General features: G+C 41.2%; 1 protein-coding gene across 1 annotated transcript; it reads left to right on the top strand.

Annotated features, from left to right (window-relative positions):
* The first annotated feature begins 42,147 nt into the window (after window positions 1-42,147).
* LOC104928669 (rho GTPase-activating protein 20) lies at window positions 42,148-71,693 on the top strand. The gene is made up of 15 exons (XM_010743006.3): window positions 42,148-42,468; window positions 45,851-45,936; window positions 52,249-52,425; window positions 54,032-54,181; window positions 54,762-54,803; window positions 55,054-55,138; window positions 55,316-55,393; window positions 55,565-55,631; window positions 56,202-56,411; window positions 60,240-60,430; window positions 60,874-61,038; window positions 61,987-62,096; window positions 62,330-62,519; window positions 67,110-67,224; window positions 68,220-71,693. The coding sequence occupies exons 1-15, from the start codon at window positions 42,376-42,378 to the stop codon at window positions 69,914-69,916; spliced, it is 3,456 nt and encodes a 1,151-aa protein (XP_010741308.3). The 5' UTR covers window positions 42,148-42,375; the 3' UTR covers window positions 69,917-71,693.
* Window positions 71,694-72,089: the final 396 nt, after the last annotated feature.

Raw genomic sequence — 72,089 nt, 5'->3', positions numbered from 1 at the left:
ATGACTCAATGGAATACTCTGCCAACAGACATTATTTTATGTAGAAGTCCCCACGCCTTCTCACATCTTGCCAAGCGTTGGCTACTGTCAAGACAAGAGTGTACACATTTATGAATTGTGTGCATGTGTGTGTGTGTGTGTGTGTGTGTGTGTGGGTGTTGGGTGGCAACCTGTCCTGTCCTGTTGAATCTGCCTTTATGTTTCTAATTATCTATTTTATATATTGTCTCGTTATTTTGTTCTGTTATTTTACTTAATAATTTTCTTTTTCTGTACTAATGTACTATTCCATCAACCTGCCCAAGGACTACAGGGGGGAAATCTGATAGAACCTGGCACAATGCATATTCTTTTGTTGTACAATATTAATATTAATATTAGTCTTATTGTGTGCTGTCCATGTCTTAAAATAAATAAAATTACAATAACAATGTGATGTATACCAAAAAATAATTAATGATCTGTGTCAGATCTGTCAGAAAACTTTGGGAAGTGCTGAGATGATTTGACATGTCACCCCTTGAAACTCACAAAGCTCGTGACTGAGCATTGAGTATGACTCAGCATTTACATGGTTTATTTCATGTGCCTGGGAATTGTTGGATCTTTGTAAATAGTAGTCTAGACCTGGGGATAGCTTCTTTTATGATTTGGTACCATACAAATACTATAATGTATGAATAAATAAACATAAATGAATTCAATTTAATTAAATCCCAAATATTTGGAGAGATTTGACAGATTCCAGTATGCCTGCCATGTCGTTTCTGTTTTTAGTTTTCCAAAATATATCCTAGATAAAAAATTGAAGAAAGTTGAAATTAAAGTGTCACCTAAATGTTCAAACTATCCCTACTTGCTTAAAACAAATTTGAATTCCTTATAGGTCATCATATTGTTCAAGGCATATTAAATATCCTTTTTCTTTCATCCTACATTTTTTTAAGAAATTGGACAATGTGCCAATTTAAAGCTTCATCTGATTTACTTTACTGTATGCTTTGTGGCATGTCTTGGGGAAACAGTAGGTGAGGGAGTGGCTAAGCCCTGGAGAGCTTTGACTGTGTATATGTGAGTGCATTTGTGTCGTTTTGCATTATGTTATGTATTTGTTGTATATTTGTGTTAAGGATCCTCCTGAAAAAAGATGGTTTGACTCAAGTGGGCTTTCAATAAACAAATGTAAGGCTCAGTTGTTTGGATGAAATGCATCCACAAAACTGCAAACATCAGCCGGTATGACAGCTTGTTTGAAAAAGACAGGCTCACTTTGTTCACCGTGAATGCTTTCAAGTTCAGTCAGAAATATAGCAGAGCCAGTGTGACTGATACCGAAGCATTTTTTTGTCTTGGGCGTTTGTTTGAAGTGGACGGGTAGTGGACTAGGGCTCGGTGCCATCACCGGAGCTTTGTGCCAGTCGCTGAGGGATTTCAGCCCAGTGGGATTGTCTGTGGTTCTGCTGCTGCCAGCGAGCTCAGCCCTTCATCCCTCCAAACCCCATCCAGATCTGAGACTTACTTGAGACTGCCTTTCATTGCTTGTGTGTGGGGTTTGCCCTCTGGACACTAACAGTAAAGCAATACCGCACTGAAGCACTACATCCTTGCTTAGATATGTATGTACAAATAAATGTGTTCACTTGTGTATATGTGGGCATGTAACACTGCGGTCTTTGTGAGATACAGAGCAGGGATCAAACTACTCCAGCTCAGTCTTTTGGGAGTCTTTAAACAAAGAACATATTGGTTATTTCGTCAGGTCAACAGGTACAGAATAGGGATGAATAACACTAGACACAAACACGTAAACGCTGTCAGCAACAGATGAACAAGGCGATGTGTCTATGACCATATTTGGTTCAAGACAACTCCTTCTCCTTCCATAAAACACATTAAGTATTCAGGCCACAGCTGCATTGTCTTCGTCACTTGTGTGAAGAGTTATTAGAGAGCTCTCCCACTGAGTTCTCTGCAGGAATGCAGCTTGTTTATCAGTTTTTACACCCGGTTTTATGATCACCAAATGTAAACATAAATGTAAATGTTAGTTAGTAGTTACAGTATTGATTCCTGAAGAGAACTCTGCATCTTCTCGAGGGGCAGGAACTGATTTTTGCTGAAGGGCACCTGAGCAGAATGGAGGCACGTCTTTCTAGAAGCTGCTGACCCAGACATCTTGTTTATATTATTATCTTCTGATGAAATCTGCAAGAAATCTTCTATGTCCAGCTATGACACTGCAGTCATCACTTACTGTTATTTATTACTGCTGCATCATTTCTTTAGAGATGCTTTCTGAAGAAAATGTTGGCGGAGTTAGATCTTTTTTACAGGCTGATTATGAACTGTAACAAATGCTGCTTGGGCTCGGCCTCATGGGGTTTCAGAGAGGTTTGAAATAAACACATTTAATCCGATTTTATCACAACACCAGCATATTTACTTTCATCCCAGTGTGTTTGAGTCACGGCTTTTCAGCACAGAGCTACATATAAATTAATTACAGTGTACAGTCCCAGTGTATGATACATCATCAAGCCATGTGTTGATTTTGGATATGATGTCTGTTTCTGGATATACCGCAGAGATCTCTGCATCATTTCTCTTCTGAAGTGCAAAAGGTCACATGTTTTGGGAGGGCCTTCCAAAATACTCTGACTTGCTGAATTTCATCCTGGTGAATGTGTGGGCCTCCTTCCTCATGTGCTCACCTGTTTTAACTGAGATTAGCTCTGAATCATTTCACACTCAGATAAGATCTCAGGGAAGTATCACTTTACTTTGCCTCCCGGCTGTGACATCCTCTGCGTGCTGTCAGCGAGACTCAAGAGCACCAGGACACTTATATGGGATTAATTTCAATTTTGAGTACACATTAACCTGCATATCAGCAGTGCCTGTCCTCGAACACCCCCCCACTATTGAAAAGTCATTTGAAGTCTTGAAAGAGCTCAGGCTCAAAGAAGTGAGCTGTGTCTTATTAACGTTGCTGATTTTTGTATTTCTCTTTGCATGGTTGCGTCTTAACTGGCATTTGTTGATGCAGTGACAAACTTTGTTTACCCATGCAGTAATATTCTTTATACAGTCGTGTCTGTTTTGAATGTAGTGCTGCCCAAAGGGTTGAAAGTCATCCAGTGTTGGTTTTCAGCCTTGCCCCTTACATGTGTTCTAACTTTTTGGAATTGGTGTTGCATATTTGTACAAAAAAAACCCTCACATTCTTTATTTACTGACAGGAGGTTGGATGTTGTTTGACACACAGGGCTGCATGATATAATATCAAGATCTGGTAGCTTGCATGTTGGCTCCTCTGTTAAGCTACTCCGGTGTTATGTAAAACTGTAAGCCATAGAGATTTGCAGAGTCAGTTGGTATCATTCCATCCCAAAGTGCAACATCCATCAGCCATGTAGCGGCCTGCATCTATTGACACGTACACACACTGAACACATCATTCAAGGAAGATGAAGTAGTCATGATAGGACAGTAGCATAGTCTTATGAATTGACGCTTGGCAACCTGCAACACTACATGTGCATGTGATGATATAAGCTAGACATACTGTGTCATGTTTAACATACAATTCTAAATCACTGCTCATGAAAACAATGGACTCACAACTCTCTTGCCTTGTGTATATGAGGACACCATGTCGTGCTTTGTCACAGCTGTTTTTGTATTCTTGCTTTGGAGTCAGCTAATAATGACTAAAAAATATATTTCTGTTCAAAATCACATCTTCCCCTCAGGTTAAATAAAATAGTTCTAACAGTATTCAACTTACCCTGCTTAGTTTAACTGAATTATAATTTTGTCTTTTCTCTCCAATCCTCTGATCTTTTATTTGAAAGTTTGAAAGGAGTTTTGTTTTACAATAGACCTTAGTAGAGAGAGGTGTGTATTCAAAGTGGGAATTTATGATAAATGTGGATTGACAAGCTGTTTTTGTCAGTTTGCGCGCACACACACACACACTCCTGTGCAGCCAGTGAGCGGCTGAGTGGAGGGATGACAGAGGTAGAGAGAAGGGGTTAAATGAGGAGAAGAAGATAGTTACTGACAGTCAGAGTTCCAGCAGACTTGAGTCATCGACTTCACACCTCCCTGTGTGTGTGTGTGTGCTTTACCACACACACATATGCATCGCCACAAATATGCAAACCTGCACTTTGTCTGCTGAAGGCGATCTCAGATCCAGGTGTGGGAATGTGAGGTCAGTACATACATCAAATTCCGTCTCTGAACTCAGCCTTTAATCAACTGCTTCACTTTCACGGCCTCAGGTCGACACTCACAGTGAATCATAAGGAACATGGTCATGTGCATACAGTATGTTAGATATGAATACACTGGTTTGGTATAAGGGCTGATGCTGACCTCATCAAACAGGGAGTATCAGACAGATACAACAACATAACTGACATCTGTATGAAAATAAAGGATTATTTTCCAGTCATGTCCATTACCAGAGCAGGAGTTTTGACTCTTTGCTCTCTCTAAATGTTCTTTTATGAATCAGAATTATATTGCTTCAGCCTCGTTCCCCAAGAATAGGAAGAAGCAAAAATGGAGTGAGACACATTTTCTGACCCATTTACTGTGACACTTTACTGGACACAGCTCAATGATAAACCAGCTGTTTATTAATGGCCGATGTGGGTGGATTGCTGCTGCGCTGCCAAAAACAACCGCGGCTCCTCCCAGCTGCTAAACAGAGCTTTACTCTGAAATTATGTTTTGTTATCCTTTACATTCTTTGTTTTTTCATTCTTTTGTTTTCATTCAGTCTTGCCTCTTGCCTTCAGCTTGAAGTTAAGGTCAGTGTACATGTAATGGAGCACTTGCTTAGAAATTCCTGATAACTGGTAGAATCATTCATATGTAAGTGAACAAAAAGTTCACTTTAATAACTTACAACGTACAGGTAAACACAAAATAACAGACAGGAGCTGGCGATTCCAGGCAAAAACAAACTAAATCTATAATTTCAAGTCCAATCAACAGATTCCAGAACAGAGAACACAAGGAGCAGGACTGGCTAACTAACACCGAATTGAGGAATAAACATAGAGGACCTGACAACTGAAACTAAGAAACAACAGGGTGAGGTTGAATTGTAAAAAAAATAAATAAATAAATAAATAAAAATTACCCCATTGTCCATTCCTAAACAACTTTCCTTGACCATGGTGAAAAACGTCATGAGGTCAAGGAAATTTATGAAGGAGAATTCATAAATACTTTGAAAGTAACATCTCAGAATCTGACTGCACTTACACTAGACTATGTCATTATGAGACAATTACTACTTAGTTACTGTCCCATGTGCGTTCTAACGCAGAAAGATATGACTTCATTATCAATGCCAAGGAATTGTGAGGCAGCATTATCTCCTTTCCTTCAGTCTTTTAAGATATGAAAGGGAACACTGGAGCACCTTTCCTTCACATTTAAATAATTTGCTCTTTCAAACATTTAAATAAACAGCTCTTATCCTGACTGACATGTAAAAACTCAATGACTGTTAGACCACACCCATAGACTTAAATGCAAAGGTGAAAGTAAGATGTTGAGTGAAGCTACAGACATACAGAGAATTACAAAATAAAACAGGAAACATAAAACAAGACACATGACAAAACACTGCCCATTTACCATCTCCACTGGAGTCCTCTTGCATTACTTAAACAAAAAAGCAATTTTAAGAAGTCACTTCTTTTCCCCACCTTTCAACTGGTCCTGGATTCAAACTGTCAAGTTTTCAGCCCTAAACCTGCCATTCTGACTTTTAGTCTAAGTGTTTTCATCCATTTTGGCAATCTGAGCTTCCTTGGCTGATCTTCAGTATCTTTGCAGCCTGAGCATTTAGCTGTTAGCGCAGAGTGTTATTAAACACAATATTTAGCCTGTCTCCAGTGCAGACAAATGGGCCTCATTAGCACTCTAAGCTAACTGGATCACTAATACTGTATTGGCAGCGCACCAGAGAGCTAGCTAATGCTCACACAGTCAGAGCCAGACTTAGGTTGCAGGGTGATGATGGCCATGGTAAATTAAAATAATGAGACTCTCCATCATCTGTCAGCTCTGTAGCGCCTGGTATGAATCTGCTGCTCTTAGAATTAGGTCAGGAACACTTTGTATTACAACGCTGTGTAGACTGATCATAAAACATGGTACGTGGTATGTGTCTTGTACAGAACCGTATCCATAAAATACAGCATGGCTTTTATATAACGGAAACTGCATCAACATTAGTGGATTATGTCTTGATGTATTTGTCTGAACAAGGAAGTTTTTATGACTGTTGTTCTAAGGAATATTAAGATTTTCCATCAAGTAACTACAAACGTGATCATAACAAGGAGAAACAAAGAAAACCAAATCCAAATGTAAGGCATGGATGTTTCCCAAAATACACAGTAATTACTCATTGAAAGAGTCACATTATCAGTGATGTTACCTGGGGTCATGAGGTGTTTCGGGTCTTTTATCAATCAGACATCAGTGTTTCATTGCCCCTTCATGTTACTTATTATTTATCTTAGCTCTTTAAAAAGGTGGCCTCTAACAACTTAGCTGCCATAGCTGCTGTTTACAAGACGAAGCTCCCGGGCCCTGGTGCTGTATACTGGTGTAACTGGAGTAACCAGAAGATGTATTCCTTCTCTTTTGACAGATTAACTGCCTCCAGTTCCCTCATCGCTAACACGTGCCAGTCAGAGGAAGAATTCATGAATCACTTTGCTAATTTAAATCGTGTTTTTTTTCTTCTGTTCACACAAGATTTATTGCCAATGATTATGTTGTTGTTTTTCTTTTTTTTTCTTTTTTGTGTTTGGATCCAAAATGTAGAGGCCAATAAGGTTTTTAAAAGGAGTCCATTGTGAGAATTAAAGCAAACACACAAAAAAAGGTGCTGGGGGCTGAAGGCTGGCTGAGCTACTTGCCATACTTCACCTGCATGCCAGAGGATTCACTGAGGCAGAGCAGTTGAGAACGCTGGATGAATAAAAGTAAGGCACACTGGAAAAAACTTGAATGAGTCACAACGTCAAACACAAGAAAAGTACTGCTAGGCTTGCAGTAAAAAAAAACATGCTGGAACATACCTAAAGAAGTATGGAAAATTATGCCACGGTATGTGACCCACTGCAACTGGATAATCTGGCCCAGCAGTCGTGTCTTGACCAGGTTTACATAGAAGTAATTGCTGGACCAGAGACAGGTGCGTCTTGTTACTAAGACCAGCTCAGCAAGGAGATGAACAGAAAGAAGGGAGGGGGAAAGCACAGAGAAAACACAAGCACAAAACCAAACAGCATAAGCATGATATTTTCTAACATCACTGTTCATATGCATAGGTAAGAGTTCTCATTTGAAGCTGGTTCAACCTGTTAGGTTGTACACGTGCTACTTCTAATAATAGTTTATAATGGATAGATAATAGCTCAGAAGCCAACCAGCAGTGACACCATTATCCCAGCATGACTGTTTCAGTTGCATTCAGAAGGAGGTAATGCATTTTGTGTCATAGCTGAGCAGACAATGGTGCTGTCAATCACCATGAGCTCTGTCAGAACTATAACTGTGATTCAGTATAGTCAGTTCAGTCTGAAGATTTTTTTTGCATATGCACTAAATATATTTCACTGGTATTACTGTAGTAGCATGATATAATTGGATTTGAAATTGATTTGATGGTATTCCCAGAGTGTTATATGATTATAATTTATTTATTCTCATTACTTATGAACAAAATTACAACAGCAAAACAACAGTCAAGTGCAACAACACGTAACGACATAGCAGCCTATTACTTACTAGTGCAACAGCAAGAAGCCCAGCTCTGCGTCTGTCTCAGCCTTTTATTGTCGTCATGTTAGCTAAGTAGCTATAATTTACGGCAGTTTACTGTCAGTCAGGATAATCTGTGAATAACCAAGAGGTGACGAAGAGTAGCCAGAGGACATCAGAGGGCAAACCAAAAAAAACATTTTCTCCATAAAATATGATCCACCACAATCAGTGAAATAGTTGGTGGTGTGTGACTTTGTGCTATAAAGCGTTACCTATTTCTCGTGGTTGAACCATACCCAGAGCACAAAGTTTGAGTGGGGATGACAGAGACACAATTCACCCCATCAAAATAATTTTAAATCTGTTATTTTATGGTATTTTAAGTGAAAAATAGTTCCATTATTGTAGCCTGTTACTGAGTATCTGAGTTACTAAGTATTGCATTAGTGTTGCTACCTTGCAGTGTTCTGTAGCTTTCTTAAATAAATCCAGATGATATTTCCCATTGATTATATTCAGCTGTTGCCGGCTTGTAGTAAACAATGGAACAACAGTTTCTGAGCAAAGTCCCCATTTGGGTTACACCATGGAAAGACTGATACTTTGGCAATTTCTTTTTCATTTCCTCGGACTTTCCACCTTGTTTGATTCTGGTTCCAGACGTTCACTACCAAGAGCAATAAAACTTTCAGAATCAGAAGAACTGTGCATTTCCCTCAACGTGACAAGAAAATTGTATGGTATATATCAAATACTGAAGCCTTGAGCCTTCCTTACGGCACTTAGCCTGCATCTGTCTTGTATCATATCCTTTTTGAAAGTTGCACAGCAGAATGAAACCAGTACAAAAAAAAAGTGTAAAGTCCTATAAACCATCTTTTTATTGGGATGTTTCTTTGACGCTCCATACAACAAGACTGGGTTGAAACCTGGTATATTGCTGGACTGTGTATGACCTATACTGTGGCCAAATTGTTACACAGATGGTCAGTGGTAGATATATTAAATGCTACATACAGTAGACCGAAACAAACTAAAGACTGGCTCCAGATATTGTGTTTTATGTTTTTTTCCATGCATTTTGTGGCCACTGTATTTTATACTTTACACAAAGAAGGAGAGGTTGAGGTGGGAGGGTTGTAATCTGGAACCACGCTCTTCACTGGACCTATTCATTTTGAAGGAGACATGGTCAATGAGGAAACCAATCGTGTTACTTCACCAGTCAGTCATAGGCTGTTTCATCAGTCGTTCCACTTCCCCTCAGCCCTTAGTATTAGGTAACAGCATACATCTCTCAGAGGCCACATGGAGAGCACAGGGAAAATGAGCTGGGGATTTAAATGGATTTAAATCAATCCACCTGCCCTTGTACACTTTCAGATGCTGTCCTACTTTTTCCCAAATCATCAGGAATACCTGCAGAATCATTTCAGTGAGGCAAACGTGCTGTTTCAAAACTATTATTGCTAAGGGTTTAATATCTTGCAAAACACAATTTTTTTCCATGCACTTAATGTTAAACAATAAAGAATAAGCTGATTAATGCAACAATCTAAGTAAATATTAACTGTAACCATATAAACTATCTGCAACCAGAGTTTCATGTCCTGCCTCCTAACAATGGATGTATTTTCTCGCATCAAATACATAACTGCAATGCATTGTGGGTGATATACACCACTAGAGTGAACAATGTTGTTGACTTGCTTCCTCAGCCCCCTGAGAGTCGATTTCACCAAGTTCACTTCAGTTTTTCAGGTAATTGGAATGACACTTATGATGGCGGCGGGGATTTTCCCCGAGGGCAAGTGCTGACGGGAAGTCAGCGATTAATGAAATGCAGCCACAGACTTCCCTGTTTATATGGCTGGCTTTGCTGCGGTCCAGCCAAAAAGTGTGAGTAGGCTCCTATGGTATAAGTTTATTTACTCTACACAACTGAAAAATTCCTGGTACAGGATGCTGGTAGATTACAGAACATGTCATTATTGTTCAAGTTCAAATCACACTTTCTGAAAGGAAATTTTGCATTCAATTTTAGAGGTTCTCTTTGTCATGGAGATGTAAAAGGCCTCTAGAGATTTGAACTGAAGTCAGTATCTGCAGTGGTGCAATAGCTCCTGAGTATTAAATTATGATTAGATTGTGCATTAATCTCTTATTGTTGTTGGTTGAGCACATTTTTTTCCCCACTATTCTGTCGAGAAGTGTAACTATCGATTACCGTCACTGGATTCATCTGCTGATAATTTTCTCCATTCAATCGACTGATCGTTTGGTAAACAAAAGTAGTGAGAAATGCTATAACAATTACCCAGAGCACAAAGCAACATGTTTACAGTGTCCATTAAACATCAAAGTATATAAATGTCAATGTGTGTGTGTGTGTGTGTGTGTGTGTGTGTGTGTGTGTGTATTTATTATTATTAAAAAATTATTCAACTAGAAAAAACACCAATCCTCACATTTGTTTGTGTTTTCCGTTTTTACATGAAAAATGATAATTATCAAAAGAAGTTGCTAAACGATTTCCTGTCAATAAACACATGATGTTGGGGCTGAGCACAAAGTGCAGACCTAGGAAAGGTCTTGGGCTGGAAGCTGTGAAGAGCAAAGATCCAGGGCAGGGAAGGAGGGCTGACAAAATAGGGAGCTGAAACTAGAGTAGACTGGACTGCAAGGCAAACGGTAAACAGGATTAGACAACAGGAAAAAAAGAAAACAGGCAACAACAAGAAAACAGAGAATGCTCATGGTTCAAACTGATGAGGCGAAGATCTGACAGAGTGAAGGTGGCAGGGCTGAGTATTAGGAGTGGTCTTGATTATAGATGAGGCGCAGCTGATGTGGCTCTGCTCAGGCTCTAGCACAACTGTCTCCACTCAGGCAATCACACATGACACACACACACACACACACACACACACACACACACACAGTGAGGGAGAGCTAAACCCTGACATCATTTTAGCCCTATATGTATAAAGTGTTGAGTAGTTTAATTAGATAAATGAACGCTGGATACATTTCTCTGCGTGTGTGGAGTGGCTCAGGGAAAGTTGCATATATTACTTGAGTAATTAGTTACATTCAACCTTTGAGTAGCACAGATAGAGTAAGATGTATCCCTCCGTCACACAGCTCATCTGTCCTCTTTTGACTGAGGACGTATCTTCATTATTTAACCTCTGACTGTTAGTTCTTATTTAAAGCTCCCCTGAGTAGGAATAAATTCAGCTCTTTATCTCGACAATAAATATCCCAAAATGGGGGTTAAATGTAGGTCTTTGTGACAGTTGGCATGTGTGTGGTTATTACATATGCTCTTTTATGCATAGACATGTGTTTGTAGGTATGTAAATGCCACTATTTCTGAAGAGAAAAAGGAAACCTGGCAACCTCTGAGTTTTCATACTCTCGAAAAAAGATGTGAGTATAAGATTAGTCTCAGCTTCTAAAAAAATACAGCATAAAACCCAACAGGAGCCCAGCCAAACCTCACTCACCTCCAAGAACAACATTGGCTTTCCAGTTTTCAGAAATCTGATCACGTGCTGATAAGACATGTGTGGTATTTCTGAAATACACACTATCTGCTTCAATTATCACTATGTCAACACTGTCACGGGTGGTGTGTTAGTCGTGTGGATGAACAAGGCCTTAACACAGCGAGGGTTGGTGATTTAACTTTCCTGTGCAGCTCGATCTTTTTATCTGGACATATTTTAGGGTTTACATTCCTGCATTTGGAGCAGAATACTGTGTATTGACTCATGAATGTAAATACAAATTCCATGAAAACATTATCTGTCATGTGAAACCTATATTTCAATGCCAAAGGAGTATGAATGGCAGCAAGCTGAATACATTTACCTCAAAGGATATCAAATTATGCACAAAACACTGAGCTATTTTTCATGTCTATACTAATCCAACTACTAATCCAAATCCACACTGAATGAAGAGCAGCATCAGGCCTTCATCAGGGTCACAACTATGCAGTAAAGATGTCTCTTCAAGCAGCAAAACCACAGTAATACCCGTGTAATTGTTAGTGCATAGTAAAGTAATCAGACAAACTAGTAAGCACTTATCAGAGCATCAAAGTGCTGCTTAATGTTAAGTAAGATGATCTTTTTAAGACAGCAATGATGATCTCTCCTGATTTCCCCTGTACCTGAGCTAAGCCGCCATTATTGCCCGTGTTTGAAAATGCAACTTGAGCAAGTCTTTTAATAAGCGCCTACTGCTACCTGTGTTCTGAACTGTGTCCCTTAGTCCATTCATGAAGACACCTGTGAGGTCTTGTGGATCAAAGCTTCCCTCAGCTGCAGCACTGTGACACTAACCACAAGCTTGGCTGCAGAAGTTTTTGTGGTTTGAAGCATGCTGTGCCTCAGAGAGAAGGATCAACTACTATTTGTTAAGAGATATATGATAATGGTGACTGGCAGGAAACACACATTCTTTCCTTCTTTGGCTCATACTTTGCTTTCATTAATAATGGGAGAGAGAGCATAAGTACCCTATTGTATGTTTTGCTTTGCTTATTATACTGGGAGTACAGTACCGGTCCAAAGTTTGGACAATCCTTCTCATTCAATGGTTTCTCTTTATTTTTAGATTAACTCTGATGATTTAAAAATCGTTTAACATTTAAAATATCTAGTAATCAAGATGTGCTTTACTTTTTGGATTCTTCAAAGTAGTCACCTTTAGCTTTGCACACACTCTTTGCTCAATCAGCCTCACCTGGAAAGCTTTTCAATTGACAGATAACTTCTTACCTTCTTGGATTTGAGACTATCAGTTGTGTATTTCAGAGGCAATGTTGGTATACAGTAAATGGTTGTGTATATAGGCTACTCTGGCAAGAACCACTCAACTAAGTAAAGAGAAACGACAGTCCATCATTAGTTTAAGACATGAAGGTCAATCAATCCAGAACATTTCAAGAAGTTTGAATGTGTCTTCAAGTGCAGTCACATGACTCTAATGACTCTAACTGCACCAGTAAAAGGAAGACACAGAGTTACCTCTGCTGCGGATGAGAAGTTGTACCAGTTAGAAGCCGCAAAATGCTTCACAGAGTTCAAGTAGCAAACACATCTCAACATCAAACTGCTGGTAATAAATCATGATGGAGGGAGACCAATAATAAGAAAAGGAAGGAATGGACTTTGGTCTGATGAGGCAAATTTGACATTTTTGGTTCTGTCATGTCTTTGTGAGAAGGTGAATAGATGCTATCTGCATGTGTGGTTCCCACCATGAAGCATGGAGGACGAGGTGTGATGGTGTGGCAATGCTTTCCTGACAATGCTAAGGCTTTATTTAAGGAACCCTTAACCAGCATGGCTACTATAGCATTCTTCAGTGTCATGCCATCCCATCTGATTTACGTAGGACCATTATTTGTTTTTCAAAGGTACAATGACCCAACCACACCTTCAGGTTATGTAACGGCTATTTGACCAAGAAGGAAAGAACTACCTGCATCAGATGACATGGCCTCCACAATCATCCAGCCTAAACCCAGTTGAGAAGGAGGATATGGAGATGAGAAGAGCATATCAAAGAAAGACAAAAAGTCATCTATGAAATGTCAAAGGCACGGTATAGATAAAACACTTTGTGTGAACGAGGGTAAAAATAGTCTGCTGCTGCTGATATAAAAAGCTGTTTCTGTTATATCTGTGGTTCTGTTTTCACCTCAGCCTTAGATATAATCAGACTAAGCCCCTTCAGCCACATACATCGCTCTGATTGACAACAAGGTACCCTCTTGACTCCTGCAGCCCCCTTCCTTCCACACTCACACACTTACACATTGGCCCAATCAAAGCTCAGGAACATTTACGTGCTTGACTGTTGCTTGTCTGAGCATCGCTGTCCAGGGGTTCTGATTACACTGATTTGGCAAAACAACAGACTTCTTTGCCGATGTATAACTGATTGGATATCACTGTCTAATGCAGTGATATCAGTCAAATCGGTGCTATGTGCATATTTGTTCAGTAAAAGCAAACTACCTCTATATTAGCACAACCTTTATGTTTCTAGTGTCTGCATTTAGTATCCTTGCTCCCCATATTTGAATGAAATCACATTTCCCCCCTCTAACAATGTGGCTGTTCAGATCAGTTATTGTTGTGGAGAAAACTCCCCAAAAAATGATGAAATAAAAACACAGAGACAGCTGCTTGCTAATCTGAACTCCTCTACTTAAAATCTTCACTGCTTTTTTTAACTATTCTTATATCACTGTTACATGACGAAATCACTAGATATGGACCCCATTCTGCACTTTGTTATGATCACGTAGTAAATGTTCTGAGTGTCATGCAAATGTGTGGTAATGTATGTGTGTTTCTCATGAGTGTGTATGGTGTGTGTGTTTGTGCTTTACTTCTCCATAATCTGGTCACCCTGAAAACAGACACTTTTGTAACTTTTGTAATTTTTTGGTATAACCTCCACTCCACTTCCCACAGCTCTGGGATAATAAACACAGGTACGAAACACAGCCACTTAACAGGAATAATAGTCATCATGCAATAGTAGGATTTGTGGACGTTAATTAACAGATTTGGCTTTGGTAAATTTGTGTTGAGTTGTCATAGTTGGTTAAAAAAGAAGCTTGAGTATAAATTCCAAATCTTGTCTCCTCTATTAGGAACTCGGCATGTCCTCTCTCTCTCTGACTCACGCACAAACAGCTGATTATATCTTACACATCTCTCTGTGTTGCTGTCCACCCATATCTGCTGTGTGAGCTGTATGACTCACCTTTAACCTTTTGTCCTTCGTCTTACTCAACACCCCCCTCCTTCCACAGTGAGACATTTGTTACAGCACAGCCCTAATCTCTACACAATCAACATGCTTCCCAGCACTAAAACAATTATCATTTCGTCTTCCTTTCACCCACAGATCCTCATGTGCCGTTTGTCTCTGACTAAGTAATTATGTGATTATGTGTAAACATCAGGGATAAAATTAGGCTGCAAAGGGAGTAGGGTGACAGCTTAGTTGACATTCAAGTCTTAAAGCGCATCATTGGAGCATGTTAAACAGTAGTTATATGGTTATAAATAAAACAGGGCGTAAAATCAGGTGTCAGCAGTGATGTCACAGCCTCAGCTCTGTCATCAATTATGTTCAGCATCTAAAAAATCAGCCTTATTATTATGACTTTTAGTGTTCTTTTAAGAACAACAATACTGGTTTTATTGAGTAACTCTTTTGCTGTTAGTCAGACACAAAGCTAGCTAATTTTACGTGACTGAAATCAATCAAAAGTTGATAAAGCAAATCACTAAAAACTGTAATTCCTCGAGCGGCCGTTTGAGACAGGCTGCAGTGAGTTAACCTTCATAAGTGGCCGTATTAAAATGCCCAACTTCACAGCAGAAATAAACATCTTTACAGATTTAGAACGGTTTTGGTCTCTATACAGTATCTACTTTTCCTGTTCATGACAACTGTTCAGATGATATTAAGGCTTGAAGTTGCGCATAATTAATAGCATTACCACTTGATTGACAGGTGCTTGCTGTTACTTATTATTAAAGCACCCAGGCGTCATTCGACCCACCTTAGGTCTGCCGATGATCCACGTCTTTGCCGAAATTTAGATTAGATGGGAGGCGGTAGAAGCAGTACATCCAACATGGTGGCGGCCAGCGGCGCATATTTTTGGCCTCAAAATATGCTTTGGAAACCTATGGGTGGCGTCACTCAGGTTCTGTCCAATCTTTATACTGTCATTAGTAGTGCACTAATGGCCCCACTTTATATGTTTTGGAGTTATTCTGCCCCCTGACCTTGTTGAGACCTCTGAGGTCTACCCACCCTCTGGAACTGCCTTCCCTAAGCTATAAAAAAAAATGCAGAGTCAGTTCATAACTTTGAGAAGCTGATAAAAACTTGCCTGCTTGCTGTGTAGTTTTTACTGTTTTTATTGTTTATTGTTGCGGTTTTATTGAGGTATTTCCAGTTTCTAACTTAGTTAGCGTCACCGTAACTGCGGTTTAGAAAGGTACTTTATAATTTAAACATATTTAGTTACTTCAGGGAAATCACTGCTGGGTGCGGTTACTGGTCATAAAACTTCCAAAGAGATTTTATTAGAGCAGCTGTCCCTCTATTTGAGGACAAGATATAAGTATGTCACAACCCCTGTTAAACTGAATGACATTGACTTTAAAAGTATTAATTAATACAATATGAGAATTTTGTCAATTTTGTCTAAGCACGTGTTGATGCTTTCCTCCCTAAATTGATATCTGTGATATTCAGGAACCATCTATTTAAATAATGGAACAAATGACAAATCACTGCATCAGTATTAGTAATGTTAAACCCAACCCAGCACAGTCTGCTTTATCACAGAAACCTTTGTCCTTTAATTTGTAAATCTGATATCTGAGACATTAACCAGAGAACTCCTTGTTACATCTGGAATGAGATCAGATTTTTTTAAAGTCATGTTTGGTGGCTCAAATACAAGTACTGTGGGTTTAACAGTTCTGACAGAGCTGTGTAACACATTGCATCAGGAAAAAACACTGATGTATCAAATACCTGTGTGTGGCCTGCTGTCAGTTCAGGTTACACAGTGAGTCAGTTGAACACTTAAACAGTATTTCCACATTCTCAAGTGTGGTTATATTCAATGTGAGGCCAGTGGACACAAATCCTCCCTCTCCACACAGACAGATTCATGATTTACAGTTCTCATTAGAGTGGACATAAAATATTACACATGGGTAAACACTCTTAGTGGAGGAGACAGGGGTGAAAAACTAAAGATTGGATCCGGCCACCATACAAACCAGACATAGAGAGAGCGAGAGTAGATGAAGAGGGTGAGAAGATGTGAAGAGGAGGAGCGAGGGAGATGGAGAGGGTGTGAGGAGAGGACAGGAGGAAAGATTGCAGTCCTGAGGCTTTGCGCCAGATGTCCAATCACTCACACTGTTTTTTTTGCAGATCCCCATGCTCACTAAGTAACTTAAGGTGGTGAAGACATCAGCTGTCAGTCAGTGCTGTCTTCCACACCAATAAAAATTCATCAATTTGAGATCCTTTCCATATAAAGGCATAGCGCTCTGCTTGGTTTGATGAGTCAATGTGGCTATTTGTCCAAATTAAATAAGAGAGGTCGTGATGGGAAGAGAGCTTGAAGGATCTCAATTTTTTTCCTGTAAATGTATGCTTGAATTATTTCTACTAACAGGAAGAACACCACATGGCTACATGGATATGGACATAAACAGTACTACAGAAGAGAGAACTGAATATACAGAATACTACTATTGCTACCACCAGTCAGAAGACAGAGCCAGGAAGGAAGGAATTTAATGGAACTGTAATACATTTGCATGTTCTTTTCTTGGATCAACTAATCAGTGCACTTGTAGGATTGGGTTGGGCTGTTTTATTTTCCTTCTTTTCCTGGTTTCTTTATTAACTATAATTACAGCCTTGATAATTCAAATGGTGGCAACTGCATGTGTCAAATTCTCAGTTCTTATTGGTTTTGCAACTCCCAGCCTGTTGTCCTAGTCCTAGTATGTGCATAGTGGATGATTCTGCACCACAAGACTTCTTGTCCAATGCCAGCAGCCAGTGCCAGCACTGGAAGCAGGGAGCCCTATGGCAAAAAGTAAGCGTTGAGGGTCAGGCTGTGGATGGGAATGCAAGAGATCACCATTTCCCATAACCAGTTGCTATTCCTGCCTTTTATTAAATGTAACCATTTCCACAAATTTTTCTAATCAAAAGTCTCCCAATCCAATCCATACTATCCAAATTTCTATACAACAAATTTGCAAAAGCAAAATTGTTCATTAATGTACGTGGCAAGTCACAAAAGTGTATCAGTAAGATCTTTACTGACAGTGCATTTGTGTTCCACTATCTTGCGATACACTATCCACTCTTTCCTGTGAATCCTGTGTGAGGGGTTGAAAATAACTTAAAAAAAAATTGTAATGTAATAATTAATATCTACTAATAATCTATCAGTTCAAATGTTGATCTGAAATAATGATGAACTTTCTGGTATGATTTAAAATAACACTGAAGATAATATTTGCTCATTCCTGGCTGACCATCAAGCAGACGCTAATTAGACACCATGTATCACTCTGCCTACCTTAAATTCTTCATCTGCTTGTCTTTGTCATATGTCTGCTGGGAATTAGAAAAGGTTCAGTGAGTCAAGATCCAATTAGTCAACTCATGAAAAATCACTCAGTTTATTGGTCTGATCAAAGATTGTCTCATTTGTATTGAGTCAGACAGCGCAGCAGCTAGTTAGTCTAACTGGAAGCCAACTACATCTTCACCACAAGGACCAGCAACATTGCGTTTCCATAACATGTATGTGTGTATGTGTAAGTGTATGTCCCACTCATTTTGGGTGGGTACACAGTGTACATGTGCATGCATCAGATGTGTGCACCCAGGATTGAGTTCATCGGCCTAATTATTCTTTAATCTGATAATAGTAAATCTTTGCATTTTGGACATTTATTGGACAAAAGACAGTTTATGGATATTTACTTTTACAATAAATGTCTCTGAAGGTTTTACAGATATGTCGTTCCTCCAGCATGACGGCAGCAGGCGTATAATCCTTACATATACATACACATTGCTTCTATAAACTGCTGAAACTGGAGCACAAGGCAAACCTAAACACAGAGAGAGAGAGTCCAGAGAAGGCACAAGGTTTGAGTTTGAGAAAGAGTCTAAACAAGCCATCACATGCTGTCAAAATATCTTATCTTTTCTTATCTTATCTTATCTTAATGCCTCATTCCTGCAGTTTGCAACTCATCACAACAAGGGGGATGATTTGAGGGAGTGAGAGGGGGCACGGGGTCAGCAGAGGATTAATGGCATGAAATATTTTTTCTAATCTATAAATGGACTATCATATTTTCACTGTCGTCTCGGTAGGAAATGCCTTTCACTCACAAAGTAATGCACATCTCACAACCTGTGGGGTTTATCCACTAATCCATCAAGAAAATTAGTGTGGAAAGACAGAATTAAAAAAATTCTGCTTTGTGTGTCAGAGATAATAATTCTGTGTGCATTCGTTTCACTTCATCGTTGGGTTGAACCTTCTGTCTTCAGAGTATTCCCAGTTCAAATGATATTGCTAATGTACTCACAATGGTAAAAACTACATGCTGAAGGTGTTTTGTTTTCTAGGTCCCCTTATCTTATTTTAACGTGTTAGCGTGATAACATTTGTCAGTTAGCACTAAACACAATGTTATGTTTTCAGTGCCGTTTGTTTGCCTGTCAGCAGGGTTGTGGAGAAACTACTCTCCCGATGTTCATGAAACTTGGTGGAAGGGTGTTACAACAACCATGGAATATGTATCTAATTATCTAATTATTATTTTTCTTTACATATGTGTGAACCCGTCATAACTAAGATGAATGATTAAGCATGTACCAAAACACAATAACCACCTCAAACATCATCGTACATACAGTTATTCTCTGAGTGCCCTTCTACTGTAGTTGTGTAGGTACTGGTTGGTTATAAACTAAAGTATTGAAGAAATTTCAACTTAATGTTTGATAAAAAAAAGTCATTAGGGTTTCATTAGAGTTTCACAGCAGTCACTCCAAAAGGTGCCAACATGTCACTCAAAACCAAAAACATCTGTGGTACTAGAGGAAAGAGTCAGGGGGTCGGCAACACTTTCTATGAAGACCACATCAGTATTGTGTTATGGGAGGATTCACAGTGAATTATAATGCATTCATAATGATTTATGACTAGTCATAAACACAAATAAAGCTCTCTGATGTCAACATTCATGAAACATGATAGATGGGACTTATAATGAATCATAACCAAGTGTCTTATGGATGCTCTTGATTAGTTATTAAATGACTACCAATTCAATTTGTTGCGATTAGCATGTTAGGATTCTAGCGACATTAGCATAGCTATCAGTGTGGTAGCAGTCCACATTACTGTGTATTGACAATGTGTTTGGTGTTTGTCTAGCCCAGCAGGGTTATCTCGAACAACTAGGCTAAAACTTATTTTAATATTAAATCATAAACAGCAAATGGGTAATTATGTGTCTTCTAGAGTAATTCCTGAAGGACTCTCAGCACAACTGACCCCAGCTGTGTGTCTGCAAGTGTGTGCAGGGGGGTTGTAATATGAATACAGTGTCTGCATACTGTTGTTGATGGTCTGTTAGAACATCATAACTGATTGCTTCCATCCAGCAGTTAAAATAAAGTTTGAGTAAACATATTTAGTCTTTTTCTTTTGAATATATATATATATATATTCTTTCAAATGCATTAAAACACATCACACTTAACATAAGCAATGAAATGTTATGATGAAGCATGCAGTATTATAAATGCATCAATATGGACGCTTTGCCCAACACATATAATGCAAACTTATGGCACTGCATGGTCTGTTATAGCATACTATGAGCTACAGCTAAGTGTTGAGGTGTGTGTATATAGATGTGAGTATATATCTTCATAGAAGGTGTCGCACCATATTTCAAATACAGTAACCAGACAGAGAGATGGGAGGGGAACACAGTGGATTGTTATACACACAACAGCCTCTCCCCATTCAAATGTATGTGTGTGTGTGTGTGTGTGTGTGTGTGTCCCTCCACACAGGGCTACATGGTTCAACACAATGCTGCCTTTTCTAACATCAGCACAGTGCATTCGGATAGCAAAAGGCTACTGGGGGGAGCATTGGGGGGCAACGCCATTGTGGTACGCTATCTGTCTGCAGGAGGAGCACTGGGTGACACTGACACAACACACACACACACACACACACGCACACACACACACACACACACACACACACACACAGCTTGTGTTTTTAGTTCCTCTGTCGCTTTCTTATTTTTTCCCTTTAATTCCAGTGTGTAACATCTTATATACTACAACGCTCCCTCTCCAACATCCCCTGTCTCTTGGATCCCTATTGTTCTGTTTAGTCCAGGAAGTGGCTGCAGTTGCTACAGCTTCTCTCCCCTCTCTTGTTGACCCCTCAACCTTGGGGCAGTAGAGAGGAGGAGGTGGTGAAAACCATCTTTACTTATAGAAAGAAAGACATTTCTGTGAAACAGAAGCTGTTTAAGCAGAGAAATATTCCTGCAGACTGCAAATGTACCTTTTTCTTCCCATCACTCACACATCACTCATGACAAACGAACACAATGATTATTTTGTCCCTCCTTTTCCCCTCCTCTTTGACAGTTTGGAGGACGCTGTCAGCCCCCACACCCCCCCTCATCTGTTTCCCTACACCTCCTCCGCCTCCTTTTGCCCTCAGCCCCTCCCCGTGTTTGCCCCCTTCCACCTGACTAGCCAATGGGACCAGACGGGCTTGTCTCGGCATGGAATGACTGGTGAGTGGGAGGGGGTGGGGATGACCAACTGGACAGGACCAAGACCAAACACCTTGTCAGACAGACAGACGTGCAGCAGCAGAGAGACTGGGAGTAGGACAGTAAGTCCAGTTTAAGAAAATCAGCCTTTTCCAGCTTGTTGATGGACAATTTGTTTCTGGGTGAATGAAACTTCTTTGCCTGTTGCTTCCTCTCTATGGATCTATAGCGCTGCAGGTGTAAAAGGAGGGGGCTTCTGATCCTGAGACCTGAAAGGAAAACAAGAAAAAGAGGACAATATCAATTAGAAAGAAGGAAGACACAAACCAAGAGTATCAGACAGAGCTGATGTGAACTGAGCTCAGCATAGACATCTATTTGACTGAGACACACACCCACAGTCCTGCACAATGCCAGCTGGAGGACAGAGGTTTTCGGACATGGAGATGTTGGTAGGGATGGAGGACAAGCATGTAAACACTGCCAGGAGCAGAGCTGGGAGCTGTGTGGAGTTTGACAGCATCAGAGTAAGTTGTTCTTTCCTCTTTGGAGTCAGATTTCACGGTTGTAATCAAATTTATGGAATGCTGTAGTTTATGAGGAGTGCATGCCAGATTGGGTGATGCATATTTTGCATTGGAACTTTGGGAATTTCATTGATCGCTTAATAAGAAGACACCAGAATGAATTTTCCCACTTGTTGCATGCAAAAAAAAAAAGATAATAAATCTATAGCAGACAAGTGATTAACCAAGAAAAGTTGATTTAAACAGTTTTTCTAAAGTTACAACATGCTTTAAAAGAAGAAGACAAACACACACAGTGCACTGTGGAGCTGAGGTTATGCACATCTGCACATTAAATGGTGCAAAATGGGTCCTTAAGCTTTGTTTCATAACCTTGGAGCTTGTGTGTTTTTATACTGATACAAATCTCCACAATACATTAAAGCACACATAATGTCGGTGGTATTTAGAAGGATAAGTTGAACCGTTATTACAGCCACTTCTCTGCGCCTCTGTTAAATCCAGCAGACCAAAAGAGATTTGTATGTGATTGGAAAGAGCTGAGCTGTTCAAGGGGGGTCTGAGCCGTGATGCCAGATGCTCAAAGTGCCTCAGCGGTGGACACAGCTGAACCTGATGTTTTTTTCTCTGCTTTGCTCTGGGATAATAACCTCAAAGGTTTTTGATGAAACACTCTATGTGTTGAGTGATTTATCTGTGGTTTAGGATGAATCCACAGCGTCTGTTTTGGAGCCACGGACAACATAATTCTCACCTAATGATGACAGGCATGAAAAATAATAATATGTTTTAAGGGTCATAAATATGAACAGTTCTACATGTGTGTTTGTTATGGTTATATTACTATATTATAACATCAGCCAAGGTCAACAGCACAAGACATAACGGCCAGCTAATATTACTTGATAGTCCAACAGCAAGAAGCCCAGCTCAGCGTCTGTCTTTCAGTCTTTTATTTCACCAAGCTCTCGCCAACGACTCAAATGACAGTCTTGGTCTTTTCTTTTTTTAGCTTTCTCTGCTTCCCTACTGTCATCATGTCCATGTACTGAGCTCACTGTCCAGGCAGCCCAGCTAACAAACTGAGCTAACATTATCTAACACGGCTATAGTTGGCAGCAGTATACTTTACTGTCCTTTACTGAGAGTTGATGCGCCATAGCCGGAGGACCTCAGAGGAATAAACAGAACATTTTCTCCATTAATATGATGCACAAAAATCAGTAAGATAGTTGGTGGTGTGTGACTTAGTGCCGAATAAAGCATTATGCAACTGACCCCACAGCATAGAGTTACAGACACTATTCACCTGATTATATATCGGTGCAGCATCAAAATGATTTTAAATCTGTTATTTTATGGTAAAAAAGTTACATAATGTACACAATACATGTGATTAAAAACAAACAATGTTTTGTCCTTAGGGGCTTGCCATAAACAGCAGGAGGTTCTGCATGAACAGTGTTTTGGACGTTAGAGGAGTGTGACGCTGTTGACGGTCTGCCAGAAGTGTGTCAGTAGAAAACAGAGCAGGTGTACTTGCTATACATTGTTACTACTATGCTGAGTGACTGATAGTTATATGATGTCTGAAACACTTCGGAATACAGAATACACTGCTGTTAGGAGTTGACAGTGGACTATCAAAAGAAGGTCATACCTGATAAAGTTTGAAACACAGACACTTCCAAAGACGTCTGTTTATGATGACTTCTGGCAGCAGTGAACCAACACTTTTACTTCTTTAAGACCAGCTAGGCAGCCATCCAACTTCACATTCATCGGTCTGAATCCCTTCAGAAACATACAGGTTATCAAAATGTTTCTATTTTATTGTCACATTTAAGTGTTATTTATGCCTGTGCCTTAGCCTCGATAAATCCTAAACATACCTCCAAGGTGCACAGCTTTCTAAAGGATTTACACTGATGTAAATATTTATCAACGTATAAAAAACCTGTAGATATCTGACTGTATGAGGTCATCTGACCCGATTTACTCGACCTTCAGTATGTCAGCTACTGTAGATACCTAATCTCTACCTGACCTACTCTTCTTTTTTATTGCCATACAGTATATGGACTGTCATAAACACAATGTTTTAACAGGACCCTGAAATGTTACTGTGTGGGATGTTACTGTTAATCTGCTGTGAAAAAGCAAAGTGTATGTCTTTTTATTTTGTTGTCTGCAGGTCATTCTGTCAATCTTATGTGCAGACACGTTATAAAATGTGGGTTTATTGGATTACAGAGGTGTAAATTTGAGCCAGTGTGTGCAGTAGGAAGTCAGGTGGCATCACGTGAGGTGGCTCACAGACTGGACAGACTCAGAGGAATGCTGTTTATGTGTGGGGTGAGACCGCCGGCTCTGTGCTCAAAAACCTAAAAGCACTGGTGCAAAAAGACTGATGCAAAAATATGTATTTGATCTTCAAATGTAAAATTGAATTAAAACTTACTGCCTTTTCAGTATTTTCCTAAATAATTATTATAAATGTGTATAACTCCCTGCATAGTGTGGAAACTAATTATGTCAAATAAAAGCACAAGTAGTAAAGTAGTAGGCTCTTGTCTGTAAAAAAAAAAAAAGTCATGTATTATTGTGATTATAAAAAGAAAAACACTGCTTTATTTTATTAGGTGAAAAGAGTTGAGCTGTAGTTATCTGGAAAATGTACACAGCCTCCGGCCACTCATAATCAATCGTTATTGACAGCCATTGTCGATGATATGATTAGTAGAACGTGCAAGAACATGTGAGTTCAGTTTGGCCATGGTGATCTTGTGTTATATATGTGTATGGTGCTATTTGTGAGCAAACTATAGATATAGTGAAATATTAGTTACAGACTGATTCTGATCTGGTTGATGACACAATGACAACTATGGAAGAGCACTCACGTATGCACAGTTGATTAACTGATTAAAAGCCAATACTTTTGTATGTAACCATATGAGAAACAATGAGCATGCTCTTGAAACAGTCTTTATTTTGTCATAAACTTATGTCATTGAAGGTAACACAACAACTCAGGTAAAGCAAACTTAAACAGTATTAGCACACAACAATAATGTAACAGTGAAGCAGAGCTTTTACACTCATTGTGATGGGTTAAACAACTTAGGCAAGTTTCAAGAGTCTGCTAGTTGATTTTAACACTGTTTAGATCATGATGGTGATTTTACACCGCTGCCTCGACCTTTCCAAAAACACATTAAAGAATTACAGAATTTATTCAAAAATGGTCAGCAAAAGGATAAAGTATACAGGATTTGAAGTCAAGGAGGTAAGACTTACAAATACGTCCTTCGTGAAGGAGGTTTAGATGTAGATTTTTCCCAAATATTCAAACTTCAAAACATATGTGAGGAGTTTAAGGGGGAAAACCATGAAGAAGGCTGTGTGACTCAGAGGTCAGTGTGTGTGTGGGGGGACGACGGTCTGTTTGTGTTCAACACAGCCCTGTGATACTATGAGCCTTGGGTCTGATGCTATATCAGTTATAAAGCCATTAACAGGTGAACACACACACACACACACACACACACACACACACACACTCACATACATTAAAAGTTCAGAAGCCTTGAAACTCATTAAACTCATCTGCTGACTCTTCCAGGTATATCATTACTGCCCTGAAGTCATAACAAATCAGGTCATACTAGTGCACTGTATATGTATTTAGACATGTATGGTGCCTCTGTATATATTCAGCCCTATGTGTGTGTATGAGGGATCATGAGTTAACAATCATGCTATATGAAGGTATGCAATTGCTCGCACGTGACTAATTTAATGCATGTACAGAATGTGTGTGTGTGTGTGTGTGTGTGTGTATGAAAAATGTATCTCCTCATTGTGTCTTTGTTTGATAGGGGAATACCTCCATTGTCTTCTAAACATGTCACAAATTTAAAAACTAAAAGTTCATCTTGTGACCTTCCAACCTTTCAGAGCAAAAAATGTGTTTAATCTAGTGTCTTTGTGTTTTTGTGTAGTGTATTGTGTGAGCTGCAGACTGAGACTTGGTCTCAAGCCCGAACAATTAACACTTGATTTTACTTGACCTCTGTTAGACTTGACTCCCTAAATCAAAAACATGTTGAGTTGGTCAAAACAAAAATGAATAAAACAGCATCGGGCAGTCATACATTGTGCATGGATAACACATTTAAAGGACTTGGTCTCAGTTATGTAAAACTACACGAGAAAAGTTGAGTTTGACATGTCTTGTCTGATTTTAGATTTGACCTGAAGACTAACTAACAAACAAGACGTGAGACATGGACTTGAACATGTTAGTCTAGTCACTCGTAAGGACTTGAGACTTGACTTAGACTTGCTTCAGACTCGATTCACCAAGACTCGAGACTTGTTGAATGCTTACTCAGTGCTTAATCAATTATGTCTGTTATTTTTGTATAACAGACTGTTGCTATGGACAGGGTTCTGATCATAGACTCCTAGAGAGTGGCTATAATAAAATCATTTTAACTCAATATTTTGTGTCAGATTACTGATTTCTTTAGTAAGTAGACATGTAATAAGTGTAATAATTTACAGCAAGCAGGTAGTTCTTGTGAAAATAAACCCCTTCAGGTTGATTCAAGACCTGCATCACTCTGTGTGGGTTTATTTAGCTATAATTCTCACTGTACATTATGTCTTAATAATAAAGACTGTCTGGGGCTGGTGTGAATTTCCCCACCATGCTCAAAGAGGAACCAGGAACAATCAATTCAAATGCAAGGACTCTGTTTTCTGACCAACTAATATTGTTCTCTGGATTTAGGCTTCCCTCCTCATGGGTGGCCATTATGGCTCGGTGAGGCCTCCTTACATGTCATCATCAGAGCTTTGCTTCTCCAAAGAGAGCTGGAGCAAGGGGTTCAACGTCAGGCTGCATTATGTCTCCTCAGCTTCAGTCTGTGGTCGTGACACGGTAGGTTGTGAAGTCTGAGTCATCAGGGTGGCGGCAGGAGGTATTAGGCCAGCTGTAAGAGAAGGGATTATGTCCCTCTAACCCTGCATTCCCAGGTTAGAATGGAGGAGGAGGAGGAGGAGGAAGAAAATGGGGTTCAGGGAAGAGAGACAGAAATAGAGGATAGGAAAAGAATTGGTGTTAGGGCGGGAGGAAAGGATCGAAGGTGAAAGGAAGTAAGGGCAGGAAGCAAGGAGAAAAGGGGATAAAGTCTTTGATGAAATGGCATCTGGCAGGCCCTGGCTGCCCCTCTGATAACTTTTACAGCTACAGTGAGAGAGGTAGCTCCCTCTGCTGCTGTGCCTACGAATAAATTGACCTTACTGAAACTGACCTCTTACCACAGGATCACAAGTTTGTTGGCTGTTAGACAACAGACTCGTTTTCTAAAATGACAGAACTGAGACACTTAAATCAGATGGTGGGCATATAGAATAAATAGTACAACATGTACTGTGTGTTTTATAATAATGCTGTTGTGGTAATTATCTGATACTTCCTGCAGGCTGAGTGCAGCTTTCTAAAGTGAACAAGTGTTAACTGTGGTTTTAACACAACTGTGCCTATAATCTTAATAATCTATACTTTCTTTTAACTGCAGGGTGCTGTATGATTGCAAAGTGTAGCAATGTGCAGCAAATAAGAAACTTGTCCTCCAGCAGTGAAGATGTAGGTAGACATAGATGGCCCATTAGCTCCATGGTTACCAACACAGCAACCATTATTTTATATACAGATGTCGGAGACGAACTTTCTCTGCATCAGTGAGTCAGTGTGTCTGTTTCAAATACCAGCTGACATGTTTAAAGACATGCACTGTATCTTAAAGTGCATGTGGTGTGGAGATTGTTTACATGATTAAAAAAAAGCTCGAAAGAAAGGGATTGATTAGCAAAATGTAAACATAATAAAACATTTTGTCATACAAAGTAGCACAATGAGTTAAAAACCTGCTTCTTGACTCTATTTATGGCTACACAAATGACTGCTTTAACAGGAAGCCTTTGAATTGGTACTCTGCATTGGCTAAGTATTCTAACACATTATTCTTTTAGGTGGGAATTGTAATGCAATATTTCCACATTGAACTGCCAAAATTTGGCAAGTTTCTTGTGACTATCAAACAATTCTAAAAATTTCAGAGATACTAAGGACCGGATAGTGTCTAAGGAGCACGTCTGTGTGGTCAAACAGTATGTCAGTGACTGCGTTTCCATGGCAACACCTCCAGACGCAACTGCTGTCCTATCGGCAGTTGATCTTCTGAAGGAGAGCGAGCTCTGCAGTGGATGAGCTCGTCCAGATTGTTGCCAGAGCGTTCAAGGAGATGGAAGACAAGATTGGGCTTTTGCTTTGTTGCTGTAGTGTGTGTGTGTGTGTGTGTGTGTGTGTGTGTGTGTGTGTGTGTGTGTGTGTGTGTGTGCTTGGAGAAGTGGTATGCACTTTTAAGCCATCCGTGAAGTACTTTGGTCATTAGGTTGGGTTATTATTATGGGTTACTGTGGGCAAAAACATGCGCAGGCCTATTTTCATCCATACCGTTTGAAGTCCACACACATATACAGTATGAACACAGTATGTTAGACCAGTTCACCAGAGTCCTGTACAGACACAGAGATTGGGTGGATGGGGTGAGAAAAACAAAAAATCAAGAAAGAAAAAGGACATCTGATGCTGGAGAGAGTGATTCATCAGTAAGTTTTTGCGTGACCTGGCTCTGGAAATCTCAGGGATAGATTACAACAGAGAAAAAATAATTATTTTTTTTTACAAAAAAAAAGGTAGAATGGTGGATGATATATTTTATTGCACCCAGGAAAATGTGTCGAGCTGCAGCGGGAAAAATGTATTATTTTTTTTATAGCAGAGAAGGCTTTAAGTCCGACGCACTCAAACACTGCAGCAAGGTTTTGGAAACTTACAAAAATTTTCACGTTGCTACACGAGAGAGGCCAGACTATGTTTACAAGACAATCAGCCGCAAAGGTCTGTCTTATAGTGGCATTATGTTGACGTAATGCAGCTGCAATCTGCTGGGTTTTTTTTCTGTTAAATCAATACTAGCTTTGTAATGATTACCTGGCCAATAAGCTGAAATCTTTGGCTTTCAGATCTCACATTCCAGCCCAAAAAGCAAATGATAAGTGTGTTATTGTTCCAGTATTTAGAAAGGTGATATATTACCTCTCTTGCTAGATGTTTTTGTTGGATTGCTAGCTTGCTTTCTCCTCTTGTTTGCGAGAAACTTCTGTCTTCTGCCCTTCTAATATCTAAGGGTTTATTATAGGACAAAACGAGGTGTACAATAATTGCTCAAGAGCTGAAAAAATCTGCACATTAGAGCGCAAAGATGGATATTGCGTGCATACTGATAAAGCATAAAGCTTCCTGTTTTATATTGGTTTGATGATACCAACATGATAGTACCATCCTCTGTGGTGCAGTCTGTTGTCTGTGCAGTGCAGTCATCTGAACTCGATGAATATAAGATAGATCGCGGTTAATTGTTCTGCTGACAGAAAGACTTTTGAGAACGCTGAAAGCTCATGCAAAGGGTTTGCTGCAGTGGGTCTGCAGAATGGCCAAAAGAGAATGACTAGACGAATCTTTTGCACCTTTGTTTGTTTAGAGGAAGGTGTGTGGATCAGGACACTTCACTCCCCTGCACATTTATCCAGCATAACCCTCGCACACCACTTCACAGCTTCTCAATGCAACCAATCTCATGGGGGTGGCTGCAGGGTGAACTCTTCAAAGGCAAATTTGAGTCATCTTCAGATAACAAACCAGATTATAGATGGTGTCAAAACAGGTCAGTACTGCCTATTAAACTGACATTTGTCTCCGCAGTTTGCAATCACTCTTTTGAGTTTCTCTCTTTCTCTTTCATTCCTGCTGAAGCTCTCTGAAAACAAGTCGATTTTTTTCAACTAATGAACAAACGCAAATTCATGAGAAAAAATATCTCAAATCTTGCAGGGCACTTATCAGCAGATAGGGTTTCAGATTAGGAGACGGAGCGAGACAAGATACTGAGTCTTGTGATGTGTTGTTGTGAAGGAGAGAGAGAGAAAGTCTGAGAGACAGAGAGAGCGACCACAGGCTGCTCGGTTCATCAGAGCTATTCTTAGGACAGGGCTCGTCGTACGATGCCACCATTTCTCCTCCACAGTAGCTGCAGCTCTGCTATGGCAACACAGGCTTTAATGACTTATGTGAATGCTTACATTTGCCACCGACACACACACCACCACAGTGTGTGTGTGTGTCAGTGGGTGTGTGGGTGTGTGTCCCTTTGCCCCTTTATGGAGCGCTGCCAAGAAAGTGTCCATATAGTCTTCTCTGTATAACCATTTTCAAAGAATCACACACACACATGCAAAACATTTGGAAGCCCAAAGCAGGTCTTATTGATGCACAGGATGCTTCATACTGCCTATAAGAAATCACAGTGCACTTATTTTTTAACAGTAAATCGAATAACATTAACAAGCTTTTATATGATTAAACAGAAGTGTGTATATCATTACAATTACAAAAGGCACTTAAAGTAAACTTTTCCTAAGTGCCAAATTCCTTCTCTTTATGACTGACTGAAAAAACACAATGAGTTTTTTTCATTCCTGCAGCCTGGAAGCTTTTTTTCGTGGGAAAAATTCCTCCGGTGCAAAAGAAGTGATGCATTTTACATCTCACATTGTTTTTTTCTCAAAAACAGAGGAACTGTGGGTAGTTTAAGAAGTGATCGATAGATATCATGGCTGAATGGAAAAAGAAAATAGCACCACGCACAGAACTATGTCCCAGAGACCAGATAGTGCCAGTTAATTCAGGTTTTGAATATGAAGTGTGTTTACATGCTCAGTCCGGTGACAAAAAGGCTGCAGCTTGAACTTCTGCCTTGTTGTCATGGTCCCAGATGTCAGTGAGCGTAGTGCATGAACTGCTTAGCTCTTGTCCCACTACTGGTAGCCTTAGAGGGGACACCCTGATAGTACATAGGTGCCGCAGCTGCAGGAGTAGTTGTTTTTGAGAGTCGATTGCCTGGTCTTTGCTCAGATTATACACAAGGTCCACTTCCTGTGACTGTAATTAATGAAGGAAGGTGTGTGTGTGATCTTCTGCCATGGAGTGGGTTCTGAGCAGAAGGAAGCACAAGTGACCATAATTCACTGAAAACATGGAGGGTGTTTTTTTAATTTATTTTTATTTATTACCCTCTGCAGGGTTTTTGCACAGTAGGCCTCTTCTGTGCCAAAATGGAAAACTGGCTGTAATATTCCCCTTGATATGACAGAAAAAATTATTCTGGCTTAGAGTGTAGACTTTTGGATTTAATAAAAATATCCAGAGAGATTTGATGGAGCTCAGGACAGTGACGTTTCTCCAGATGTTAGACTGTAAACTGGAGTCTGTGAGTAAAAGCTCTCCAGTCTAATGTTTTAAACATCAGAATCATAAACCATCAATTAAAACATTAATTAATGATCATGTCAATTTGTCTGGACAGTTAGATTATTACATGAAGTTACTGCTGCTGTGCTACGTGTAAACCAGCCCTTCCTCCAGATGTTGCTGTTGTGAGGTTTCTATCATATTCTGGCACATGTGGATGAAATTATTGGTAAGGATCTTTTTTAGTCACATTAAAAATGACATTCTGATGCAGAAATGAATCTACGGTAGATGAAAATAGTGTTGCAATAGGAAAAAGGAAACATAATAGAGAATACATGGAAGGTGTTTAGTGACGATTTCTGTGTTCAAGCACTTCTGCCGACTAAAGTCATCCAAACACAATGCTGACAATAATAGTTTTGGATACAGATTATAGAGCCTTCCCCCAGTACTGAAACTAACACTGAAAAAAAGCACAGCTAAACAGAATAGTTTGATGTTCTGCTTTTTCAGCAGATCCCACAAGTTTTTCTCCTTACACTCCTCTGGTTTTAGGAAAGCACAGGGCACATTTTTAGCACTGATCTGAGGTAATTACTACATGCAAGAGAATCTGCCTCATGCAGCAACTTCTTTGAAGATTTTGTCCAGTTATTTGGGTGGTTTGAGGTCAGGGAGTTGTGATGATTTGTTGAAACATCAGTCCTCTGTACTCGATGCACTACCTGTTGATGCTGTAAACTTACTCCGTGCACAAAAACACAAGTGAGACATCTCTACTGCATCGAGTTTAAGAGGTAACATTTCCTCAGAGTGAGAAAATCACACATCACTGATGAGAATGATGATGTACCTCGCTACATCATGCAAACAGATGTTGACAAAGCAGGGTTGACAAGGCAGGGCGTCTGAGCAAAAGTCCAGTTATCTGCAGTTGGCTCATGGCCATTGCTGCACGTTTCTCTGCCTCGTTGTTTTGACAGGACACATGACCGAATGTGCAGCAAGAAAAAATGATTACAGCACTCATGGCTCCGCAGAGGTTCAACAGAGCGTTTAAAAATAGAAAACAGGCGTTCCCTGGAAGCAGAGAGAGCTGAGTGTGTGTTTCTGTGCGCGATTTGACACATTTTTGCGATTGTGACTGCGTGTAAGTTAGCATGTTATTATTGGGTTTGTGTAAGTGTGTGTAGCCATGTGTTCACAGTTTGTGTGTGTGTTCTTAAATTAAGGCGGGTTAACTGCGGCTAGAAGATGGAAAAAGTTCAACATTGCAATTCTGGTCCAGATCCTGGTTTATTTCTGGCACTCTATAGCCGAGACGTGCCATCTAGTCTCATTAAGACACACACACAGAAACACACACACACACACACACATATGCATCCTTGCCTTTTAATAAAATCCAGACCATGCCTTCCCCGTTCTTGCCGGGTTAGTAAAGCCACAGTGGAACAGGATCCCGGCAAATTACAGCTTTAGGGAGCCGCTCCCTCGACCTCGGATCAGCTTTTCTCTTCCTGCAAGCTGCCCGTGCAACCTCCATCCCCATCCAGTGTCAACAATATAAATTGATAATTTATCATTACAGTATTCATGTGTGTTATCTCATCATGAAAAGGGCAAAAATGCTTATAAAACCTGATAAAAATATGACCTGTGAAGATTTGTTCCTCGAGTCTGATTCAGGCAGGATCCGGCTCAGAGGCGAAAAGTTTTTCCATTTATTTGAATGCCGAAAAACCTGTGGCAGAGAAGCTGAACCAGTTTCAGCTTTTGGAGAAACGCAATCCGATGTCACACAGCAGCGGCCAATCAGAAGATAAGACTGGTCAAACTGCTTCACAGTCAGCCTGAAATGTCTCTGAAACTGAAACTATCCAGGTGGACTCACAGATTAAACTCTGATACTCTTACCCTGTTGTGTTCTGGCTTTGTTTATTTCATGTAGCAGCTTCTAAATCTGAGGCTGACTCACACTGGTTGAGAGACATAGACAGTGAATGAGAGTGATGGAGCACCGCATTGAGGAAGCCTGTTAACCAGTATACAAAGTTATTTCCTGATTGTTTCACAGTGGTTAACTTCAGCATAAATTGACACATCCCTGGCACCCCTCCCACTCCTACCACACAACCCTACAGCGATTGGCTGCGATGCCTGATTTGGTCAGAATACGGCCTTGTGGTCTTTTGAGTATTTATATTTTACGATGCTTTAAACTTCTACACCCCTAAATTTAGGAGGACGATATTGCACTTTTTACTCCAGACAGATTGATTTGTATGTGATTAATTTACAGAATGTAAGCTACCCAGCATAATATCAAGTTAGCTCTACTTTGACAACATTCAAATTCTGCTTACACTTTAATAAATCAGTAATAATACAGTAATATAGCACTTATATAGGCCTGTATAATAACTCTGAATGGGGTCATCTTTTACTATAGTAAAGGACTTTCAGTAGTAAATGTAATGGAGTATTTTTATACTGTGGATTGCTACCTCTACTCAAGTAAATGATCTCAATGGTCCCTCCAGCACAGAGTGCCCCTTATATATTACCACAGTACTAGCCAGCATTCATGTGAGTCCTGCTTTATATTCATGCTCTGTCCACAGTCTTCTTTGACTCGCCGATTTTTGACCTCCTAGACTCACTAAAAACTATAAAAAATCTGAAATGTTAAGGATATTCTCCTCTGATTTGGCGTTTTTCCATCATGGCTGTTGGCTGCTTCAGCATCCACTAATGATCCTGACCTCTGGTGGAATGCAGGCTTTGACCTCTTGACCTTTAACCTTTGTAGGGCTGATAAGAGACGGCTGGTCATGATAGCAGGTTACACGCAGGGCCCTGCCGCCGCCGTGAATGTTAGCGCTGACTGACGCGCTCACCACACAAACACTGGCAGACAGACTTCACAATCAGACACACACACACTCTCCTGCGCGCACACACACAGCTTTGCTGCGAGTGATAAAAGGTTAAGGCTGCTGACTGAAGTGCACATAAACACACTCATCCTCTCCTCTAAACGCCCCTGATTAGATTTTCTTCCTGCCTATCTGTCTCACTCTTCCAGCAGAGAGGGAGAGAGTGTAGTCCACAAGTGACTCTCTCTCTCTCTCTCTCTCTCTCTCTCTCTCTCTGTTTTCAGGCACAATACTGCATGACACTCTCATCCAAGTTAATATTGTTGTGCAGCCTTTTGAAGGGCATGTTTAGAGAAGTTATCCACTCTTTCATACAAAGAATTGCCCAGTCCCTGTCACGTCATTGTAGTTTCACCAGAGGAGTGGTTTTACATATCTATAATTCATGAAAGCTTTACCATTTATCATCCTTATCATTCCTGATCACCTTCGAGACCTATTAAGTTTATATTGTTCAAGCATATCAGGTACTGATTATCATGAACAGTTCCACCACGGTTAAGCAGTTAGTTAGTTAGTTAGTTAGTTAGTTAGTTAGTTAGTTAGTTTGTCTGTTGTTATTCAGAGCAAAGATATCACAGAAATCAGTGACAAGCATCTCAGACGGATGCAAAAAAAAAAAAAAAAATGAAGCATGCTTCACTAGAAGCTGTTCTGAACTTTAAAACCTGACTAGAGAGAGGACCTCTATGAGACTGAAGTGAGTGATGTTTTCTAACCAGTCTAATTCTTTGCCTAACCTTGTCAAACTGTCAGATGCGTCGCTCCCAGGTCTGATGAGGTCAGGGGTTTAAAGCCCCCTCAGAGGGGATAGCTGATGGACCGGATATGAGCATATATCAAATGGCTTTGTCTGGTTTGTGACATTATTAGTTGTCAGCAGGGGGTCAGTTTGAGTGATTGGATCTATGGATGTTGATGAATGAAGTAATAGCAATGTTTGCAATACTAAGCAATTTCTCACATTCATAGCAGCATTAAAGTGGTGAGAGAAACTTTGGGCAGAACAACTCTTATCAGTAAGAAGTGGTGAAGTGAAATAATTATAATCCTCACATAGCTCGACTGGAACCAGCAAATGTTCAACATTTTTGAACGATTCAGGACTAATTGATTAATCAACTAATCATTTCACCTTTACCAGTTATATTTGGCTTACAACAACAACAACAATGACAACAAAAACTGCTGTGTTTCACTGATAACCCGTCATCATTTAAAGGTTTTAGCAAAACTTCGGGCAACAAAAATGTACTGCACACTGTCTCTAACTTAATACACCAAGGTCAGGCTGTTTCAGAGGAATCCTTGCCTCGTCAGGGCTTTGCTCTTCTAATCATCTGAATTCACTGGCATCTTTTATGTTCTCTTTAGTCGTAAATTGTGATGATTTTCCTTTCAGTAACTCAGTAAAAGTTACACATTTACTTTGGGAAAGAATGTAACTCAGATAATTCAACCGACCTCTAATCACTGCATAAATAGATTTTTTTCCCTTCCTGAATATACTGTACACTGCACATACAATAAGCTTTTTGATGCCGACATAACTTTTTCTGCTGTTGAAATGAAGAATCCACGCAATGTCAAAGACGTATGCAAACATTTCCTGGCAGCTTGATGATCCACTGTGATTACATCAACAATTCTGAGGCAGCTCCACACTCACAGTTACAGTGTATCAGTGAATGCATACATGCTGTCACTCAAACATTTAAGAGAGAACATCAGCCAGCATATGAACCAAATCCCGAAAGCCTGCATCTCCCAACTGCAATCAAAACCACTTTTGCACTTTCTGACGGCTGGAACAGGAATCAAAAGTTGTCAACGACCCTTGATCATTTGACACACTGTATTGGATTTTGTTTTGTTGCATTGTTCCTGGGAGAATTTAGCCTCACAGTGCTGTTTAAGGGTTATGCAAACATTTATGGACGTGAATGATTAACTGGAAGCTCACTTCGTAACTGACTCAGTACTTCTTTTATTGACACTGAATGTCGACACTGGACATGAATCGAGCAGTGCTGCATCGTCAATAATATGACCATAAATTTGCAGGGATACTGACCAAGTGTGAGGTAGACAGTTTTAACTAATTTCATTATATAAATCACAATTTGTTTCAGCTTGGGTGGGGTTCACTGCAGCAGGTCAGCATTTGCATATCTTGAATAACTTGTTCCACAGAGTGTTGGGCATTTAGACAGCTTTTTTCTAACACTTGCATGTTTTCTTGGGAATGTGGTGTGGTCAGGACATACACTAGGAAAGTCCAGTACTGTCTTTCTTCTATTAACATGTGTGAATATCTGCTTCATTTATAAAAAATAAAATAAAAAGTAAAAAAAAGTCCCACTGATGGACGTTACTGTAGCGTTTAACCATATTACAAACAGTTTATGTCCAAAAATGTCCAATGAAGAGCTCATTTGCTGTTTGATTGCTTGATCCAAACTCCCATGCTCACACAGGACCCCTGCTGCTCTCACACGGAAACCCCGTTCCATTCAACCTGCACGCTGACACTGGCGTGACCCCTCCACTGAAACCAAACGTCCTGTCAACCCTGAGGAAATAACTGAACCTGTCCCGCTGCATCCTTAACATGACTCTTCCAAACACACACATGCACAAGAGCTCACACACGTTTTGATTTAGAGACACACACACACACACACACACACACACACACACACACACAGGATAGTATCACAACAACAACAAGCACAAACATACACATTGCAGTGTGTCAAAAGCATCCCTCCCTCTATAAGGGAGACTGTGCTAATCAGATTAGCAGGGTTAGAGGGTCTGGATGGTGGAGGAGGGGTTTGTGTGTGTGTGTGTGTGTGTGTGTGTGTGTGTGTGCCCAACAAGAGAGCAGATGTAACAGACCAACAGCAAGGCTCAGACCGTCTGTTTTTCGGACTTCTGTCTCACTATCTCTCTGTCTGTCTGACTGAATGACCTGCCTGTTTGTCTGTGTGTCTGTTGCTTTTCTTAGACAGACGAGTGACAACTATGAGGTATCAGAAAATGTTGGCCAAAGTGCAACTTAAAGAGTCACTTTATGTCAAATTACAAAGTTGATCCTCTGGTGATATCTCACCATGAACATAGTTTAAGTAGTTTAGTAGTAGTCACGGTTTTATCTGTCAATAAAATGAGGGTGAAAAAAGTTTCACTTGTAGTTTTCCCACCATTGAAAATCTTCCACTGAACATTGTAATCTGTGTTCCCTGGCATATATACAGAGAATATATTCACACTCACATTCTTTAGTTTTTCTAACTGCGCTGTGAAGACCACAATCTTTCTCTAAGCTGTATCTATTGTTTTAGCAGGGTATTGCATTTATACTTAATAATATGTGGGACACAAAGACCTGACTCTATTGTTAAAGTCCTGTAATAACCCTTTCCCCTCATCCTTCTTCCTGCTACTTCTCAACAAAATATCAAAAAATCACACTCCCTGGATTTTTAGAAAAACATTGTCAGTGAAAGCAATCCTGGCAGCGATAATGCTTCCTTTAAAACATGTTGGTGGTGCATATTAGTATGTTTATTTGCAGGAAACACCTCTGAAGAAGACACCAATAAATGATTAAAACTGTTAATACCTTTGGTTTAAACGCTCTAAGCCTGCATGAAGCTTGTCCAATAAACAAGCTACTCTCAAACATGATAGTAATAAACAAGCCCCGGTTGTAATTTTGGTAATTAGAACCTCAATCAACCAAATGGAACTTCCCCAAATTTGTCTCAAAACAGAGAAAACAAACTGAAGGTCAGTGTACATCTTACAACTTTCAGGACATTATATGGTTTCGCAGTGGCCTTGATGTGATGAAAACCCGTCCGTTGGGTACTTTGAACAGCTTTAAAACAACCCCTGTAAACGTTATAGTACTCGAGCCAGGTCTGGTGGAGGCAGTGGCCAGCTAACCCACAATTTCCATCTCCAACACACTGTTGTTTAGATGTCTTCCCTCCCTCTCCTCCACCTGAACCACTCCCTCTCACCGCAGGCTTTGTCTCAGTCTGGTTCACCCAGGCCGCCTCCGTCTGTCTCCTCCACACGTCTCCACGGCCTGATCCGCCTCGGCCTCTCTGCGCCACAATGTTTAGACAAACCGAAAGACACAGAGACGCGCTGACTGTGGAGGAGAGTGATGCGAAAATTTCCGCCTTCTCGCTGTGTGTAACTCGGCCTGATGTTTGTCTTAGAGGCTTTAAAGACTGGATCCGTGAATCCCAGAGGAGTAAACACATGATGGACTCAGCATGGGAAGATGAAATGTCTTCACTTTCTCATTAATGAAACATTACACTCTAAATGTGAGCAATCAAAGTGCTTCACATTTCTTATGTGAAGGGTCAATAAACAGATCTTGCCTAAACAGTAAAAGAGGTTTGCGTAATGTTTTCTTTTATTTTACTTGTTTCTTAACCACAGAACTCCTTCATAAAAGGTGTTAGGGTTTTAATGTGGTTCTTTAAGACTGTCCTCTTTAGACAAATGACAGCACTGGTTTATTTATACACTTAACTACTGTGTGAATAATGACTGTTGTCAAGTCAAAGACGAAGTTTTATGGAAAATGTTGTGGGCTTCACCACATGTCCACTCTCCTACCAGCAGTCAGTGTTGGTAGGAGAACATAACCATTAACATTACCGATCAGTAAACAATATGAATGGACATTTCTAAAACTTTCAGTATGTCTATTCATGTAATTAAGACTCAGAGTGATGCTTTGTTAATGTTGCTTTAATATTTTGGGTGTCGACTTGTTTGCTTGATGGAGGGCTGATCTTTGGTCTCTCTGTGCTCAGTGGAGAGGCTACTTTGGAGCATGTTAGTTTAGTGGAGGGGGGCGGAGGTGAATGTAGCTCCATGGTTGACCTGTCGCTGGCAAACTAACACTGAAAATCACCTGGTTTTGTTCAGAGTTGGAGGGTAAGGCTAAGCCAGCTGTTGGCTGCCTACATGTAGGGTTTGTTAGGTTCTTCACTGGCCATTGTTAGAATATAATTTAACATAATTTCTGATGATCTATTTAAATGGAAAGAGATTACACAGGACAATGAGACAAGGTTTTTCAATATCCTGAAGCTGTATTATTGTTTTTAACACTGGGAGTGATCAGAGACGGCAGCCTTACACTGCAATATGGTCAGAAAAATGCCACAAAAATGATTTCCCCCTCTACATGTCATTTTTTCCAGAATTTGTAGAGCCATACCTCAAACATGTGTTGCCCAGAGACCTACGCTGTTCAGGAAAAAAAAAAAGAGGAAACAGTGGGCCTTTATTTTTGGCAGGCAACGTGGAAGTCTGGCTTCTTAAAGTAGCAGCAGCGGCGACGGTGGCGGCGATGGTGGTGTTGAAGGCGTCCATCCAAGAGTGGTGGATACCGTTTTGGGTCACAGAAACTCCCTGTCTGCCTGAAGCATCTCTGTCATCCATCCCTCCTTCCCACGAACCGTCCGTCCATACATCCGTCTGTCTTTCCATCCGTCCACTAAAGCTTCTAAAACTGCTCATCATGTCCATGAGGCCTGCCCTCAAACACACTCACATGTGTGTTTGCTTTAGGAGACGGGGGAACCGTCGAGTGGTCTTTAAATAGATATTTAGCTATGTATAGTGTGTGGATGTGCATTCTTTCATGCGTTTACAGTGCAAAGTGCAACCCTAACACCCAAAGCAGACAAGAATAAAGCCTTCATGTGCAGCTTCCGTCAGAGGTCTGGATTCTCTCCAGCTCATTTTCTCTCTCTGGAATCGACTGTTTGCCGTCCAAGTCGATACTCTCCTTGGCTTCAGGTTTTCAATAGCCTGACTCTCCGGCCGTGACGGAGACATTCCCTTTCAGACACACTTCAAAGGAAATGTCAGATGATATTCATGAGGACACATATTGATTCTCTGCCTTTCATTTGAGAGGAGAATCACTAGCGTAGATTAGACTTCCCAGTTCTCTCTGACCTGAAGTCTCTCTGCACCTCAGGAGTGTTTGTACGCTGTCTGACAGCAAGGTGCGTGACCCACTTTGGGGTTTATTGGGCTGAGTGAAATATGTGTTTTTACTTATCACAGAGAGATGTGTTTCTTTTGCCATGGATACCGAAAGAAAAACTAACTCCAAGACACACTTTTTATTGTCGCAACCCCGGCGTCTTCCAGTGACAGAGTGGAACAATGAGGAGGTAGAAACAAAACAGTGCAGTGCAGCAGCAGCCGTGGTCAACCAGTGGCGTTTCCAACCACATTTCTGACACACCCTCAATTTAGTCTTGCTTTTTGCTTTGGTTCCCTCCAGACAGGCTACTCTTGACAAACAGCAGGAAACAAAAGCAGTCATTTAACCCCCTAAATCTAGGGAGCGTGAAGTACAGCTTGAGTTTGAGGACAAATAGGACTTGGCCGCACTGGTCCTTGATGAAAGTATGATTTAGTAGGGATGCAGCACCAAGAGCTGAAACTGTCATCCGGACATCAGTATGCCCTGGTTGTTGTTTCATGCAGCTTGTGTTGTGATCAAAGGGGATAGCCGAGCACTGTCAGTGTTCTTATCATCCCATGCATTCTGCTTTTCAACGGACAGATAAGATGGAACAATTGTTGCATACCTTTGTGTTTGTGCAGAAAAGACAATGGCTGACAACAGGCTGCTGTGAGAAATAATCCCATTAGGCAGAAACTTTGTAAGATTATATTTTTTTATGGCAATCCACATCCAGGTATAATATTTAAATCCTAACTGTGGACACAGAGATTAAATTCCAAATGCTGAAACTATATTTGCATGGTTAACAAATCTCTTCAGCTTAGATGGATCTTTCCTTCAGACTTTTTAAGTAAACACCCACCCACCCACTTGGGAAGTTATCCTACAGTAAGGTATACTGTTGTAGCTATAAAGCAAATGTGTCATGCGTCATGCCTATGTAGAAAAAAAGTATGGTGAACATTCCTCCTCATCAGTCATGTTATTCTTGGCCCTGGGAGTACATTCTTACACCTGGCCCCAGACCCTCCGCAAACGGCTTTCCTGTCTTACAAGAACAGTCACCTTCTATATGGCACCGGGTGCCAGACGAGGAAAACATGATGGGTCCTTCAAATAAAAACACACACTTGGAGATACACAGACAAGCTCAAGAGTTAAACACCAATCCATGCTTTCAGGTACATGAGTTGCGTCAAGACGTGCAAATGAGATCAGAATATGACCAGAGGTGAGTCCTGTCTTCAAAATAAAAGAGGGACAAATTGATGATGTGACCCCAGTAAACAGATCATCCAACATGAAGACTAAGCAAAGCTAAATGTGTTAAATAGATTTAACTTAAGACCGCAGTTCTTATGTAAGGTATGTCAGACATACAATCAACAGAAATAATAATATCAAAATAATAATAATAAAAACTTATGTGACTATAGCACACATAAAAACGCTCAGTTGAGCCTCTTTCTGATGCAATATTAAGAGAACTTTTACTAAAAACAACATCACAGTTGTGGTTGAGATCTTTTTGAGGTGTGTTTGGAAATTTGAAAAGGAACTTATCTTACAGAAAATGAACAGAAAGTAAGAAATATTATACTGTACATTATATTGCAAAACAAGCAGAAGAGCTACAGTTTCTTAATCTCGTCATTTCATTGAAATAAAACCTCTGCCTGGAACTTAGTGTTGATCTTCTCTTCACTTTATGTACCTTAGTTCTTTGTACAGTCACGTCAATAAAGACAACCTCATTTCTAATATACGCTCATAATTGTGTGACTGGACCTACTGAAGCAAACAAGCAGACACCAGACACCATTCACCTGATTCCAAGTCAGTGTAGCATCACAATGATTAGAAATCTGTTCTCATGTGATAGACAAGTCACACAATGTTGCTTTAACTCGACTTTATATTCTTATTTATATTCTATATACTTATATTATTTTGCTTATTTGCATTAAAACGGTTTTATTTTGAAAAGCACGAAAGGAAGTGGTGTGTTTAGTCGCCGCTAGCTTTACAAGATTAGAGGGAGTCGAGGCGGAGCGAAGCCGCAGCGCTCAGATCAAACAGCTCAGAGACAGAGACACGCAGAGAGGAGCAGCGCGCCCGTCACCTCCTCCACCTCCTCCTCTTCATCAGGATCAACTCCTCTCCATCATGGACTCTCCTCGGACTCGTGCCCTCCTGTCCACCGGATAAACTTTGGACTTACACCGCGTATCATGGGAATATACTGTCTGTGCGCTCGGCCCCGTGGATCTATACTGTCTTGATGGAAACCATGTCACCGCAGCAGGGGACCATGGGACAGAACAGGTCCGACTCTCTGACGGGAGAGAGCAAGGCGCTTCCCGACAACAAAAAGGTACCGGAGACGCTTCTGTGTAGGACCTTTGGTGCTGATGGAGAGCCGACTCTTGGCACTGTTTTTTGCGCACATTTTGCGCACTGAATAGCCCCGGTGCTCTCATTCAGGATCAGTTATTACTCTATTAGGAGAAACTCTATCACAGCCAATCTATCTGCGAGTTTAAAGCCCGAACACGCGTCTTTTTTTTTTTATTACATTCTTTCCCATCATTTGTTTTTGGGTTTGTTTCTTCCTTTCAAATCTGGAGTTGTGCTCCAGTCCAGGTCAGTTTAAGGCTGGAGAATGATGAGTTTGCTGGTGGTGTGAAATTATTTCCTTCAGGTTTGTTTTTTTTATCTTTTATTCTGTGAAATCCAGTGCGTGTGGCTGATCTGAAAACGTATTTCATGACACACTTGAACGTTTTGCAAGTCAAGGAGTGGGCGTTTAGTTTGAAGGGAAAAGGGACATTAGATTCTGCGTTTTGATATTTTGTAATGATGTTACCAAATCCTGGGCTGAATCAACAAGATGTCAACAAAGAAAAAACGCCCAAATCTCCACCTTAGTAGCAGACTTAACTGATCTGCAGTCTGTGTTATCCTGAGTAAAGCAGACTGAGCTGAGGAGCTCATCAGACAGACGGGAGTCAGCGCGCAAACACAGCCTGGATGACATCAGCTCACTGAGAGTCCTCAATAAAAAACACAGAAAACACGTGGCTCTAAATCTGATTCCAAATCTCAGACTTTTCTGTAACTGTAGTCGATTTGTTACTGAGATTTAATGTAGTTTTCTCAGCTCATGTTTAGTCCTTCACACTGACAGAGAGGAGTTGAATCTCCAGCGGCCGCTCGGTTAAGTTGCAGTGAACAGCGCCTCCCCATCCAGCGCGTGTTTAAACGGTGTAGCTGCATCTCTCAGCAAACCTCCAACATTACCAACAATTCTCATAACAACAAAGTCTGCAGAGACAGCACAGATGACAAAGGAAGGTCACCATGACACTTTAAATGTTATGTTTAAATATATAAGTACATGCCCAGAACAGAAATCTGAACGTTCAAAACACAGCAGACTCAAAATCTCTTTTTATAACTCATGAATCACCATCATACACTGTCAACAGCCATAAATAATAATAATAATTATTATTTTTCTCTTATAAATAAATCAGACTATGAAGAATATATGAACAAAATAAAAATTTCTGGCCTAGCCAATGAGAAACAACTCATTTTGAGAAAACCATCTGTACTGTAAAATTCCTGTTTCAAAAACAATAAGTTTCAGGGTGATACGTGTTAGCTGACACGTATCATCCTGAAACTTCTAGGATTTTTTTCTTTTAAATATTTGTTTAAATATGCAAATGAGACATTATCTAATAGTACCATTTAGTGAAATCCACAGATGCAAACAGACAAAGTCAAAACAACTTTTAAATGTGGATTTTGGGTGTTTTTCACAAATGTGAAAGAAGACACATTATGGAAGAGAAAGCCCCAAAAATCTTAAAAGTAACCAGTGTGTGATATAAAAGTGTTCATTTCCTGTAGTGTAACACCTTATGTGTGTGATATAAAAGTGTTCATTTCCTGTAGTGTAACACCTTATACCTTTCATTGTTTTGTGGTATTCTGTGAAAAGAAGGCTGAGCAGAGTTTATGTGCCTGTTTTTTTTTTTTTTTTTTTAGTTTTAATGACCAAACCAACCCAGATGTACGTGTAACCTCAAAATCAATGCAGTTACTGTACAAGTAGTTCCAAGTACTTTTGGTGTTATCCTCCAATTTCTTTAAACGGATAAATCACTTTTGGGCAGCAGCAACACTTACTCATGTTTTCCATTAGTTTCTCTAAGTATGACAGCACTTCACAGCCCTGGACTTGTTAGTGAAACTTTTTTGCCTCATGAATCTACAAATGTTGTTGCTGTAGCCCTTTTCTTTTTACGAGCAGTCGCTGCACCCTGGCTCGGTTTGTGCTGTGTTCAGCTCTGGTAAAGCTGTGAGAAATGAGCTGTCAGAGAGAGAGAGAGCAGAGAAACTGGAGCTTTGCTTTCGTCGTCACTCACTGAGAAAATGTGCATGAACGTGAGAGTTTCTGCCTCTCTTTGCTCAGGTCGCGTTGAGATGTTTGTACGTGACATACATGATAGGTACAAGCTGAACGTACATGAGTCCTGTGGTGTTTATACTGCAGGGTTGGCTTAAATGAGAACGCTTCCTCTTTGATTTCTGCACACGGTCAGCAGAATTTGAGACATCAGGGCATGACGCCTCCTCGATGCTGTTTCATCAACTTGTTTTCATGTCAGTGCTTCAGGCTTCCCGTCCAATCACCTCACACTTACAGAAAGAACACAAGCACGTCACCTCACTGTCACCTGCAAGATCTGTTTTTCACAGAAAATATGTACTAATGTGCCTGAAAAACAAAACGCATGGAATCTGTATGGATAATCGCTGACTTTGCGGGGCCAGTTTCCAATGAAAACCTCAAACCAGGACAAAGCGTAGACCAAATTAAACTGACCAAAACGTGTAATGAAAGAGCCGTCGGGGAGATTTCAGAGCGACACAGCAAACGTGTGCTTTTCATCTGCGTGATGTTTGTTTGACTTTGTTCTGTCAGGACGGGGTTTGTCACACTGAAGTATGTTTGGAGAAAAGTAAAGTAGATGCATCTTTCTTTTCTCCAAGCACTCAGTCTTGTGTCCCATCATGCATATCCTGTTACATTTATCGTTTTTTCATTTTTTACATTTTTAATCCACGATGTCGCAACTCTCTGGCCAGTTTGACTAACATGAGTCCAATTCTGTTACCCATAAGTCACTGCTACATGAGTTCAGGAGGCATAGGCCTGATTTAATTTCTGTAGCCCCTTTTCCAGATTGAATGAGTGTGATGTGTGTCGGTGGAAGCACATTCAGGGCTCACATGGTTTTGGTATGTCGTAAATAAGTTAGGGTTTAATTGAAATAGCTGCGGTGGTTGCAGGGATGCCTGTCATACTTGTGCGAGCGAGCTTACACTTCATCATGTTACAGTGAGAATATATGAGGGATCATAAACTTCTGCTAGATGACATATTTGTCTCTTTCGGTCTCTGTTGCCATCATTAACCATTCAGCCCACTTCCTTCTTCCTCTTTCCTCTTTTTCCTCTTCACGGCTGTCACTTCTCCTTTTTCTCATCGCTCACCCAAACACTGGAGTTCTGTCTGTTTCCCTGTCTGCATGTATTTCCCGGACTGACAGCAGCCCCAGTCAGTGCTGACTGCGAGCTTTTTTTGATAAACATGACATGTTATTAATTATGCGACGGTGCAGACCGTCACCTCCAATCACCTTTCGCATTGACCGCTCTCCTCTGTCTCTCCAACTGTGCAGAAGATGAAGACCTTGGCCCAGAGACGACAGTCAGCTCCCTCGCTGGTCATCAGCAAAGCACTTACCAGATCGAAAAGCACATCGAGGTATGAGCAAACACACACACACACACACACACACACACACACACACACACAACCTGCTGCTGTGGTGCTGACATCATTGTTGGCGTGTCGTCCCTCAAAGGAGAAATGATTTCTCTCAGTAGATGAAGTAAGAAAAATGCAGCCGCTGTAGTCGAGGACCACCATGCTGTACTGTACGAGTTTTACTGCACAGTTTCTGAGCAGATACAGTTTTCATTTGCTTCTGCATGGCTCATTATTTGCAGTTTATTAAGGACTGATCAACATTTTGTCACCGTAGGCTTAGAGTAATGCCTTTTTTATAGATTGCTGAAGCATTCATTGACTCACTGATTCATGTTTTCAAGCGAATTCTCAGCAGAAACACACACCCGGGGAGTTAAGTGGGTTATAGCATAGATTAGATTAGAGTGGAGCGAGGAGGCTGCAGGTTAAACTCACAAACACTGAGAATCTGTCTGAAGACAGAAAAAGTGGAAGGTCATACTTCCTCCGAGCAGCTGTGCGTTGTACACTTTCGCCGGACAAACAGATTATGAGTTTCAAACTGGCTTTTTAAAACTGAGAGGCTGACCCGCCTGACTTATTCATGGTTTACAGAGACTTTAAATGCTTTCTTCTCCCAGAGCTGTCAGGCTTTTCATCACCCTCTTATCGCACAAATCCCCTCCTTCCTTTACCAGGGTCGGAAATAAGCCATTACAAACCTCTTGGGGAGAGTATTTATTTACTAGAAACTCGTGTTATCTTTGCCAATGCCAGCTTGTTTGGGATTTTAGAGAGAAAAAAAAAACTGATGGGAATTTCATGAACCTTTCAGTCTTTGACTCGTTACAGAGAAACAGAAAGTTAAAAGATTTAAGGTGATTTGAGGTGCGTCAGGGCTGTGGACTTTCGTATAGATGCAGGCTGAAAAACCTCAAAATACTCATCAAGTAATTATGAGTTTAAAAAAATAGGTTTTTATGTCACCGTGATTTCTCCAGTGGACAAACGCCGGGGGATGAAACTCCAAGACCTGTTTAGGACGTGTGTGGCAGTTTTTAGTGTTTGCAGAGGGAGATCAGGCTGAAAGTGTGAGACTGGACCATTTAGACCAGTGCTGAGGGAAACACTCACCACTGTTAACTGGGTCAGTGCTCTCGGGCAAATTCATGTGTGTGTGTGTGTGTGCTGTTCAGCTTGTAGGCATAGATAGAGAGTGAGAGAGGGAAACTATTGAATGAAAGTCATTTAGTCTGATCAGTATTTGCGTGTGTGTGTGTGTGTGTGTGTGTGCTACAAGTCTCAGGATGTATGGAGCCAGAGCCTGACACTCTCAGCTGTCACCCTTAACCTTCAACCTCTCATCAGGAGGTTGTAGAGGCCGGTGGGGGTCACCTTGGGTCAAAACCTTGCATGTCAGTGAGTGTGTGAGAGGCTCATTAATGTCCGGATATGGATATGTGTGAAATTATAATGGTCAGGTGACTCGCAGTAGGTGAAGGTGCAAGGTCATGGTAGTGATTTTTTTTTGTTTTGTTTTATTAATACAGTTTTAATGGCTTCATCAGTTCTGCCAGCAGCACTTGGCAGTAGCTGCCTCGTTGTTGCATCACTGGCTCCAAATCACTGGCTCCAGCTTTACTACAAAGGGAGGAAAATAACTAACAAAAGAAATGAATGAGAAAGCTTCAAGATAAAAGTCTCACCAAAAGAGCACAGCCGCAAAACCGAACAGATGGTTCCCTAAAAAAAACGTGTATAACCATCGCTGAAGGAGGGAGTTTTTGTATATTTCACAGCGTATTCCTTCATCTTTGACTTGACTCCTTCTTCTGCTCCCTCTATCCTGTCTTTCCCATCAGGCAAAGAGATGCTGAAAAGCTCTCTGGCATTCAGCTGAACCACTTACATCACCTCCACACACACACACATGCACCTCATCCACAAGTATAACCTCATCTTTCAGCCTCCAGACTTACAGTACAGGGTATCGCGGGTTCAAACTGGAGTCCCCTCCTACCGCCGCCCCTACCACCACCACCACCTCAGGCAATGAAATGTATACTGCAGGGAGGAAAGTGGCTGTAACATAAAGCACAAAAACATATGATTGGCTGACACCCCTGACCTCACACTCTCACTCAGTATAAGCCACAGTGTCACCACAAAGTGTCACACACAAATCCAAAAACCACCTGAATGTGAACACACACACACACATCAACCTCCATTCCTCAGACAAACACACATTTCATAGACGTCAGGATATTACTGTTTATTTGACCCCAATTCTGATCTCAAGCTGAAACCTAAGCCTGATCTAAAATAAGCTTTTAAAAGAGAGAGAAAGTTTGGTTTGATTGTCGTCGTTCTGATTGTTTGAGGACTTTTGGTCTTCGGAATGACACACAGCTGCTCACACCTCATGAAAAAGACATTTCCTGCTTTTAATAATGAGCTCTGCTAAAGATATCACGGCTTACAAGCCCCGTGGTCACTGAGTGAAAAAAAAAAGGAAAGAGTTTAAATATTCTGACCTCATCCTCTGTGGGTGTGTGTATACCTGTATGTGTGTGTGTGTGTGTGTGTGTGTGTGTGTGTGTGTGAACATTGTGTGCCAGCCAGAGAGTACATTATAGTTTGCCTATGGAAATGATGTGGTGCTGTTGGACTCAGCTCAGGGTTAGGGAAAGCAACAGCGAGGGTGCTCTCCTGTCACCCACACAGGGCAGCGGGACGGTGACATCATCTTTAAATTCCATTAAAGAAGAATAACTCCACATAAAATAAAAGCTGAAAATCATCAGCAACAAAAACTGAATTATTCATGTTTGACAAACGGGCCACGGTTCATTCATTGTTTCTTTTCCAAGAAACACATAAAAAATATTGAATTATAATTTGACTGAAATTCAGAAATGTATCCCATGTGCAGTCATGGACAAAAGCCACCACTGTGGATTTCAGAGATAGTACTGGTAGACTGGTTTCTGTTTCTGCAATCTGCATGTCAACAGGCACACACACACACACACACACACACACACACATACACTGAGCCGTCAATTGCTCCTTGTCTGGACAGCCTTTATCTGAGAGAAAGAGGTCAGACTGCCGGCGATGCCATCCTCCATTTAGAAAATAAACGTGTCGTATTGCTGCAGTCTGATTTGCTACACCGAATCAGCTGCGGATGATAGAGATGATACGGACACACGGAGTTCGTCTCAGGTTTAAAACTGAGCAGATGGGCAGAGTTACATAAGTGCATGTCATCGCTGCCCTGAGGGAGTCGGCCTGCTCGATCTGGGCAGACCAATTGACGTCCGAGGTGACGTTACGTAAGGCCATGGAGTGCATTAGGGTTTTGATGTTGAAAAAAACCAAACTGAATGAGAAAGAGAGAGAAAATCTGTTGAATGAGTGATGGCGCGAGATGAAAATAGGCTAAGGGAGGAAAGAGGGATGAGAGGACGAGGAGAAAGTTGCAGCTGTTTGTCCAGCTGTTGTCCTCAGGGTGTACGCTTACAGGTGTCTCACTGATGATAGTGTCCATGACTAAGACTTTATTTATCTTTCTCATTCCAGCCTCCACACAACCCTAAATCATTAAGCACTCTGTGAATCAGACGTGTGTGTGTGTGTGAGACAGCAGCTCACCCCTGAGTCAAGTTTCACTTCTGTTTCTGGAAGTTTTTTTTTTTTTTTTTTTTTTAAATGACATCACTTCAGTCAATGATGACTGGTAGTTAGTCATAGCATGCAACAACTTTGTAGTTCTTGATTTTAGTTCTTGTAGTTCTTTTCTTATTCTTCTCCTCATCGGCTGTCTAAAGGTGGAGAAACATGTGATTTACTCTGTGATTTATGCTGATCACCTTTATATTTAGATCATGCCCAGTGCCGCTTAATTATTCATGCTGGGACATTAGTATGCTGTGTTGTGTGGTTCATTGTACACCAGCCCCTTATTGTGTTCTAAAAAGTCAACAGTTCCCCCCTTCAGTGCTGTGCCTTAACAAATGTGTCCATGTATTCGCGGGCAGCCTGAGCACTCAATTTATCAACATCACATGACGTACAATGGAGCCATTAGCTGCTCGTCCGTCACATTCAAAGGACGGCTGGCTCAGCTGTCAATCTTACATTCAGGAGGGAGGGATGTGTGGTGAATACGGAAGATGTTGTCTTTTTTGAGAGGCAACGATATGTGAAAGGGGCTTTACAGGAAGGTTTGTATCAGTGTGTGTGTGTGTGTGTGTGGGCTCTGCCAACAGGAACGTTTCCTGGTTCTGCCTGGACAATAAGAACAGAGGAGGATGTGTTGATGAAGAAAGAGACTAATGCTTCATAATGGTGAACCTCCCAAAGTTCGTCTGCGGTGGTCTTTTACCCTTGTGCTGTCCTCCTGAGGTGGCATGTGACACGACATTAAGAGAGCGGTGGCTGCCATGTTGAGAGATCTGATAGATGCTGAGCTTTGATGCTGAATGTCAAGGACAGAGAAGGCTCATTTTAAACTTTCTGAACTTTGGATGAGTCCTGTCACAGAATAACTATGCTGAAAGAGTTGACACCAAAAATGAGGATTTACAGGTTGTTGCTGCGTCCTTGACAAAGTAAGAATGAAAAGTTTAAGTTATAGCCATGGAAGGGAGCACGAGTTATGTACGATATGCCACATGAAACATTTTTTGCTTTCTCACGTAACAATAGCTGTAGCTGATTCTGTAATTGTTTTGAACATCATGTCATATCCTCCTTTACACATTTTTCACAGGATAGTTGCATAGAGTTTTCAACTCCTGGTCCCATCGAGCATCAACGCATTATTGGCCACATTCGTGGCTTTTAATTGAATTCACTCAGCCCCCTTTGGATTTATTTTTGGATAACACACAAAGACTGACAAAAAGAGAAGCACTGCAGTGCAGTTGATGTTAATTAATTACATAACCACCATCACAACCATCACTTACGCACTGTAGCTTGCAGGATTTCGGTGTATGACGACTTGGAGTACAACTGTATGCTTTCTTGAAGGGGAAATGTGTGTGTTTGTGTGTGTATCAAGGATGTCCATGTGTAAGAGTAGACATGAAGCTATGTTTAGAGGTGGGTGTGTTCATGCGTGAGAGCAGACAGTGTGTGTTCATGTTTGTGTACATAAAAGAGACAGAAAGGCAGTGACAGAGATAGAAAATGTGTACGTGTGTGTGCGCGCAAGTGGAGATTTTAAGTCTTTTATCTGGTTGTGGAGGGTAAACAGGAAAGGATGGAGCCCTCAAACTATTTCCTCTTCCTCTAGAAATCCCCCCACTGTTTTCATCAGTCCATCACTGGCACACATCGACAGGAAAACAGATACAAGATAGACAATTTGAATTCAAACGGAATTCTAAGAGATTACTGTCGCTAGCAAGAAAGGAAGAAAATATCTTGAAATAACTTTTCAGAACAATAGTTACAAAGCAAGAAAGGAGAAAATAAAAAGGGGGAAACAAAAGACGAGGCACAGAGACAAGACAAACAAGAGTTTTGGATGAACCGTTAATTTCATTATTTACCTCACAAATAATAGTAGAAGTTAGTAGCTGTTTAGAGTCATCTTTGTGCAGTTTTCAAACGTGCAGATAGTAATACACGACTGCAAGTCCAAAAATCTAATATTTATTCTCCTGATGATGTTTGACTTTGTGTGTGGTTGCAAATGTGAGAAATCAGTGAAGAAAATGTAGTAAATAATGAGGTAAATGTTCCATTTAATTAGACTACAAAAACTGTTTGGACGTTTTATTTTCACAGTTGCAGTTGCAGTTTTCCAAGTTGGCTTCACGGGTCTCATGTGTTTTAGTTTCATGCGTGCTGCCGTATTATTATTCCACTCTCTGAAAGAGTTTGGAAACTCCCCCAGTGCTAATAGAGCACAGTAAAACACTGGAATTAATTAAACTAAATAAAAATTGTTCAAGGTTTTTAACCCTACCCTGGTAAACGCATTCTTCAGTGTTCATAATAGTTCAATAATGTCTTCTGCACGTTCTCATTAAGAAGCTACACGGGCTTCTTCTGATAGTCACTGGTCAGTTGTATTGTATCACTTATTAAGCATTTCGTGGTAGTTGTTTGGCCATCCTGGGAACCCCTTGAGACAAATTTGTGGTATTGTTATAAAGATAAAACTGACTTGAATTTGAGACCAACCACATCCAATGAACCACATCACATCACAACAGAAGCACGCCTTCACACATCCCGACCACTCATTTGTCCTTTGGGGATCGATAGTATATCTCATTGTTTGCGTCTCTTGATTTTGTCTCCCAGGGAAAGCTGCCTGACACCAGTCAGCCCCGAGTCCTGTCCCCTTGTCCAGGCCTTCCTGGCTGAGTGTCCAGGCCGTCAGTTCCTGGGCCATGCTCAAACACAACTGAAGACAGGCCTGCAGACCCAGGACAGACACCTTTTCCTGTTCACCGACACACTGCTCGTCGCCAAGGCCAAGTGAGTTCCCTTCTGTGTGTCTTTGTGAAATGACAGCGAGAATGAAGGAGTATATGTTTATGTGGTTGTGTGAGCGAGAGGGAGATGGAAAATTGAGACAGGGAGACGTAAACAGGAAAAAATAAAGTGAAACGAATTTGAGACAACGAAGCAATGTTTCATCTGTTCCTTGTTTCTCTAAAGCAGAGAGAGAGAAAAAAGTTTGTACAGGATGGAGTGACATCCTTCTTCTATTTTTCCCTGAATTCTCCTTCCCTTACTCCCTTCTTTCACTTCTCCCTGCCACATTTTCTCCCCAGTATATAATTATTTCCCAGCCAATTAAATCCATATGAAGCCTGGCTCAGATCAAAGCCACAGTGGCCTGCCTCGGGCCTACAGTATGGAGCTCCCCACCCACAAACTGCACAAACTGCAGCACACACAGATTCAAAAATAGAGCTCATTTAAGTTTTTGAAGTCCACAAACACACACATACACACACTAACACACACATAAAAACACACAGACATAGAACAAAGTTCTGCTCTGTGTACTTATGTACTTACTGTACACACACCCATCAATGCAGACGCAGCGGGACCTCTGTGGTCATGTGCCAGTGGGCGGAGCTGACCCTTCCAACAGAGTATACACTATAATTGACTATTACATTGTGGCTGAACATAGGGTGAGTTAAAGGAATGTGTTGGTGTGTGTGTGTGTGTGTGTGTGTGTGTGTGTGTGTGTGTGTTTGACAAAAGAGAGAGAGAAAAGAAATTAAGTGATGTGTATGTGTGTTTGTGTGTGTACAAGCAGGGAGAGCGTGTGTGTATGCCACATGCATGCATTTGGAGCTTTTCCCTCTGTAATCACAGACGTACTAGTGGATAAATACACTTCTACTGAGCATGCTTGTCTTAAAATGCTGAAAATAGCTTGATCTTTTTATAATTCTTATCTAAAGCATTTCCCGAAGAGCTGCTATGTGTTAGAGGTTTGTGGAAAAATGTTAAATGAGGAAAATTAAAAGTTAGATTGCAACAGTAGGGGACCCCAATTTATTCCTTGTGGAACCCCTTGATAAGAGTCTTGAAGGTTTTTAATGCAACTTTCACTGATTTTCTTTTGCAATGTTTCTGTCATACACAGATTTCTCCTGATTTTATTGTTTTATTGATTGGCTGATTGGCAGATTATTAATCTACTCAAAAAACTCAATTGCTATTATAGAAATAATGAAATCTTAATGGAGCTACATAACTAATAATAATAATAATAACAATAATAGTATTTTAAGGTGCACTCCCAGTCCTCATTTAGATTCCTAGTGGTCTTCTCAGTGCTGGCCTGGTGTATCTGGAATCTTCATCGCAGCAGGGAGAAAGGCCATTATCTGGGTAGTTGGGATCCTTAATGATTCTCCTAGCCTTATTTCTGGAGTGTCTAGTAAAGATGTCCTTATCAGAAACATAAAGATTCTCCCTTTTCTGTTTCTTATCATAGTAAATTGAAGATCTTTGAGTTTTGGACTTTTGGTCAGATGTACAATTACATTTAGTTTAGTGTTAGTCAGAGCTAATTTAGTCTAGTCTAGCTTAATGCATCACCCTGTGTCTTCTGCAGGTCTCCAACTCATTTTAAGGTGAAGGCCCAAGTCCGAGTGTGTGAGATGTGGACGGCTAGCTGCATTGAGGAAGTATGTGAAGGAAGCACCAACCCAGAGAGGAGCTTTGTCATGGGCTGGCCCACCTGCAACTGTGTGGCCTCTTTCAGGTACTCACATTCACACACACACACACAGTACAACATAAACGAGTTTTCACATTTGAGATCACTTAATTTCCTCTCATATAAGTTCATTTGGTACATCTGCTCACATTGCATGATAGTTATTCACTTCAAGCACAGTAAGCATAATTTCTGTCTCAGTCGCTCCAAAGTACACTATGTTCTGAGGTGCTAATGCACAGTATGGTAGAGAACTAAAAACTCAACCCGCAACCACAAAATCCCTAAACCCTTAAGCGTGAATGCAGTTCCCAGTCGTAAAGCTACTCAGTCCGACCGCAGTAAGTAAGGCTGGAGTAGATAACCACACACGCACAACAGGCATAAACTTGCAACACACATACAAATACAATCATATACTGTGTATCTGCGCCTTCGTCAATGCCATACACACATACGTACTCGTTCACACACACTCATTACATTTTCCATCAACAGGAATCCAGTCATAGCTCGGGGTGAAGTCTGCGGTTTTAGCCAGCAGGAGTTGCATAACAGAGGAAAAAACTGTTTTTGACATGATTTCCTCTAAATATGTTGTATCTCTCTCTTTACTCTTCTTCAGCTCTGAGGAGCACAAGGACAAATGGTTGGCACTCATCAAAAGGTAAATGTTTGGTTTTACTCCATGCTATGTCCTCCGGTTTGTTTTGGGATTTTATCTCATAGTTCATGTTGCAAATCAAATTTTCCTCACGGGACAGAAAAGATTAGATATTTCGTTGATATTTTGCATGCTGGCATTAACTCCAAATGTTAGTCTCCCATATCACAGCGCTGAATAAACTTCCAAACTATCCAAATGCTATTTTTATTTTAACATTGACCTCTTTCCTTTGTTTTTCCCCGACACACAGCCGGCTAACTGAGGGAAAAGAGAAGGACGATCCTAAGACTATTCCTCTGAAGATATTTGCGAAGGATATTGGAAATTGTGCATATGTAAGATATGTTCTTCCCTCTGTGATTTTTATTGCTGCTATCAGCACAAACATGAATAATGTTTGATCGCCTAGTCTGTCCTTAAGTGGGTAATTATAGGTAACGAGCAGGGCTACCATTTATGCAACATACAAACAACTAGATATTTCCATAATGTTTCTAAAATGTTTCCACCAGGCCAAGACACTTGCGGTCAGCAACACTGACAGCACCACTGATGTCATTCGCATGGCTCTGCTCCAGTTTGGAATATCGGTAAGTACGCAAGATAATCGGCTCTACATCCACTGATTATACTTTGAGGCGGTGTTAAAACGAATTAGCATTTATACATCTGTAATTTTGTACCTTGGCAGGTAAAAGAAGTGGCATTTTTCATTAAAATGTAAAATCAATTTGGTAAACCTGTCCTTTTTCCCTCTCCAGGGCTGTGTTAAAGACCACCGGTTGTGGGTGAGCTCCAGTAAGGACGATCCTCCATACCCTCTCATCGGTGAGCCCACCTTTCAAAGACATCATGTAAAATCTTTCTGAACCCTGTGGGGTCCTATCAATGGCCGTATCAATGTAATCATGGGTAATTGCTCGGACCCCAAAAGTTTAAAAGAACATAAGAACAAACTACTCTTTTCTCTTAAGACTCTCCCTTTTTAAGCAGTCTGAACAAAAAGCACTTCACCTCCAATGGTGCATGTGTAAAAGAAAGAGTGTGCAATTACTTCTTAAATTCATTAAGTAAACAAAAAACCTTCCTGTCTCATCCCTCCCATGGTGAATATTTTGAAAAACCAGGAAGAGAATACCCACAGTGTAAGTCACTACTGTTCAGGCATCAACAGGACACCAAAAACTCAAACATCTGGGAGCATTTCAGAGCACTTAGTCTTTTGTCACAGTGGTATTTCTTTTGTTCTTGAAGTTCTCACTGAATTCTTCACATCCCAACTGAGTACTGCTGATTCATCGCTACACAGCATAAGTTCTACCCTAATTTATCAGATGCACAAACTGCACATACACAGAGCCATGACCTCTAACCTCTGGACATTGACCTCTCATTCAGGCCACGAGTTTCCCTTCAGCATTAAGATGAGCCACATTCGGGATGGTGGGAGCAGCGGTGGAGGACTGGGAGTAGGAGCAGGGAGGGATCCAACGAGTCCCACAGATTGTCCAGGGGTGCTGCTGCTGGACCAGTGTCTCCCCCCAGACACCCAGTGCCAGTTTATCCTCAAACCCAGCAAGGTTGCCCCGGGGCAGGTGCCACTTATAGGTAAGACAGCTGGTCCGGATTATAGTTCCCTTACTTAGGGTCAGACACTTTTCATGAGGTCACATGGAGACATATCCAGAACATAAGTAAAGATATTTAAAAAAGAAAAGCAACTTTTTATGTTGGTGACTTCACATAACTATATCAGTAGTATCAGTAGATTATTAGTAGTAGGTGTATTGCAAAGACACAAACAAACAAACAAATTCAAACAAAAATCTGTATCTACTTATGGACTTCTCTGCATCAGACATATAAAGTAAGAGCAGTAAGTATGTGCTGTGACAAAGAGCTGTGAAAGATATACATTTTTTTCAGGACAGTTGAGGTTTTAAAGTAGATGGTTGGTCTGTGTCAAGAATCCATCCACAAATCTAATTCTCTCTGAAACCACAAAAAGAAATATGAGGATACAGAAGTATTAATGCAGAACAGAAAGTACTTCCTCTGAATTTGTTTCACTTACAGAAACCTTTTTACTTTGTTTGCGCTCGATCTTGACACAGAAAGTCGTCATCTGAGGGTAAATCAGAAGGTGAACAAGAAGAAAAGGAGTCAAGGAGAACGGTGGGAAAGTAGATTTTAGCGGACGAGGGGTTACAGCAGGGGTTAGGAGAGACGTAGTTTGAAAATAAGAAAAACATCAGACGGACAAAGAGGAAGAAACCCCAGAAGGGATGGATGAGTGTGAGAATAGGAAGATGGAAAGTAAAAAGAGATGACACAGCGATTGAGTAAGTCTGGGGGTCAACGTAGGTGAAGGAAAGAGAAACAACACACTGTAACAGATAGAAAGGGAAGAATTTACAGAGGGAGACTGAAAAGGGGACCTCAAAAGAGAGAGAGGCAGAAAAATGAGGAGGAGGGGAAGAAAGAAAAACAAGAGGACGGCGGACAGGAACAAGGACGAATAATGGGGATACAGAAACCAGGATGGAAAAAGGAGGAGATGAGGTTTAGAGGAAAACAAGTTGAGGAGAAAAAGTGTGTTTTCCAGTCAAGGAGGCTTCAGTTTGCCAACCGCAAGCTTTGCTTCAGATTCCTTCGCCTCCAGCATAACAGCATCTTACATAATCGCTCCAACCCTACCGCCATGGAGGCCTAATCGCTCACACCCAACCTGAAAGCTAGTGTAACAAATATCTGTTTTTGTCAAGCATTAGCTGTAGCAGAAGATGAGTTGTGTGGAGAGGCTATGTGAGGCTAGTCAGCAGTCAACTTGGGCATGTTGGAGAAGTCTGCCTTCAGGCCTTTGGAGGGCTTTGTGCCAGAAACCGTGATTGAGAAGCGGCACATTTTATACGATCCACAGCACCCTTTTTATGAAAAGAACAAGGTTTGGAAGGAAATCTGGGAACTGCTACGAGTAAGTTCTCCAACAAGGCTGATAAAAGTTTGTCACTATGACATTGCTTGAAGCGTATCTGGACAATCTTTCACACTCCATTTTCTAGAGTTTGCTGGACTGTATGTGAGGAAGCAGTGTGATACATCTTTGAAATGAGCATTTGTGGCAGATTCGAGGGAACCCAAGGCACCAACAGGAACTTCTCTAACATTCAAGTTCTGACTGAACTAAAGAGGCCTTACAGGACAAAGGTGATCGGTAATTTAAGAGCGTACTGCACACTAAAACACCAATTTAACACAGTGGTTGATTCAAACTAACAATGCACTGTTTCCAAATTCAAGCGTTGACCTGTTGTGGTACTTTCTCTGAAAGCAGAAAGGAAACTTTTTTTTGGTCATATGATAACTAATATTTAAAATAAAAGGAAGCATTTAGTGTCACCTTTGCGCACATGACAGCTGTCAGTGTGTGCTCTCAACACTTTTCACTCGGCACCAGAGGAGTATTAAAGTTTGATATCCAGTCCAGCTCAAACTATAATTATGCCACAAATCCTAGGATTTTCCATAATGCTGGTTTGTCAGTGCTCAATAGTCTGCCTGTTGTCAAGTTAGATAACCATTGTTCACAAAAATACACAATACAGAAGCCAAAGTGGTTCATCCGCTGGAGCTGCGGAGGACAACACTGCAGTGTTGCAACTGGCATCTCTAGCATCGTCAGTTTGTTCTAAAACACTAAACACTGAAGATCATTGTAAAAATTAAATATCCAAATATTATATATATATGGATATTTAATTTAATTTAATTTTAATTTAATAGTTTTTAATTTTTAATTAATGTACAATGATACAAAGTCTTGCCCAGCCTTAGACTCTCTTAGAGTTTGTGTTTTATTCTCCATCATAGTAAGATGACATTGCCCACCCAGTCAGCGAGTAGTCTGTCTGTTTCCTCATCCACTCTCTCAAAAAGAAGTTGCCTGACCAGAAAGCTGTACTGATGTAACACCTGATTTACAGCGAGGTCATGTTTTTCTTGATGATGTCAAGGCCTGCTGAGAAGTGCCAGAGCAGGCCGACAAATTCTGTTACTGTTGAACTTTGTTCCAGAGTGTATTTGGGCATGACGCCACGGCACATCGTTAAATAATGAATTCTATGTGAGGTATGCCACATATTTATTGGGCCCTTGTGGGTTGCTGGGTCCTCCACCCAATGAAAGAATATTTGGTTTATTAAGGGAGTTCCACCCTTGGATACAAATAACAATTGCTTAATAAACATAAATGTTATCGTTTCATGACTGCTGGCAAATCAAAGTTGCGACGATTACATATCACTACAATGACCCTTTAAAAGATTTACTGCAGGGTTTGCAATTGTACAGATGTCAGCATGAGGTCTTAGAGGCATTTTAGAGTTATCACAAAGTACCACAATAGTGCTGATCTTTTATTGAATATTTTTTTGGATAATCATTTTTATCTTTATTGTCCATTACAAGTTCCCAGACCCGAAGCTGACATTGTCAAATGTTATGTCATCTTTGCTTCATAAATTATCTTAATGGTTGCTGCTAATAAATGAGTGTGAATGGTTCCTCTATGTTCCCTGTGATGAGCTGAAGACTTGTCCTGCACCTCTTGTCCAATGCCAGCTGGGATAGAGTCTATGACCCTTATAAGCGGTTACAGAAAAAGCATGGATGGATTTTCAGAACTACTCTATAACAGCTATCCGTACTCTATTCGATCTAGAAAGTCTCCTTACAGTTGTGTCTTTAAAGTCACGTTGATTAATGTTTCTCGTCACACTCACTTGAAGTCAATTTGCATCAAGATCAGACCAGACACTAAATGTTTGCTGTTCATTCTCGTTAACGTCCTTCAGCGCACACACAGTACGCAGTTTCGTAACTGCGGAGACACACTGAGCTGTTATGTCATAGAGAAGATGTAGACAGACTTTAAACACAAACAGCACAGGTAGACATTGTGACCCGACACCACGAAGCAAACACTTGACAAGGAACACACAGTCACAAGCCTGAAGACACACACAGAGCCCCATACATGCGCATATGTTTTCACACACAAAAGCACACACAAACTTCAATTTAAATGCTGCTCTCGAGCCTGAGGGCATGTCTGCATATGTGTGAATCAGTGGTTCTTTCTTCTTTAGTTCTGTCGCTGTCTTGTTGGTGTCTTTCTCTTAAACAGTATCCCTCTGTGTTTTCTGTGTCACATAAACATCTTTAGGTGTGATTATTAGGCTGAAATTTTGTGGACAGACCGGGCATTCATGTGAATGGAGTCCAATGTCTGCAACTTTTAGTCTAAATATCATGTAATACATATTTCAAAATCATTACATAGGTTTTAGTTTTGCAGTTGCATTCCAGTGACTTCAACATGCATTGCTCAAGCGTCTGAAACTGCAGCTCACCTCTTCCTCTTCTCTCTCCCCGCAGAGCCTGGTCAGCAGAAGTCTTTTAAGAGAAAAAGGTCTCTGATCAACTGGCCTTTCTGGAAAGGCTCCAACACACAGCTGGACAGCCTGCCCCTGTCTCCGACCTCACTCTCCCCCACTCAGGGACGGCTGTTCGGACGACCCCTGAGCTCTGTCTGCTCTCCAGACCACGGCCTGCCCAAGCCTGTCATGGTGAGCTGAGTGCAGGTCACGAAAGCCAGCAGGAGGGGTCAGGACCCTGTTTGAAAGGGGTCACGGGATGGTTTGGGGTATATTTGGGGAATGGGAGAAGTAGTATGGGGAAGTAGATTCATTTTTTGGAGATTATGTTTTCATGTTTATTGCTTGTTTGTACCAGAGATACGAGGGAAACAATACTTCCATTCTCTGTCTTGTACATATGGCAGTGTTGACAAAAAAGTTGATTTGACTTGACTCGAAATAAATAATGGACATAATAGAGAAGTGAAACTCCAATCTGTTGAATAAGCAAGTCAGACTTTGACCTCGGCAACAAATGCCCTTTTAGAAAGTCCAAACATGCAGAGTTACCCTGCTTCATTCAGAATATTTTCTAGAAAGATCACGTGAAGAGACTTCCTGTGGGTAACCTCACATCTCCCGGTTCCCTCCAGGACATGTTGGTGTTCCTGTATCTGGAGGGGCCGTACACACGGGGCATCTTCAGGCGGTCAGCTGGGGCCAAAGCCTGCCGGGAACTTCGGGACAGGCTGGACAGTGGGACAGAGGACCCGGAGATCACACACCAGTCTGTGTTTGTCATCGCTGCTGTCCTCAAGGTAACAGACACACACACATTCAACCACATTACAGCTCTGCCCCTGTCTCACTGGTTTGAAACCAGACAACAGAAAGCAGGAACGAGTGATGTGCGTCCAAAGTCACATAAGTCCAGACAGGATAATCTGTCTCTGCACAGCCAGGCAGGCTGCCAGTCACACACATACACACACACACACACACAAACACACAAGGTGCTCATTGTTCAGCACCCAGGCTGAACAGCCACCGTAGCGTTGGGCATCCAGGGAGCAGCTGAGCTGTTCGGAGTTTTATACAGAGCTGATTCATCTCCACTCTTTGTTGGGCTTTACCTGTCTCTGCACAATGGAGACTGATTGTGCCTCACCTGAGACGAAACAGTCCAATGACAGAACGTTCGTCAATGCCAATCCTGTGTTAAAGTAGAGATACAGTAACATCGATGTCTTTTATCTGTCTATTTAAATTATTTTATACAGTGCGGGCACAATGTTGTTAAAGGGTTCCTTTAATTCCCATTCAGGATGTACTGTGTGTCTGTTCTGCTGCTTTGTCTGCATTTGACAGAGTCATATTTTATTTTGACCTCATTTCCTCGATGGCTATTTCTGTTAAATCCTCGAGGTGTTTCGTGCACAAGATGGCCTCATTTCTTTGATTTGACGTCATTATTTATTTAACTTTAAAAAGAATATATTAGAACTTTTCTCAGGTTTGTTGTTCATATACCTGATCAAGATTGAAGATTGAAATGTTGCATGAATCCAAGATGAAACAAACACAGCAGCGTTTGTACGTTGGAGATTTCTGCATTTATTAGACTCAAAGATGAACTCAGTGTCCTCTTTTTAAGAAAGAACAGAGGACAAAAAAATGTTTGAAAATCATCCAACCGGAACACACAAAAATAAATAAATCAATTAAAAAATAAATCTCAGTTCATTCATTCATTGTTTTTTTTGTAGGACTTTCTGCGAAACATTCCAGGCAGCATGCTGTGTGTGGATCTGTATGACCAGTGGATGGATGTGATAGAAGGGGAGGGTGGAGAGGAGAGGATGCAAGCTGTCCAGAGGTAAGAACGCTCTCTTCAAATCCTAAAATGTTTACTGCCAAAATCATACTGCTAATTTTCAAATAATAATGTACGATGTGTTGCTGTCTCTTTCTCTCTCTCATGAGCACCTTACACACATCATTATAACCCTTTTTTCATTTAATTATTAATAAAGGAAGAGTTCTCACACACTGTGAGAACAAGGACCAGCGACAAAGTGTTTGAGGATGTGTTTTGTGGTCTCATCTCAGGTTGCTCCACCTCCTGCCCAGCGAGAACCTGCTTCTGCTGCGACATGTGATCGCTGTGCTGCAATGTATCCAACGCAATGCCCACGACAACCAGATGAACGCCTTCAACCTGTCCGTCTGCATCGCTCCCAGCATGCTTTGGTCTCCAGCACCTAGCACCCCCGAGATGGAGGGGGAGGGCACCAAGAAGGTGAGGATGAACACAGATGGATTGCGCCAGCTAATAATTCAATCTCAATTTGAGGAAATATGCTTTGCATTGAACATACGTGCATGCAAGTGATATCAATCTTCTTATCTAACTCTTGGCAAGAAAGCGAATGAATGTGTTTCCCAACATGTCAACCTGAACAACACCCTGAGCTGGTGTGTGTGTGCGTGTGTGTGTTGAGAGACTTGCTGAGACAGCGTGCAAACGCTGAGGAATCTAACATTTCAGTGGAAGCAAACTGCGTCAGTGCGAGTGTGTGCGTGCTGCTGTGATGTATGAAACACGTGTGACCAGACAGACAGGCGGGTCGAGGCATTTCGATGTTAATGACACGAATGAAGCGTGTGTGCGCATATATGTTCACATGCACACGTAAGCGCTTGTCAGACTGGAAACCATTTACTCCCAATCACTGTGGAGAGTTTGATATTTGATTGACAGGCAGCCAGCGAATCAGAAACTAGTTTTATCTGTTATATGACAGTTCTTTTTCCTGACATAGAATTTCTCGTATTTTTGCGGGGTTAACACTGCTCAGTCTTCCTCCCACACATCTCAGCAAGCCACGTTAACCTGAACTGACTCAAGTTCTCAGCAGTGGCTGCAGCCAGAGCCCACAGAGGAAGCCCCCTCCCGTCCACCAGAGCCTATTGTGTAGTCGCTAAGACGTAAAGCATACAAAGCTTTTTGATTTGTGGTCCATTTGTAAAATCACAGTAATAGAGTTACACATAATCTCAGTGGGTGGCTGGTTTGCTTATCTTTTCAAATGTGTGTGTGTGTGTGTGTGTGTGTGTATGTGCGCCCACTTGAGGTGGTTGAGGTTCATTGAGAAAACATGCAAAGAATTTCCTACAGAATCCTGAGGCCAAGTGTGTGCTTTAGTGAAAAACTGTGTCGCTGAAACACTCCACTTTCTCTCTTCACACACACACACACACACACACACACACACACACACACACACGCACACACACACAAATACCTTCAACAGCCACAAATACCTAAATATCTCTTTCACAAATACTCCCCTGATAACACTTTCCCTCTCGCGCACTGCAGCCCGAGCACAGGCGGCCTTTTTTCTGGGAAAAAACGTTAAAAAATAACAAAGTGAGATTTCGACATTTCCCGCGTTGTGGTTGGAGCCAGGGGCCAATTTAAACCAGCGTGGGGCCCTGGCCGTGTAATGGCTAGTTTCCAACCTTGTCTTGGAGACACGTGAAAGCTCAGTGTTGCCCAATTCAGTCTCTGTGTCGCTGCCTCTTTCATGCAGCATATAATTTAAATGTTTTTGGCGAAACGTTTCAGAGGGTAAATACAGCTTTAGCTTGTGTATTACTTAAGATGGAGACAGAGAGACAAATCATTCAAAAGGAAGTTGTTTTTCTCTTGAGCTGGACCAAACTGCTTCTGCTTTGTTTTTTAATAAAAGTGACTTTTTTACATTAACACAGTATCCAGTAGAGGAAATAACAGAAGTGTGATGCGGTTGACCAATGACCTCAGAAATTCTCAGAAATGACCAACTAACACACAGCTGTGACATCTCTCAATTCAAGCAAACACCCACGCACATGTACAGATAGTGTATACGCTCTGTGTCTCCTATTGTATCCTATTGTATACTGTGGCAGTTGTTCACCATCAACCTGCATTCATACTGCACACAAATACTTTACAGCGTACGGCTGAATTCTTTCTGAATGCTGAGAGAGCGCTTAAGATAACATCCTACTGAGTTAAAGTAGAAGGGGCAGTTTTGAATGGGCTGTTGATGGAGGAGTGAAAGTGTGCTGGATGCCCACAGGCTCCTCTGCAACAGTGCTCTGCAACACGTAGCAGTTCTCTTTCTCACTGACAGTGAGGAATGCTGAATGAGCGATTGAAGGAGGGCAGGAGAATGACTAAATGGGGCAGATAAGAAGGTGGAGTAGAAAACTAAAGAGGGAAGAGGAGGGGAAAGAGTGAAAACTATGTAAAGAAAAAGGAAAGGAAGTAAAACGGCCTGTAATTTAGTGAGATATATCTTGTAGTGTTCTCTTACTTCGTATAGAAATTCATCCTCGTCAGGGTCACATGGAAATGCAGTTGAAACAATAGTTATGTAACCTAAACACCTAAAATACTGTACCATCTAAGACACATAGACGTTTGACCTACAAATCACTAAATCCGTGAAGCACAGATTATATAATTGACACCAATGACCGTTTACTATTGATAAACATTATTACATTGAAAATGCTTGTCAATGATTTGCTGTTCTTCAGGAATGAGACAATCCACTGTGCACTGATAACACAGTGTGACAGAGTAGGAACAATATCTAAAGGTAAAGATATCTCACCTGTATTCACAAACCGGTTCATGCTCTTTAAAGTGATTGGGTAGTTTCATCCTCCCCCTGATGAAAATCACTGAAGTGACTCATGAAAACGATGTCGTAATGTTTGCACATACCACGACTCAGCAGCTGTGGGTAATCTACCTGCAAATTTTATTAGTGTCGGCTATTTTAGAGGCAATGAGGAATAATCACAGACAGATTTGTAATTCATACTCGCTTGTTGTGTAAGTGTATGCTAACTGTCACTGCAGGTTATGGATAGCAGCATTGAGTATTACCCATAATCCAAGGAAAATGTGGCCTGAGGGCTTTCATACAGCAGTCATTAGTACATTTGGTATCTGAAGAGAGGGTACACACAGAGGATATGAAGCCAGAAGGTTAATGTTGCGTTTGCGCTCTGGAAACAGTTGTTGGGGGGGATTAACTGTCCCAGATTGCTCGAATGAAACTACTGTGGAACTCATTAAGTTATATAACTCTGTAAATACAGCTCTTGTTTCCCATCATTGTCAGGTAAAATGTGAACAATTTTCTTTTGGAGAAAATCCTGAAGGATATCTTCTGTAAGGGACTGCGCTCCGCTCTTTTGGGCAGTCAGTATTCTGTGGGCTGCCTTACCAGAGGACATGAAGAATTATAAGTGCATTTGAAAAGCTTTAAAGCCAAATTGGAAAATCTGCTAAAAGCTACTCAACTGCCTGACCACTGACTGCTTCCTGTTAGTGCTGTTCTAGTACTGTTTGTACAGTCCCATTCAAATCAAATTAAAGGACCATCTGTGCTACTTTTTCTATTGTCTATTATCAGACTTTTTGGAATTCAAACAAACAAACCAAAAAAACACAATGCACCGGAAATAATTTCAACCTGTTTCTGATAAAAATCAACAAGAACTGACTGTCAGTATCCTGAACATATGTGAAGTTGTAGTAGAAAAAGGAAACGTTCTTGAAACAAGATTTTAATTGAAGTGGTTACAGGTTAAGTTAGGTCATCACCCTTTTTTTTAAACTTGTTTTTTTTTACAATAAGACTCTTAACGCTTGAAATACTTCACAGTGCAGCCTGGTTGTGCACGGTTCATCCAGATGGACTCTTCTTCTATCACTGAGTCATATGGACACCATGCAGATACGAACAGACAACATCTGGCCCAACAAACAAACAAAGAGGGAAGCCCTGAAGTGTGTTTGTCCTCACTGTGTTCTCCACGGTGTCAGAGGAAAAACAAATTATAAACTCACCAGGATGATTTTAGTGGAAACTTTCCACTGAAATGTGGGTGGATATGACTCCAGCGTTTGTGAGTGGCCGTGGCGTTAATCGACTATTTGTGTCACAGGCGCGTCTTGTGTGTTCAGTAAATTTTGTCTGCTTAGTTGGTGGTTTCAGCCAAGTACAGCGATTTGTTTGAGGACTGATTCCAAAAAGAAAAAAAAAAAATGCACAGACGCTGTCGGCACGTTTTGAAACTGGATGTGGTGCCTGCTCTCAAGACTTGGACATATAGTTCTGGAAGCCATATGCAAAATGTATCATTCCCTCTATGGCAATATCTTTCAGAAAAGCTACTATCAAAAACATTGCATTGAACAAGCATTTGAAAAAATGATAAAGCTAATACATGATGTCATATCTTATTATCAGGACATAAACCAGGACTGGGAAGAAGGAGTTTGGTGTTTTCTTGGTCTGTGGAATGCAAACACTCTTATAGTTGGGAGGTCGACATCGGTACAAACAAACTTTTCTCACAGCGATAATATAGGACACATGAGCAGAAACTTTTGACAGCTGTTTGGAGCTGGTACTATGTAGTTATTTAGGTCAGCAGACAACAACACAAAAAAACTACAGACTAGTTTTATTTGCAGTGTTTTTCGGGGCGCCATCATACGCAGTTAATGTCAAAATGTTCACCAGGCGGTGCAAATATAATGATGCCATTTTGTGTGTGTGTGAGTGTTTTTGCAAATCTTCCAGTTTACTCAACATGTAGTGCCGACATAGAAATTTAGAAACTTGCTTGCTGAATTATTGCAGAACTTTGGCTGGTTCTCGGAGGAATTGCCTCAGCAAATGAAGTTCTGCATAAACAGTAACAGAATTACATCTTTGTCCAGCTGTATAACAATGAAAACAAATGGTCAGCAGCTGCTGCAGTGAAGCAAAGAAAAGTGTTCTTGCTCTAACCCCGTAATGTTTTCTCCCTGCAGGTGTGTGAGCTCGTTCGCTTCCTCATAGAGAACTGCTGCAGCGTCCTGGGAGACGACGTCACAACGCTGTTCAGGAGCTTCAGCCAAAAGAGCAGCAGCAGTGACCACGGATCAGGTAAGAACTGAACGCCAGCGGAGCAGAGAGGAGGACAGGAATAGATGCTGAGTGAAATAACTTGTCGCTGACTTATATTGAAAATGTCTGGTAAAGAAGTAATGAATGAAGCAAAACTTTTGAACAACAGACAAAAACACTTAATCAAAGTGTGTGTGGCTAAACAACCACCCCTAACTTCTCTGAAAGAGCTTGTTACCTCACAATGCTTCAGTGTGTTACACCTCAAAATATAAGACTGTGTGTGTGTGTGTGTGTGTGCGTGTGTGTGTGTGTGTAATTAAATATCCAAGGCTCTTTCAGCCCCATTGATTGGGGTCAACAGGCCGACCTGCAGTAATTTCAGTGATTGCAGGGTCACAGGTGCTGATTAACGCAGCAACATTGAATCTCCTCATTCATAAATACTACTAACTTTCCTCCTGACGCTATAAATAACCACCAGAGGTCGATGAGTACGCAGCTCGATGACGCTCTGTCCACTGTTCCCTTTGTCTCTAGCTGTGAACTGTGGCTTTGTTTTGTTTAGTTCAGGGTTCGAGATTCTTCATTTCTCTCAGACTGCTCTTTTTGAGTGTTGTGGATGAAGTTTGTACCAGGAGAGAGCAACAGACTGTGGGAGTAGTTACGCTTTCTAATTATTGTGTAGGTTGTCGTGTAAATAAAAGTTTGTCTCAACTTTGGTTCCTAATTTTCGTAGCTAGAAAGCAGAAATATGCAAAATTGTAGGATACTGGCATGAGGAGGGATGTCTGCAAAAGCCGTATAATTTGAGGACTACTTCTCTATTATAGGATTTGTAATGGTAAAGTAGTACTGGCAGGTGAAAGCTTGCGTATGTTGTTTGCTAAATTATTGTGTTTTTCTGTGTATTTCTGGATTGAATTCTCTTGATCTTAATTTGATGATTCCACAGTTAACCACTTGTTTTGTTGAAGTCTCAATAATATTCTTTTCCCCTCCCCTTCCTTTCTTTTCAATCTTTCTCCTCCCAGATGTGTCGTCCTTCCAGATGAACGACTCGTCCTATGACAGTCTGGAGAATGAGCTGAATGATGACCCTGAGTCTCCCTATCAGGACCAGCTGCCCCTTCGTGACAAGGACAAGCCGGACAGCCGCAGTCGTGACTCCGTCATCACCCTCAGTGATTGCGACCCGGATCCCGACCCTGAGACTGACCTCCTGCTGCAGCTCCCCCTGCTGGCCAGACCCAGAAGGTTCAGCCCCGCAGTCCGACAGCCTCGACCCCGCCAAGCCAATGGTCTGTCACAGGGTCCCAGGAGGCTAAGAAGGAGTTCAGAGCCCGCTTTGGCCCTGGTGAGCACAACGCCCCCCGGCGTAGTGACTGTTCACACCGGTAACCACCACCTGCCAGTCAGGAAGGCGAGCTATGATGCCGCCATGGAGGGGGAGGGGGAGGAGGATGAGGTGTTTCTGGAGCAGCGGCTGAGCGGCCTGCAGCTGAAGGAGGAGGAAGAGGATGGATGTGAGAAGGGAGGAGCCAAAGTCCAGAATGGTGGGCGGAGGAAGATGAAGCACGCCCCTCCACCTCCTTTGCGACTGGATGCCAGCTGTTCCAGTCTGTCGTCACCAGCAACCTCACCCACAGGCTCCTCCCTCAGCTCTTTAGACTCCGCCTTCTCACAGTACTCTACTGACTATGCCACCAATGGGGTGATTTCATTGGCTGAGCCTGCTTCTCTCTCCCCTCTGTTTCCTGGGCGGCCCCAGCTGTCGCCCAGGGTCTCCCCTCCTCATAAGGAAGCCCCGCCTCATTGGCCACAGCCCACCCCACCTCCTCGGACCAGCCAAACCCAATCTCACACTCATGGCCTCCACCCTAACACATGGCTCAAGAAGGAGCGCCGCCTGTCACTGAGGCAGTCTGATAATGGACACACGGAGGAGGACTCGCCTGTTGTAAATGGGAAAACCCACCAAACCAATAATGGCTACCCCGCCAGTGCCCAGGAGGCCACGGCGACAAACCAAAACTGCCAGCGGAGATCCAGCTGCCCTCCATCCTACCAGCAGGCTCTGCTGCAGCTGCAGCACAGCCGATCTCCTTTCTACAAGGGGACGGAAAAATCTCTGACGGTCAGAGAGCTGAGGCAGCTCCACGACCAGACCTGCACCTACAGACCCCAGAACCCAGCCTCCCCTAACAAACCGCACACAGGAAGTGAGGTCACACAGAGGCGGACTCGAAACGGGTGTGCACAGCCTCCACAGGGGGTTTTCTATGGACAGAGCACCACGACTCTGGTCCTCCAGAGGCAAAAGTCTCACTCTCTAACTCCAGCCATGGAGGGACACAAAGAGGGGAGAAGCCTTCCCCGTCGAGCATCTGAACCTGTCAAGGTCACTGCGAAGTTTAGTCCCCCCACCAGCCACACTCTGGACAGACCTCGTACTTCAAAAGGTCAGCCCCAAGATGGCAGCCTGAGGGTGTCAGAGGTGGAGCCCAACCATGGCGAGCCACGCTTCTGCCTGTCTCCCTCTGCTACCCGTGCTGTAAGGGACTACTTTTCCTCCCAGGGTCAGGAGGATGCAGACGCCTGCCTGAGAAGGAGTCAGGAGGTGGCGCTGGCTATTGTACAGGGGAAGAGGGAATGGCAGAGCAGGCGGTGCAGTGACCCAAGAGTGGAGGAGTTTGACCAGCTCTTTTTTGCAGAAGAGTCATACGTGTAAATGGGAACTTTGTGATAATATTCCTCTATATGCTACTTTTTTCTGGCAGTAGTCAGCCCAAAACATAAATGGTTATGGTACATCCAGGGTTTCAGATTTTAGGTACAGTTACACTTCAGTGTTGCTTTGTAGCACCGTTGGGACCCTCAAAAATGATTTATTGAATACTGAGGCCCGATTTAGTGAATTCATTGTAGAAAATATGGCATCTCCTTGGACATCTGGATCCATAAACAATCATAAAAGCTGTTGTCAAAACAGGTCAGCATTACAGCTCTTGTGCCAAAATCTGGTTCCTCTGAAAAATATTTTTCTCTGGCAGTGTGTCCTTGTTTTTCCTTTGGAATATGTCACTGCTTTTTCAGCGCTTGGAGAAGAAAACGAAGGAGGCAAAGTTCTTGAGAAATGAAAAAGAAAGACCAAACCAGTTTTTTAGAAAGAATGTTAGATTTTTTTTATGAAGCCAGCAGAAACATAGCTGATATTTGCAAAACATATTAAAAACTTCTTTAAAAGGTGGCTAAATCTTTTTGTAAAAAGGTCAACATTTTTGAAGAGATACAAATGTTGTTCTCTCAACAGCAGTAATGACAGCAATATAGACATCAGGGCTTCTATGTCTTCATGCCAATACTATGAACATGCTTTTACCTTCACCCACAACACCTGTGATGTTTGAGTGCCAGAGAAAGAGCCGCTGTACATACTTATTACATCTTAGTCTATTTTAATGGTGTTTGTACCTTTTAATCACATCTGTAAAGTGAAACATTTTTTTCCCCACAGGGTGAAGCGTTGTGGCTGTCTTGAGTCAGTGAATCAATTGGGACGGTATTTATTCATATGAGCCGAGTTTCCAGACACACAGCACGCAGTGTTCAGTGTCCTCTGTTGCTCTGGTTTATATCGCTGTGACCTGGGAGGGAGGGGAGGGGGGAGGAAGAAGGAAAAACTGTGTGTGCATGTGTGTGTGCGCACAAAGTCAGAATGATGCTGAATATGATGCGAATATTCACAGCGTGTCCTGCAGGAATGTGAGAAAACTTGTGCCATTGAGGGAGAAATCTCCTTTATTCTTGCTTTTATAGCACTTCAAAATGGCAAGGACAGCCAGTGTGTGTGTGTGTGTCATCATTGAAACAGTTTCTCTGTTGTATGTATGTTTTGTTCATAATAATGATAATAATAATAATATTAAGAAGAAGAATCTTTTTGTCTCAGTGCTGCTACCACTGCAGTACTGATTTCTAAGGTTACACTTAACAAATGGCCTTATTTTACTGTGTCATTCATTCATTTGAATTATGTAAAATGAAACCCTGTAAATAATGTATTTTTATCACAATGTAAGAGCAGTTTTCACAAGCATTACAACAGTGTTATTACTGTATGAACTTAACAGTTTTTCCAGGATCACACACTGGAATAAGGCCAATATCATGTTGAGTGTTTCCACTTTAAATGGTCTAAAAGTATTTTATCCTGTGTTATTAATATAATTCTTATCCTCCATTACAGTGAATTTGTGTTCAACGTGTATAGTTCTGCATATTTATGATACAGAAATACATTATTATATATAAATCTATTATCTTGTTTCTTTGGTATGTTGTGTTGTGAGAAAATCAAATGTGTATTTTTGTACATGCCAATTCTGCTGCTGCTGTCTCTATAGAAAGTATATTTGCTACAAAACGCACCATTTGTATATTGTGTACATCTGATGTCCAATGCTCACAGGAACAAAGTCTCATTGATTTTAATAAATGTTGCTCTTGTGAAAATAACTGTTCTTTAGCGTGGCTGTTTGAAGACTACAATGTGGTATGTCTGCAGGGATACAGGGGAGATTAAGAATATAGTTTAGGGAGAGACCAATGACAGTATAAAGAATGTACAGTGTATCTGTGACGTCACCCATGGGTGGGGGGGCCTCTGGCTACCTCCATGTTGGAAGTCCTGCCTCATAGCCTACAGGCTAATATAAAAATCGGCAGACATGGATCATCGCCCCATCGCCCCACTCAGCCTGAGTGGGGCTGAATGAAGCCTGGGTGCTTAAACAAGCCATTGGCAGCAGAGATGACTTTGTTCAGATATTTAAACAGTTTAATGATGACACAGAGGTAATGTGCATTGCAGGTGAGGCGAGCCTGTGGCGCTGTAACCGTGG

Source organism: Larimichthys crocea, chromosome XVIII (genome assembly GCF_000972845.2).
Source record: "Larimichthys crocea isolate SSNF chromosome XVIII, L_crocea_2.0, whole genome shotgun sequence".
Classification (NCBI taxonomy): Eukaryota; Metazoa; Chordata; class Actinopteri; family Sciaenidae; genus Larimichthys; species Larimichthys crocea.
Note: the sequence above shows the minus strand (reverse complement) of the source record. Positions and strands in the feature narration are given on the sequence as shown.

Coding starts and splice junctions, on each gene's coding strand:
- LOC104928669 (XM_010743006.3), top strand. CDS start 42,376: ATGGAAACCATGTCACCGCAGCAGGGGACCATGGGACAGAACAGGTCC. Junction 55,394..55,564: donor TGCTCCAGTTTGGAATATCG/GTAAGTACGCAA, acceptor TTCCCTCTCCAG/GGCTGTGTTAAAGACCACCG. Junction 56,412..60,239: donor GGGGCAGGTGCCACTTATAG/GTAAGACAGCTG, acceptor CTCTCCCCGCAG/AGCCTGGTCAGCAGAAGTCT.